The sequence below is a fragment of the Sardina pilchardus genome, chromosome 8 (assembly GCF_963854185.1).
Source record: "Sardina pilchardus chromosome 8, fSarPil1.1, whole genome shotgun sequence".
Taxonomy (NCBI): domain Eukaryota; kingdom Metazoa; phylum Chordata; class Actinopteri; order Clupeiformes; family Clupeidae; genus Sardina; species Sardina pilchardus.
The window spans coordinates 24,963,004-25,027,173 of NC_085001.1; the positions used below are offsets into that span (position 1 = coordinate 24,963,004).

At 43.4% G+C, this 64,170-nt stretch overlaps 4 protein-coding genes across 13 annotated transcripts in view; 3 read left to right on the top strand and 1 right to left on the bottom strand.

The window, feature by feature from the left end:
* pde4d (phosphodiesterase 4D, cAMP-specific) overlaps window positions 1-21,326 on the top strand; it is a 109,582-nt gene extending 88,256 nt beyond the window's left edge. For 5 of the 6 annotated variants that reach the window (XM_062543332.1, XM_062543330.1, XM_062543334.1 and 2 more), the window contains exons 3-15: window positions 2,038-2,074; window positions 2,244-2,320; window positions 2,414-2,463; window positions 6,749-6,861; window positions 13,457-13,550; window positions 13,905-14,080; window positions 14,355-14,453; window positions 14,561-14,725; window positions 14,870-14,969; window positions 15,947-16,101; window positions 16,254-16,376; window positions 17,046-17,228; window positions 17,581-21,326. In XM_062543332.1, coding sequence (XP_062399316.1) covers window positions 2,038-2,074; window positions 2,244-2,320; window positions 2,414-2,463; window positions 6,749-6,861; window positions 13,457-13,550; window positions 13,905-14,080; window positions 14,355-14,453; window positions 14,561-14,725; window positions 14,870-14,969; window positions 15,947-16,101; window positions 16,254-16,376; window positions 17,046-17,228; window positions 17,581-18,102 — 1,894 coding nt within the window. In that variant the 3' untranslated portion in view covers window positions 18,103-21,326. Of the gene's footprint in view, window positions 1-2,037; window positions 2,075-2,243; window positions 2,321-2,413; window positions 2,464-6,270; window positions 6,862-13,456; window positions 13,551-13,904; window positions 14,081-14,354; window positions 14,454-14,560; window positions 14,726-14,869; window positions 14,970-15,946; window positions 16,102-16,253; window positions 16,377-17,045; window positions 17,229-17,580 lie in introns of all 6 variants that reach the window. The other variant, XM_062543331.1, reaches the window with a different exon arrangement.
* Window positions 21,327-24,082: 2,756 nt separating this feature from the next.
* On the bottom strand, window positions 24,083-29,964 carry rab3c (RAB3C, member RAS oncogene family). Its single transcript, XM_062543336.1, has 5 exons — window positions 29,751-29,964; window positions 29,040-29,258; window positions 28,031-28,149; window positions 27,457-27,581; window positions 24,083-26,319 (listed from the first exon to the last, which is right to left on the bottom strand). The coding sequence occupies exons 1-5, from the start codon at window positions 29,766-29,768 to the stop codon at window positions 26,129-26,131; spliced, it is 672 nt and encodes a 223-aa protein (XP_062399320.1). The 5' UTR covers window positions 29,769-29,964; the 3' UTR covers window positions 24,083-26,128.
* A 2,877-nt stretch (window positions 29,965-32,841) lies between these two features.
* On the top strand, window positions 32,842-37,877 carry si:dkey-190g11.3 (uncharacterized protein LOC567059 homolog). Of its 4 annotated transcripts, none has more exons than XM_062543340.1 (6): window positions 32,842-32,976; window positions 33,537-33,716; window positions 34,010-34,114; window positions 34,842-34,982; window positions 35,247-35,297; window positions 37,274-37,877. In XM_062543340.1, exons 2-6 carry the CDS (start codon window positions 33,549-33,551, stop codon window positions 37,475-37,477), a joined length of 669 nt encoding a protein of 222 aa, XP_062399324.1. In that variant the 5' UTR covers window positions 32,842-32,976; window positions 33,537-33,548; the 3' UTR covers window positions 37,478-37,877. The 4 variants fall into 4 exon arrangements, with proteins under 4 accessions (XP_062399324.1, XP_062399321.1, XP_062399322.1 ...); XM_062543337.1 differs by lacking the exon at window positions 32,842-32,976 and adding an exon at window positions 33,031-33,328; XM_062543338.1 differs by lacking the exons at window positions 32,842-32,976; window positions 35,247-35,297 and adding an exon at window positions 33,031-33,328.
* Window positions 37,878-39,610: 1,733 nt separating this feature from the next.
* Window positions 39,611-44,493, top strand: plk2b (polo-like kinase 2b (Drosophila)). 2 transcript variants are annotated; one of them, XM_062543341.1, is made up of 14 exons: window positions 39,611-39,853; window positions 39,948-40,055; window positions 40,161-40,277; window positions 40,382-40,511; window positions 40,660-40,843; window positions 41,013-41,211; window positions 41,344-41,491; window positions 41,697-41,779; window positions 41,932-42,058; window positions 42,175-42,255; window positions 42,409-42,568; window positions 42,883-43,012; window positions 43,143-43,253; window positions 43,608-44,493. In XM_062543341.1, exons 1-14 carry the CDS (start codon window positions 39,668-39,670, stop codon window positions 43,797-43,799), a joined length of 1,956 nt encoding a protein of 651 aa, XP_062399325.1. In that variant the 5' UTR covers window positions 39,611-39,667; the 3' UTR covers window positions 43,800-44,493. The 2 variants fall into 2 exon arrangements, with proteins under 2 accessions (XP_062399325.1, XP_062399326.1); XM_062543342.1 differs by having other exon boundaries at window positions 41,935-42,058.
* The last annotated feature ends 19,677 nt before the right edge of the window (window positions 44,494-64,170 follow it).

The following is a 64,170-nucleotide window of genomic DNA, read 5'->3' on the forward strand; positions in this document are numbered from 1 at the left end:
CTCGGGGAAAACAAGAACTGTTCCTCGTAGATTACAAGGATGTGTGTGTGTGTGTGTTTGGGGGTGGGTGGGAATGCGTGCATATTTTACTCTCCCTGCATCCCCTCACAGGAAGTTGTTAGTGTTAGTGATCTCTATTTAGCCGTCTCACAGATGTACTGTAGGCTCTCGGAAGCTGCTGCTTGTTGTCTAGTTTTGTTTAAGAGGTTTTGCCTAGCCTGGCCTCAACCACAGTCATTAAGTATTGCTTCTTGATGTTATCACTTTTAGTTTGTTTTCTTCACTTTCACAGTCCGTGTCAGTCCACAGTGTGAACTGTGAAATAATCATACAGTATCGCAAGCACGAAAATGTGCATTTCATCATAACATTGCAGACCCCAAGAGGCCGTAAGTTCCACTGATTTTAGAACAGCTAAGAACAGTTCGGCACGACGCCAAGAAATGTCAAGACGCAGCAACTCTAACTTCTGTATGAAGTTGTGGTAGCGCGCAACCACATGCAGTCAAGGTGCATGTTTGTGTTAGATTTTACAACAGCATCGAATGTGATTCAGCCACTCATAATCAAGGAATGGAACTATCCGTTTTAGAATATCCACCCGTTATTTTCTGCAAGTTAAAGATCAATCAGCATACTGTGTCAGAGAGATTAGGCAGTATGGAAGTAAATACTACTACATCACATTCACATCACATACTGTATCACAATCAGGTACATAATTTGTAGGTATATAAACGGCTAGCTGGAAAGGCATATCGTAAAATACAGTGCACAGTATTTTTGAGTGCATGTTTGAATTTCACATCAAATTGTTGTGTAATTTAGTAACTGTACAACGGTTGTCTTACCAACCAAACACACAGCGAGACTAAATAATTCAGCATTTTTCCGCCTGCTGATTTAAAGGCTTACAGAGTTTCCATTTCATGGTGCACGCATGTTGTATGTACTGTACGTAGATCATCATGCAAGCTTCTGAGGATTGTTTTACCATTTCACATAGCAGCCCTGGCGGGATTAAGTGGTCTGAGACTGTTGCCATATGCCCATGGGGCTATCTGGTTCCAACAAATGGGTTATTGACTGAAAGCTGCACATTTAACACATCAATTTCTGAATTATGCATTGGATACTGCTGTCAAGACACCATGGATTTTGTTCCACTTTTGCTAAAATTTCCCAATAAAACATGCAGCATTGTCAGATCTCTTGCATACACCAGAATATGTACAGTATGTGTGTTTATAAAAATGGTGGATTACATTGCCAGACCATGTCAGTTATGAATACACTTGCACATTAAGCAACAGCTTACTTATTCTGCTGTTGATTGTCAGGGAAATGTCCTTGACTCCTTGTATTTTACACACAAGTGGATTCCCGTCCAGCTGTGGTTTGTTGTATCAGTGGAGTGCGTGTTGGGGTTATTTGTGTGATTAGCAGCCAAAGAACCCAGGAAATATGCAAGTTAAAATTGTGCCGAAACGCCAACATGCTCTATGAGCCATTATAACTGTCAAACATCTCTTACTCTTAAAGAGGGAGTTCCTACAGCGTTACCCTTTTTGTAATCCACCCAAGTCATAGTATAACAGTATGCAGAGAAACATTTTCACAGTTCAAGTTTAGAGTAGTAATTTGAAGTTAACGTTAGTAGAAACAAAGTAAAGAAATGTATACAGTAACTTCTGGAAAACATGGGAATCGGGGGGCTCCCAGAGATAAAGTTCCCAGGCCCTAATCCGTCCCTGCCGCTCAGACCCGGAGCAGGCCACATGTGCTCAGCTGTTATTTGGCCGCCACGCTTCCCTGTGTAATGTTTACATTCTGCAGCTCCAGATGTACTGTAGTCCTCTGAAGCTCATGTCACGCTGAGCCTATATTTTACCAGTGCAAAACATCTGCAAGATCTTTGACCCAGACTGTAGTTTACATTGTATGTACTGGCCCATTGCTTGAACTGTAAATGTTTATGCAGAGTTACATGTTATCAGAGCTGAAAAGTAACAGACTTTGTCTTATTTCTTTTCACAGTCATGGGGACGACATGATTGTAACTCCATTTGCACAGGTAAGCAGAAGTGGCACTTAGGATAATGATGACTTCCAGATGGAGTCACAGTGTGGTTTGAATAATGGCCTCAACCCCATTCCTATATCGAAATCAGGTCCAGGCACTCAGCTGTTGATGTTGTTATTTCATTGTATTCATAATATCATACAACTTCTTTCTTCCTCAGGTTCTGGCTAGTTTGAGAACTGTGCGGAACAATTTTGCTGCATTAACCAATGTTCAAAGTGAAAGGCCCTCTAACAAGTGAGTAATCTTGATCACTTACCCCATGCACTCAACTGCATCTTCAACTGTGTCTGAATATTTTTTTTAAAAATTGACCCATGTTTCTCATAGGAGATCGCCCATGTGCAACCCGCCATCCATTACAAAGACCTCAGTCTCAGGTACAGAATTTTGCTCTTCAGTGTGTGTGTGTGTGTGTGTGTGTGTGTGTGTGTGTGTGTATATGTATGTAAAGTGTGTTCTTTGCATCCTTGTGCAATGTAAAGGCCTACAGTAAGTATGTTTCCCATACTGAGCTGCTGTGATGTCTAGCATCCTGTTGGGGGTGCCAAAAGCATGGGATCCCATTGTTGCACACCTCAGTGGAAAAAAAAAAGAAGCTCGGCTACGCAAAACTCTTGGCACTGTTCCCTGCATTGGATCACATGTTCTGAATGGTGGGTTCCTCCACGATGTGTACCACTCCAACGTCAGAATGTTGACAGAGGATTTGTACCCCGGCGTGGACAGAGATTTGCTCCATATTTCTCACCGCAGCGCAAAATCTGAGCTAGCGCTCCAGATTTGTTGTGAAGGCCTTGTTCTGGTGTTGTCCCTGTGCAGTGTCGCGTCAGCCTGACGAGACCAGAATAGCCGTGTCCTTGAGCGGCATCCCTAGTCGTAGCACAGCAGCATGGTTGTGTGTGAGGTCAGTAGCATGTGAACCAGCCTGACATGACATGCCATGTCACAGCTGCCCCTCTTGGGGAATACTCTCCTTAAACTATTGATGGTTTGACCTCAAAGGGCTCTGCTCTCTAGACAACATGGCTTACACCACTGAGGCAAATGCTTTTTCCCCTTAAAAGCCTTACATAAAGAAAAATAGACTGAGGGAAAGTGAAAGAAAGGCAGAAACAAAAGACTTTGAAAAAAAAGAAACAATTGCAAAGATTAGCATATTATCTATTGCAATATGTTTAATATATTTTATGTTATTTAATATTTTTTGCAAGTATATCATTTTGTTCGTTGTACATGTTTTAAAATGATCTGGAACATTTAGGTGGGATAGGTATGTAGTATATGGTTGTGCTTATCCTCATATTGTTAGGTAGATCTCTCTCTGTGTGTGTGTTAAGTTAATGGCCATAATGTGAGTGCTGCCTGCTAGCGTAGCCTGAGGAAGTGGCGTGGTGTGGTGGGGGGATGTGACTTTAAGGGCTTCCCCTCTCACCTCAATCACCTAATTTATCAAGTGTCCATCAATTTATTGATTGCCTCAGCTCACTTTGGGCTATTTATAGATCCTTCCATAGCCAAACGGCTCCAATTAGTTGTTGGTGCAGGCGCTTTGTCTATAGGATGGAGACCGAGGGAGAGAGGAAGGGAGCCTTAGCAACATGGAGGGGGGAGTGGAGCGTGGGCAAAAGTTGTCCGCTGCCGGGATACTAACTAGTAGTGATATGGATTAATGCCACTCTTACCTGGGAGCACCAGATGGCCTCAAGTACCATGACTTTTTAAAAATATATTACGTGAGGGCTTATTGGAAGCAGAATGTCTGGGTTACTTTGCATCAGTTGTTATTATTATTGTTGTTATTATTTATACTAATAATAATAGTGATAATAATATTTTGTTATTACTATGGGTCTGTGAATGGTCAGAGTAGGATAAAACACTTAATCTTGAAGTTGTGAGAGTAAAACTCCTAAGAGGCTGTTTACTTTGAAATAGAAAAACACCAGCTGTTGATTGTGAAATTAGTCTATAAATCAGTTGTCTCAGCTTAGAGTTTGTGTCATCAAATAGAATTCAGTGATATCATTGTATCCTATTGGCTGAAAGCAACAGAAGAAGAATAGAATTTGTGTGTGTATTTATTTACGTTTGGCTTGTTCTGTTTGGAAACATGAAATGCAAATTGGTTGTGAGTCACATTTCCTTTGACATACCTGGGCTCTTTGTTGATTACGTCAGCTTTATTTCTCCGATCAGATATTGCAGGTCCGTTCCAGAGTTTGTAGCCAGCCTGCTGTCTGTAGCGTAGAGTGGCCTCTCAGGGTTGGTGTCTGATGTCGCACTAAGCATGAGAAGAATGTCATTGACGTCAGCACCGTCCCTTTCAGAAAGAGTGGCACCCCAGGCTTCACTTCCATAAGAGAATGGAGGACAGAGAGACTGACAGCGAGGGAGGGAAAGAGAGAGAGGGGAAGAAAAGGGCTGAAGAGAAAGAGAGAGGGAGAGAGAGAGGAGAAGCATGAAAAGGAGAAGGAGAATGAAGTGTGTGAGAGAAAGAATCTGGGGTCACACAGGGGGTGTTGTGCCGTTGCCATAGCGTGCGGGTGATGTTTGTTGGCTTTCGCAAGGCAAGGCTGAGAGCTTGCATGTGACACTAAGACTCGACCCTAGTCCCAATTTCAACCCTGTCGTTACGCACATACATACACCTCACACACACAAACACTCACACACACCCATGTGACTCACTCAAAAAAACAATACAAAAATGTAATTAGTTATTGGTTTAGCTAATCATATTATGTTTCTATCAGTGACACTATAAAGCTGCATTCAAATGAGAGACCCCCACAACATTTATAACATTACCTCACAAGATCCATAATAGCAAGAATAGCTCAAATGTGGAACCTATTTATGGAAAGTGAATGTACTATACATCAGAACATCAAAAGGTTTCTGAAGAGTGCATTGTCAGTGAAATCTGTGTATTCCTGTGAAGTGATCAGTCTCAGGGCAATGGGCCAGGATGCAGTGAACCCATTCTTAGTACAGTACATGTATAGAACCCAAAACACAAACACTGCTTGAATTATCTGGGAAGCATGTGAAAGGACTACGAATCCTAGAGCAGGATGGCCCAGTGTGGAGACTACAGAGGTCTTCTTCAGCACCCCACTGTGTCTTTCACACACACACACACACACACACACACACACACACCAAACAAACACACACACACACACACACACACACACACACACACACACACACACAGAGAGAGAGAGAGAGAGAGAGAGAGAGAGTCACTCCTGCTCCACTCTGCTCCACTTCAGGCCAGGATTTCCCCGCTGCTCATCCCCAGCCACCATGCAGCTCCCTCTCTCTCTCCCTCGCTCTCTCCCCTCTCTCTCTCTCGCGCGCAGCTCTCCCGCGCTCCCTCTCCCAGCCTCCGGGTCCTGTTTCATGAGGAAGCGGCATCGCTGCTTATCCCCCCTCTTGCGCTCTTACGTTCGGCCGTAGCAGCCCAGCTGCTCCTGCTCCTCGCCGCGCATCTGTGCGAGTCCTCTCGCTAAAGGAGGAGAGGAGGAGAAGAAGAAGAAGAGGAAGAAGAAGAGAAAAAGACAAGGAAGCGAGGAGGGAGGGAGAAGTGGAGGAGTGGGGTAGGAGAGGAGAGGTGTTCGGTAGGAATTGATACGAGCGTCCCTCCATTCTGCACGGGTGACTAACCCCGTTAGGCTTCAAGGCGGAGGAGACGAGTCTCCAAGGCTTCCTGTTAGCGTTAGCCAAGGCGTATGGTGTGCGAATATGTGCGTGCGTAAGGGTGGACAAGCGTGTTGTGCGTGTGGCAACTCCATGCCATGCCTCGCTCCTTTGTTATGGGCCAGACTGCGGGGAAGTGACACGCTGTTGCGTCTGATGGGTCGTGGATGTTGCGCCCGCATCTCTTCCCCTCCGCCATGGGCCTGCTTGTCACGCCGACTCCCCAGGAAGACTGGACACATGACTCCGGCCTGAACGGTGTCCTGGATCTACGAGATCTAACAGCGCCGCTCTGCACCGTGACTATTTGCTCGCCTTGAGCGCGTACGCGTCCGAGTGTTTGTGCGTGCGTGCGTGTGTGTGTGTGTGCTTATGTGTGTAAATAAACTGCCTGCCCTGTGCGGAAACGCTGTGTGTTTCCCCTGTGTGCGTGTTTGTGTGTGTGTGTCCGTGTGTGTGTGTGTGTGTTTTGGGGGGCGTAGGACCCTCTCCCCGTCCTGCGTCGGGTCCCTCTGCGCCGTGTGAGCTGTCATTGTGCGGCGCTGGTGGTGGCTGAGCACCGGCGGTCGGGGCCTCCCCTCTGGATTCCCGCCACCACCACCATCTCCACCACCTCCACCACCTCCACCTCCACCTCCACGTCCTCCTCTGCTGCCACCGCCACCGCCACCGCTGCTGGTGAGGACTGCCGTCTGGCTGGCAGGAGCGGGGGCTCGGCCCGGGGACAAGGCCCCTTTATTCTCCCCCGAGCAGGAGGCAGAGGCGGAGGACTAGGACTGGGAGGAGGGCGCCTCGGCATGAAGAGCCGCCCATGCGGCCAGCCAGGATCTCCCAACATGGCGGTACGCGGAGGAGGGGGAGAGCCTCCCCGCACGGCGGTCACTGCCGCCGCCACGGCTAGCCCCCTGAAGCGGCTCCGGACTGACCCCCCGCCTCTCCCCTCCTCTCTCCCCCTTCCAGAGGAGGCCTACCAGAAGCTGGCTACCGAGACCCTGGAGGAGCTGGACTGGTGCCTGGACCAGCTGGAGACCCTGCAGACCAGACACTCGGTCAGCGAGATGGCCTCCAACAAGGTAAGCCCTGTCTTAAGACCCTGCATGACCTTACCTACAGTATGGGCTCCTATTGTACATGTGTTTATCTGTGTCCATATTAAACTGTATGGTGTTATTTTATGCATATATGCATGCCAGGCACGTGGAGACTGCTGAAGTTTTGAAAAAAAAAAGAAAAAATGCTGTGACATATGTTCAGTTTGTTGGCCTGCTGGGTCTGGATCTGGTGTCACGAGTCAGATGTCATGAGTCAGTGGACTTGGTTATAGTGTCCTGCTGTGTTGTCCTGCCTGCACAAAATGCCCATACTGTACATTATGTTGTTGTCAGTATAGAATATACTGTAACAATGCTGTTGTGGTTGAGATGCTTACAGTACCTAGTTCTACCATTATGGACAACACTGCATCATACTGTACCATCAGAGCCCAAGATTTTAAATGACATCTACCTCAACGCTGTCTGGCCATTGGAAGGATGTTCCAGTCTTATTACCGTTGGAAGCTCTTAGTTTGAATTAATTCACCTGATACTACTGATTGCTTGAGCTCAAGTATAATGTATTTAATGCTGAAACACAGACAGGAGGAGAGATTCAGTCTTGTGGTATGGGACAGACTCCAGTTGAGGATTCCATTTCCTTTGCAAGGTCAGCCTTAGTCACACATATGGCCCTGTGGTCACAGACAAGCTCATTCTCACTTCTTGTCGCTTGCCCTTTCTCTCTACAATCCACCTGTTTGCTTGTAAGGGCAAGGACATTTAAGCCTGCCTGTTTGACAAATTGCATTGCTGTCATTTGTTGAGAGTCTGGGACATGTAGTATTTTCATATGATGAAGGCCTGGTGCCTCATCGAGACGTAGAGTAGCGGGCCAGCCATTGTTTCTAAGGCATCCTGATCTGTGTTTTGCAGCAACAGCAGCAACAGCAGCAAATCGTCATCCAGGCTCACACTGAGCATGCTCAGAACCTCCAGCACAGGGCCCAGCTGCTCTGCATACTGATGAGCTGCTGGCTCTCTCTCTCTCTCTCTCTCTCTCTCTCTCTCTCTTTCTTTCGATCTTTCTTTCTCTGTCTTTCTCTTTCATTCTCTTTCTCTATATTTCTTCCTTTCATGCTCTCTACCCTCTCCCCACAAAAACCAGCAAAACAGCAGAGACCACAGTGCACGGGCAAAAGCGGTGTGACTGTACTGTACCGACATTGACCAAAATAAGAGAAGGAATTACAGTAAAAAAACATTTACAGAGAGTAAAAAGGAGAGAGGGAGAAAGAGAGGGGAGATACAGAGAGAGAGAGAGAGAGAGAGAGGGAGATTGGCCATTGTGGAGCGGGAGAGTCAAGCAGGTCTGCGGGAACGTACACGCCTCATCACAGCCACTCACAGAGCTGCCTCGGGGTCTCCATGGCAACGAGCACGGGGCCTGTCAGGATGCTTGTTTGCTTGTGATCCTGAGCAGCGATGCTGTGCCATGGTCTCATTCATTGCTGGTAGAAAAGGCTTACGAGTTCATCAACACAAAATTGGACATTACCCCCACTTATGCTATCCCCATTTTTTTCATATACAGCTATCCAGCCTAAATCAATCAGTAACCATCTGATGTTCATCAGATACCATTGCATTTCTGTATTGCTTTATATTAATGCTTCTGTCATCTCTGACTTCACATTTTCAAAGCAATTAACACACAGGCCTAAACAGAAGCACTCTTTACAATATTATATACAACATTGAACATATTGATACTTAACAACATTGAACATATTGATACTTAATACATATTGATACATAATTCTAGTATGTGTAAAAAAGACAAGCTTGTCACGGCATGGACTACATTCTTTCCTCCTAAGATGTAACTGTCATTGACATGTAAGACCTACAGTAACCTCCTAGGCTAAAAGTCCGTACATTCAAGTACAACTCACTTGACACATTTCTTTGAGATATACCTATAGTAGGCACCTGGACTGGTCAGCTTTCATACAGCCCTCTTCATCAAATAACTGATCCAATGCTTTTATCGTTATTCTATGTGCCTTTGGCCTCTTTGACCCATGCTTGCAACTAGCAACACAAAGATGGTCCAGTATGTTTTGTGGACAAGAAGTGATTGCTGTTTGAAGAAATGTGCAAGGGAGTTTCACACACAGACATAGGAGATTCATAATCTTGAGTCTTTCCATGAGAGCTTTGTTAAACATTTTTAAGTTGAGTGTAGAAAATGTCTGAAACCAATGAAAAACACATTTGCAAGAGATTACTTCTGCTGTGCTTGGAAGATAAATGTGAAGTTCAAGTGGATCCCAGTTTCGTTCATGTGAATCTTAGCAATGGAAAACGGTAAATTATACGGTAAATAAGTCATATATTGTTGTTGTTATACTGCAAAAACATGCAGCCAGACATGTCTAGTTATAACAGTCTAGTCTGTGTTCCTGAATGGATCTACCATGGGGTTTTGGTTTTATTAATGGTTGGCAGGATAACAGAATATGTAAGTCCCTGAGAAGCAGTTCACACAATCACTGCTGTTGTCACTCCCGTAGATTGGATGAACTAAATTAGTCTTAGTCCCCCTACCGCCACACATCACCACCCTTATCACCAGAACAGACAGACACACACACACACACACACACACACACACACACACACACACACACATTCACACATTTCGGGGCATAGACGAATCCTTCGCTAGAACGATAAACAGTCACACAGGATGAGGCTCACATTAAAACATGAGCTAATTTCTCCCTCAAGAGTTCTCCTGTGTTTCGCCAGAGAATCGACTCAGAAACACTCAGAGTCCAGCCCCTCAGGTGTGCCCGCGTGGAACCTGCCACCAGCGTACAGGAAGGAATCACTGTTTAGGGTACATGTTACCCAAAACACTCCACGCCAGAAGTCTCAGTTAAATATGGTGTGATGTGTTGTTTTTTCCCATTTGTGATCCCAGAGTGTGTTCACACCTCCCCGCTGGTCTAACAATAGCAGCCTGGACTGTCTGTGTTCTTGTGGGACAGTGGTCTATTACTGGGCGCGAGAGGTTTATAAAAAAAGGAAGGAAAGAAAGGATGAAAAAAAAGGGAGGTGTCATATCTATCATAGCTGGAGACTGGACTGCCTCATCTGGTCTACCAAAGCTGTAAATTACCCAGAATGCTTTGGGCACTCACTGGGGAGTGAAGGTGTGAAGTCATCTCAGAGATGTGTTTTTTTTTTTTTTTTCATTCCCACATGAAGAAAAAATTCACCAGCTTCCTGACCATGTTTAAGCCTCTCACGACAATCTGTGGTGATGCAGAGTGTCTACATTTCTAACCAGATCTTCCGAATGGAGCACAGACGTAATTTTTCATCACATTAGATCTCATTAATTTCTCAAGTATTGAAGGGACTGTCACCGGAGCAAACGATTGACTATCCTCCGCTGCATGTAGAATACTCTCCTCACAGACAGTGTGTGCAGTCATCTGTCCCTCCTCTCTCTTATTGTCACCATACAGTCATCACTTAGAGCTGCATGAGTGTGTACTTCTATGACACGTAAAGCCAGAGGGATGGAGAGTTGATTTACTTCTATGCTGATTTTACCCCCCACCCTGCCGACTGCTGCCAGGGGAGCCATAACCCTTTTAACCTTGTGCTGAAAACGTTATGAGCCCTCATCATATTTGAAGTCAGCGTGCCTCATCAAGGCTTCAAAATGAAGTCATCTCCGTTTGTCCTCCCCCCCCTCGAGAGCCTCTGATTGCAGCCAGTTAAACTGTCTCACTGAGTCATAAATACTGAAAAAGCCGCTTTTAATTCAATCATACGTCAAGTGGCGCTAACAGTGGAGCAATAACTTATTCATTAGTGTTTACCTATGCAACCCTCCAGTGCGTCTTTCTGTTTTAATGGCTTTTTGCACGTTTCCATCAGATGGTATGTTCCCCTCTGCCTGGCCCGCTGAGAGAGGGCTGTGAATCACTAGCAGGGCTCAATATTTCATGACCAGCGATGAGACCATTCCGTGTTTCCAGAAACTCATGTCATGGACATTACCTCATCCTCATGACATAAGGCACACTCACATGTACACACACATCCTACAGACACACTCCCATTGCTCGTACAACATAACACACACACATACACGTCCATGATAAACACACACACACACACACACACACACACACACACACACACACACACACACACACACACACATGATAAACAAATGATACAAGTAGGCACACGCACACACACACACACACACACACACACACACACACACACACACACGCACACACACATATCGACACACACATATACACACATATGCACACACATGCAGATGAAAGTAGGGCATCTCCCCTGATGGGCCATGAGTGTGTATTGTGTGATTGCGCTCCTGAGTAGTGCACAGCCCTCTCAACAGAGCTGTCACCATCTCATTGCACTGCACGGCACCAACAGGAGAGCAGAGGGGGAGGAGTGGGAGGAGAACAGGGAGACCAGCCCTCCCCCTGCTCAGCTCCACCAATCAGCAGCGAGTATGATCTCACTCTGCACTATCTGATTGGTGGGGCTAGGTTTGAGCAAGGCACGCAGTGCTTCTGGCCGTGACCCCCCTCCCTCCACCACACACACACATACGCACGCACACACACACACACACCACACCTTCTCTATATGCGTGACAGTGTGAGGCGGTGCAGCCTTATTTGGAAGCTCTGGCTGGAGGATACAAGCTGCTTCGCTTCCAGCTCCTGCACCTCTGTGCGTCGCATCACTTTTGTTGTCCACATCCAGGCTAGCACACAAGCACTGGGCCCCAAGGAATGCGTCTTAACTTACGCCGGAACTCTTAAACTGGAATGTCGGATCCTATAAAAATGGAATATTCTATATGCGTGGATGGATCTGGGAATAGTATTGGAACCTCTGTGGAGTCTTTGGTCCGGGATCGAGAAGGGATTTTGATGATGGACTCTGTTTCTGCTCCAGTGAGATGCTGAGGCATTTTGCTACGTTTTCCCTTTAAACCTCGCGTCTGTACTCTTCCTTATTTTAAGACGTGCGTTCTGTACTGACGGGTGGTTCAAAATGCCTGAGACAAACTACCTTCTAACAGTGTCATGGGGATACATAAAGGTAAACGCCATTTTGATGCTCAAACAAAAAAAAATAACCTTTTGATGTAGAGAAACAGATATTTAGATACAGACAGACACAAAGAGATGTTGAGAGGTACAGTAGATAACTTGATAGATGGATTGCTAGTAGACCGTAGGTGGTGATTTGATTGACCGAGTCTTGAATCGCTGAATATTTTCCATCTTAATCTATGCAGTGCAATTTTTTAAGTTGAGGTGTTGGCTGGACAGGACCCTGACAGCCTCTAGTGTGATTCTCATTGTTTTCCAGGATCATTGCTGATTGCTCACCTCTCAGGCCCCCCCTCTACCTACCTCTCGTCACTGACACCCCCCACTCTCTTCACGTCTGCTATGTCTGGCCCCATACTGTCTCAAATCAGTGTGTGTGTGTGTGTGTGTGTGTGTGTGTGTGTGTGTGTGTGCGCATGTGTGTGCATGTGTGTGTGAGAGAGGGGGGGTGTTTGTGTATGTGTGAGTGTGTTGATGATTGAGTGGGTGTGTGTCTTTTCGTGTTTGCAGGTGTGTGTGTGTGTGTGTGTGTGTGTGTCTGATTTGTATGCTGCTAAATTAAGCTCAAAGCTGAGCTCTTTTTTCACTGGTTTCATGGCGTATGTGACCATGGGAGATGATGACGGAAGCATTCTTGGCGCGGCCCGTCTGTTTGAAGATTTGTGAAATTATTTTTGTAGCAGGTTCGCAAGCATCTGAGTTTTTTTGTGTCTATTTTATTCAATGTCGCATTCAGAAAAGCCGGTGCAAAAAAAGTAATCGCAGGGTTTTGGTTAGGATAGATAATTGGTTAGGATAGAATGAAGGTCATAACGGTTCATAGTGAGGTAAATGCAGTATAATATATGAATATGCATATGGTGGTTATATCACATCATATTGGTCTCATTCACGAGTTCTATTAGTTAATAGAAGTTAACAGGAAAGTTTTAGTCTAATCTTTGATTAATGCAATGATTATTAAGTCCCGAGTGTAGTTGTTGTCGAAGAGGTTTCTGAGATTGCAATGTGTAGTTAAGTTTACCGAAAGTAATGTTGTTACTACGCCAAACAAAAATATAAATGGAATTATGTTCCATACTCTGACATGACTGTCATGATCCATGTTGTTTATAATTTTGTTATTTTGTCATATTGTTGACTGATTGTTGCCGTTCATATCAGCCCTGCCGTATCAGTAGATCACAGCTTAATGATTTCCTTATGTGGCCTGTGACTCAGAAGCTGTAAAATCTTTGAGATTGTTCCATGTTACTTATAAAAAATCTTTTTTTAAAGTATATTAAGATGGACGTTGCTTCTCTGCGACCACACTGAATTATGTATTGATGCTAGCTTATATTTAACTGATTTGTGTCCTCACACTTCCCCATAGGAGCCGTTTAGAATAGCTGCACGGCCAACAGGATGCCATATGTTTTTGACACCCATGCATTTCTCCCCTGTAGTTCAAGAGGATGTTGAACAGAGAGCTCACCCATCTGTCGGAGATGAGTCGGTCGGGGAACCAGGTGTCGGAGTTCATATCTAGCACATTCTTAGGTGAGAACAAGCTGACGCCATCATGTTTTCGGCATTTTATTCTCTGGTTTGTGATATATGGACTCCCCTATCATAGAATGCATTCATCTGGTGTTTCATGAGACAAGAGTGCAGATTTTTTGTCGTTGACACACTGTCACACTGTCACACTCCAAATGTGTAAATATCAACGCACATATTACATTCCAGCAATGAGTTTAATGAATGTTGACTGTATTCCTGTTCATTTTGTGTGGGAGCAAACACCAAAAAAGGCTCCTTTGTCAAAATTAAAGAACTTAAGTTATCAAGCTCGAATTAATGTTAGAAAAGAAAGTTAAAGATAATAAGATAATTTCTCTCTCTGTGGTCCAGACAAGCAGCATGAGGTGGAGATGCCATCTCCTCAGACACAGAAGGAGAAGGACAAGAAGAAGCGGCCGATGTCGCAGATCAGCGGCGTCAAGAAGCTCCAGCACAGCTCCAGCCTCACCAACTCCAACATCCCCCGCTTCGGCGTCAAGACGGAGACCGAGGACGAGCTGGCCAAGGTCTGCTCACCGCTCACAGCTACTAGGAGGAGCACCGTGGTGTTAGATGTATTTCACATGAATTGGTATTGTTGATAGAATCAATACAGTGGAAAAATATGCTGTATTTAATTGATTGTCACAGAATGCTAATTGATAAGTAAGTACATGTGAATGTACATAGTACACCAGCAAGACTGGCAGTAAGGGAAGGCTCACATTCAGCCAGGTATTCAGTGGTCTTATACTGGTGCATTAATACCTATAGTATTTCTGTTTTTTTCCCCTATTTTAGGAGTTGGAGGACGTAAATAAATGGGGCCTTAATGTTTTCAAAGTCACAGAGTTCTCTGGGAACAGACCGTTAACAGTCATGATGTACACAATATTCCAGGTAACTAAACATTATCATTACATTTCATATAGCAATAGGTTTACTTACATGGCCAATATTTGTCAGAGACCTAATTAAAATGTTTGTTTTTTTCCTTCTGTCAACAGGAGAGGGACTTGTTAAAAACGTTTAAGATTCCACTAGACACCTTCATTACCTACTTAATGACTTTAGAAGACCACTATCATGCAGATGTGGCCTATCACAACAATATCCATGCTGCTGACGTCGCCCAGTCCACCCATGTGCTGCTATCAACACCTGCCTTAGAGGTACACACGTCTTTCCTTTTCGTGTTGAATTCAGGGTGATGCTGTCGCTTAGTCCTAATACAGCAGTTTAGCTGGTCACATCTCTCAGGGGAAATCTTGATTGCGCAGGCTTGATAACACAGGCACAATTCTCTCCCTCATCAGGCAGTCTTCACAGACCTTGAAATTCTCGCTGCCATTTTTGCCAGTGCCATTCATGATGTTGACCACCCCGGCGTCTCCAACCAGTTCCTCATCAGCACAAGTAAGTAGTGGCTCTTTATTACTGCATTCACCATCTGGTGGCACTGCCCTACGTAAGGTATGATGATGATTCAAATATAAAGGATACAAATATGACAAATAAAAATATGAAATAATGGCTCAAAATTAAGTCATTAAAATAAGTAATAAGCAAAACAAACTGTGACAATGAGCACATGTTACTTTTCTCCTCTTGAACTGCCAAGAGTCTCTGTCCAAGCCATGCCCCCATGTGAGGTTGGCTGAGACGTCCCTAAGCTGATGTGTGCAACCGAACCACTATTGACATCTGGTCTAGGTGTAAACATAAGCCCCTAGATACTTGAGACTAGGCACGTGGATTTCCCATTTGGGACACACAATCAATTGTGCCCTCCACTCGTCCTTGTTTGAGCATGTGCATGTACATGTGCCTGTGCCTGTGTGTGTGTGTGTGTGGGTGTGTGTGTGTGTGTGTGTGTGTGTGTGTGTGTGTGTGTGTGTGTGTGTGTGTGTGTCAGGACTCTCAGTGGACTCCCCTTCTGAATGAGTCATAGAGGAGGTGTGGTGTGTGAAGGACACACTGATCTCAGTCAGGGGGATTCCATCAGACCCCCTCAGCAGGCAGCAGGGACCGTAGCATGTGACTACTGATGTCATCATGCTGGGACGTCTTCAGCAGTCCTGCTCAGCCTGTTTTGACCTCTCTTAACCATTTTGTATGCGTTTCTCTCTCCATGAAATGTTCTATTAAAAAACAAATGCTTTATTGGCATGACAAATACGACATTCATATTGCCAAAGCAGTCATCCATGAGCGACATAGGGGGACTACGACATCTAAATGTCTATATACAGTATGTGTAGACTTACATATTCTCTCTCTCACTCTTGCTCTCTTTCTCTTTCTCTTTCTCTTTCTCTCTCTCTCTCTCTCTCTCTCTTGCTCTATCTCTCTCACTCTTTCTCTCTTGCTCTCTCTATGTCTCTATCTCCCAGACTCTGAGTTGGCTCTCATGTATAACGACTCATCGGTGTTGGAGAACCACCACCTGGCCGTGGGCTTCAAGTTGCTGCAGGAGGAGAACTGCGACATCTTCCAGAACCTGACCAAAAAACAGAGACAATCCCTCCGGAAGATGGTCATTGACATTGTGAGTAGTAGTCACAGCAGCACCAGTTCTTCCTCAAGATACGATTCAAAACCATTAATAAGATTGATCTCCACGAGGTCACGTTAACCTTCGCATTGTGTTCATTGACTGACTTCCTGTTTGCTGTTTTGTGTTGTTTTTTTCTTCCCAAGGTTTTAGCGACGGACATGTCCAAGCACATGAACCTGTTGGCCGATCTGAAAACCATGGTAGAAACCAAAAAAGTTACCAGCTCGGGAGTGCTACTCTTGGACAACTACTCCGACCGGATACAGGTACGTCTGCCAGCACATCTCTGTCGGTGGTTATTCCCAACGTCCTTATCCTGAATGTTCTGTCATGTTCAGTTCAATGGGTTCTCGTTGGGCTACCCGCGAGTTGGAAAATCTCTTCATAATCAGCGCTGCTGTGACTAACTGCGCAATCAAGCCGTAATTATGACATAACCCACACAGAGGCAGAGCAGGCCCGTTGTTATGTACAGCATAAATATAGGAGAACCGTGGTCTAGTGCGTGGTCCTGCACGCACGTCACAACTGACTCATGTGCTCATGTGCTTCTTGTTACCAGAATGTCATATATTATGTCTTGGTATACTTTCTAACTATTTGATTGAAACGTCTGGGTGAAAGTATGCTTTTCCATCTCATAAAAAAAAATGTATCTCAGTTCCTTTCGCGCCTGAAAAGTTATGACAGTTATGTGTAACTATTAGATTTTGTCATGTCCAGCATGGAGAGCTTGTATCTGCATACCTACTGCATCCATACAGTACCTGTAAATACCACACTTTTATGCGGAAACAAACAACAAGAGAAATGACCCCAAAATGCATTTTTTTGTTCATTCTTGTTCATTGATCATTCTTTTCTAATGTCCTAATGTCTTTTGTCTGTGTGTGTGTGTGTGTGTGTGTGTGTGTGTGTGTGTGTGGCCCCATCAGGTCCTGCAGAACATGGTACACTGTGCCGACCTCAGCAACCCCACCAAGCCCCTGCAGCTGTACCGGCAGTGGACCGACCGCATCATGGAGGAGTTCTTCAGCCAGGGCGACCGGGAGCGCGAACGCGGCATGGAGATCAGTCCCATGTGTGACAAGCACAACGCCTCCGTCGAGAAGTCACAGGTACGGAGACGGGGCGCTACCTGTTGTGTAGCACCCACACACAGCACACCTGTGCTAGGGCTCTCTCATTATTATACAGTGTTGGGCATTAAGGAGGAAGACTCTTAGACTGTGCCATAAGCATGGCAGGAAGATGATCATGTTCTGAATGATGTGGAAATGTGGACTTTAATGAATTATGTCCCTTAACAATAAAATGGCATCAAATTGTTTTTTGGCACTTTTTATCAGTTTATCAGGAATTAGTCTGTTTCCTAGACACCACTCTTCCTCTCATTCTTAACCACTCCTCTCTCTCTCTCTCTCTCTCTCTCTCTCTCTCTTTCTCTCTCTCACTGTCTCCGTCCGGAAGGTGGGCTTCATCGACTACATTGTCCACCCGCTGTGGGAGACCTGGGCTGACCTGGTGCACCCGGACGCCCAGGACATCCTGGACACGCTGGAGGACAACCGGGAGTGGTACCAGAGCACCATCCCCCAGAGCCCCTCGCCGGCCCTGGACGAGGCCGAGGACGGCCGACGGCCCGGCGGCGCCGCCGACAAGTTCCAGTTCGAGCTCACGCTGGAGGAGGACGGCGAGTCGGACACGGAGAAGGACAGCGGCAGCCAGCCCGAGGAGGAAGATGAGGAGGAAGAGGAAGAGGAGGAGGAGGACAACAGTTGCAGCGACTCTAAAACTCTTTGCACGCAGGACTCAGAGTCGACCGAGATCCCCCTGGATGAACAGGTAGGGGAGGGGGAGGAGGACGAAGAGGAGGAGGAGGAAGAGGGAGAGGGAGAAGGAGAAGGGGAGAGTTCGGACCCCTGTGTTTTAGTGGAGGAGGAAGAGGAGGTGGAGGAGGAGGACAACGAGGTGAAAACCGCTGACACGTAACACACGACACACAGAAGGCGCTCAAGTGACATTTTTATCTATCCACATTCAAACAAAAGGAGTCCCGAGTTTTTATTTATTGTGTTGTACTCCTTTTGTGTAGTGTTTTATGTTGGTTTTCTATTATTATTATTTTTTTCTTTCCTGGATAATATGATGCTTTCAATGTGTATACAGTTCTCCCCTTCAGCTCTCTTCTGGTTTCTACTGGTTACCCTATGCCTTCTGTCACGCTTTTCAAGTCGAGCCCCACCGGTTTTGCACTCAGGAATATCAATTTCAGTCCATTCCAGATCTCATTGGTTTGTTTCTCCTCTTGACTTGAGGAGAAAGATAACAATTTCAAATGTGTGAACAACATATCTTTTTTTTATTATTATTTATTCTGTGCTTCAGCAGTCACCTACTGTAGATGCTGTCCATTTATGATTCCTTCTCTTTGTTGAAAAGGAAGGCAGTATTTCTGTATTTCTAGAAAGAACCTGCCAAAACTACTCTAGAGACTGGTGGCGTCTTGACGCTAAGGTGCAAATAATGGGACAGGGGTGTGCTTTTTGAAAGCATGTTACGTTTGAAAGCAGTGAGGAAAAAGGCTACTGATTGTGAAAAGAAATTTTCCCACAATTTATAACCACACTTTGTGAAAGTTAAACAAGTTCAAGTCTTCCTAGATATCAACTGATCCTTCACTTCTTCATCCTCTTGAGTTCTTCTCGTAAGGTCCAGCCATTTTAACATATTTTCTGTCGTCAGTGAGGTAACAGGCTGACAGACTGTCAAAATATATACACTGCTCCATTAGCCACTACCTTGGTTTTTGTTGTTACCATGGTTACAGAGGAGCAGAATTTTGCACTTCTATAAAGTAAACACTCCCTTTGTTTCAGCGTCATCCATTCACGTGGGTGATTTTGTAAAGAACTCAAGTCATGACAGATGTGTACATTCAGCACATTTTGGCGTTTTTACATTTGCGTTTGTGTGTGTGTGTGTGTGTGTGTGTGTGTGTGTGTGTGTGTGTGTTGTGTGTGTGTATGTATGTGTGCATGTGTGTATTGTGGGGGAAAAGGAGTGATATAGTTGATTGAGAGCTGTCACTGCAATGATGTCACTACTGATCACCCCCATGACATTTGCCGATGCAGCTCAAGAATCTCAATGCTCAAGTGCAGCGCACATCGGCACCAGCATGAGTGCGGCGCACTCTATCTACGCTGTCTACGTTACATCACATAGATTCCGTAGTTTTCAATACAGCTCTGCCCACCACCAATGAAACCTTCCGCCACCGCCGTGCTGATGTGAATTTACCATGGAATTCACAGTCACCAAATGGAATTCTCATTGTTAACGGTATTCATTTTCATCCAAACATCGGACAATCAGTCTCAGCATGAAATAAAAAATAGTTGGCCATGGATGCATTGAGCCACTTTTGCCAAATCTTTCTTTTTGTATTCTTTTACCCTTTTTTTTCCAAAATTGCCAAATTGTTCTGGGCTTGAAAAGAATGCTGCACTCTGGCCAGCCAACCATCAGATTTATTTTTGTGACACCTTCTGCTCTTATAACTACACGTATCATTTCATTGTTATCATTACAGTACCTTTGTTTGGTTGCATTTTTTTGTATTTATTATTGTTTTTCAAGTCATTATTCTGTTTTCAGTTTTTCTGTTGGTTGTTTGTCTGATGTGCTGTTGGCATACAACGCAGTACTGTAGACTTGTAGCATTACTAACACAGCAGAATTGCAAGTGACTGTACCCAAATCTTTTCTTTTTTTATTGTTATTATTCACTGTATAAAAAAGACAATGTACAAATTTGTAACCCTAGCTTATAAAAAGTCCTTATTTTTTAATAATGTCATCAATGTGTGTTTCTTTTATTTATTTCTGGTTTCTTTGTGCCAACTTTTTTTCATTATCACCTGACAACCTTATTTCACAAGAGTAACTCATTTAATCTGTTTACAAACATGTATTTATTGTGCTGTAAAATATAATATATATGTACATATATATAAATATATATACATATATATATATATTGTTATTACCATGTTGCTGTTTGTTGCTGTAAATGATGTACATTTCTATCATCCCTTATGGTGATGGTGTTGCCGTATTACGTAACTCTTGTTGAGAGAATGTTTATTATACGTGCTTATTCAATGTAAAATAATTCCATTGATATCTGTCTCCTGATAGCTTGTTCTGTTTGGAGAAGGCAGGGGGAGGGGAAGAAAAAAACAAAAGAGTCCAAATTATTTTTTGTAGAGCAAACTCAAACTCTGTACTTGGCCTGAGGGCTGTGCCTTAAGTGTACCATGTTAGGTTTCGCATCTTCCTTTCCGCTGCACTAGAGATACTATCAGCTGGAGTTGAAAGCCCCTCTGTAGTGTTTGTCCCTGTCTTTTAATAGAAACACAATGTTTTATTTTCTTAAAAAAAAGAGAGAGAGTGTCAGACCTCCAAGGGTCAGCAAGACGAGGGAGTGTGAGTGGCTGAGTGAAGATTAAAAAAACGCAACCATTTCTGTCGTTGTTGTATACAGGCCAGTAGTTTGTTCCATGTGTGCACGCTTTGTTGCAGTGCATGAGTGGGAAGCTATAACAGGAAAGAATGTTCTGTTTCAGTCGCTGCTGCATTTTCTTTCTGACTGAAACCTAAACAGACCTGCAACAACATCACAAGTTCATCCCGACTTTATAGACGGAAAACCAATCCATGCGTCATGCAATATGCTTTAGAATATAATACTGAAAGAAAAAAACACTTATCTTTCCACCAGACAAAAAAAGAAAAAGAAAGTTGTGATATTTTCACATGTGGTGGAGGCAGTACCTTTATAAAATATATATATATGTTTAGCAATGGAGACTCTTACTTTGACACATACTGTAGACCCTTACAGCCCTGGATCAATGGAATCAGTGGGTACCTGTCAGTTTTGTGGTATCTGTCTAAGAATAAACAGAATGCACTAACTGAGCTTTATTTTGTTGTTTTTAGCACCACTTTTTGGGGTTTATGATTCCTTTTTTGAATGCCAACTTGTCTGGAGATTTCACAAGACTATAGAGTTGTTTTATTGGATTCCTCGTTTATTGCAGTCTATTGGATAGAACTGTAGAAGACACCTTCTGTAAAAAAAATTACAAAATGAAATAAAAATGTTTTTATATGCAACAGATTAAATAAAGCATGGGTTGATACTGTCAGTGGAGCATTTTTATTTCTCCGCAGCATGCACCATACATCTCTACATGAAAAGTTTGACCCAATATGGTTCTTCTAAGCCCTTTCAACATCACAAACTGTCATTAAGTTTTCCTTTCCTCTCATGGCTAGAAGCAAACTCATATCAAATTACAAACAGTCAGTATGTAATGCTATGAATTTTAACATTACCTTTGTATAAATGTATAAATGACAAGTCAGATGCCAATAACCTGTTACAGTAGCCTACATAATGCAGGGGTCTCAAACTTGCGGCCCGCGGGCCAATTGCGGCCCGCGGGCCAATTGCGGCCCGCGAGACGATATTTTGCGGCCCCCGGCCTGAAGTCGAAGCTTAATGTTAGTGCGGCCCGCGCAGATGCATCTGGGCATTTTATATTTTGTAACAATCGTGGGCTGGGCTCTATGGCTGCGCTACCATAGCTCAGGCTCGTGACAACAACACGAATTAGCAATTGTTTACTTGCCACATGTTCCAGCCCACAACTTTCTGTCAAAATAATAATGTAGCCTAAGTCGCCCCTTGAGGGTATTTTTTATGCGATAAACGACACGGGTTAAAACAGACGGGAGGTACGGTGACAAATCTCATTTGTAGCCTAGACTCCACCTGCTGATCAAGTGTTTCGATTCAAGCAACGTTTTCACGAACTAGCCCCCTCATTACAAACTACACGCAGGAGACGTGCGGTTTGTAATGACGCGGAAGCGATGCATGCAGGACATAGTTTTGCACAAACTGAAGCAGAAATACATCAAATGTTGAAATAAAAAATCACGTTTGATGAGGTCTTGGGTCTGTTATTCACATATCTGATTCTGAGTATGTCTGCCTTTTGGAGATTATGATCGATCGTAATTGACAGTGATCTGGGTGCGTCTGTGAAGGTGCGTCTTTTGAGTGAACGACGGTGTTTTCCAAGCAGCTACCATGCTCCGACCCTCTGCCCAACATAAATGGAGGTGCCAGTGGTAATTGAGATGATAGTGTCCTGGACCTCGTACAGACAGCTGAAAAACTACAAAGTCACTTGTGACAGGCACTGATTTGACCAGGCTACTTCATTGTATACAAAAGCTTTGTGTTAGTATCCTAGTAGGCGTAGCCAATAGCCATAGTTTACTGTTGTTGGTTTACATTTTACTGTTTTGCTGTTAATTTCTTATGTAGGGGAAAGGACAACAAAAGTAAAGTAAAACTGCTCAAATATGTTCAACATTCAGTATTTACTGAGAGGTGCATAATTCGAGGTAGTTGTCATCCAGACATCAGGCTATGCTGATTAGATAGGAAGGCTATACAGTATTTACACCTTCGTAAACCACGGACTTGGGGGGGGGGGGGGGGCAACCTATGCGGCCCCCCAACCAGTTGATGTTGGTTACAGTGGCCCCCAGCTCATTTGAGTTTGAGACCCCTGACATAATGTCACTGCCTACATAAAGGGTTGGAACAGAGTCGCACTAAGGACCCTCTATCTCCTATGAGTCATAATTTGCATACCAAAGGCGAAACTGTCCCTTGTAATTACATTACAACACAAGATTAAGTGGTGTTAATTAAATCAAATTCAGAGCCATTTCATTGGCCTCCCTCCCTGGACACATTTAGCCTGGAAAAATCCACTCATTCACAAAGTGAATAGAGTTTGGTGACTCTCGATTGGGAAATGTTACCAATCACATTGATCAGAGATTCCTAACGTTACTTCGCCTTAACTTTACAAACTGACAATAAACACCATCAACACAGGAAACAATGTATGTGGATCTACCTTTGCTGTAAATACATTTCTGCATTATTTGATCTATGCAACTGTTGCTGCTTCTGTTTATCACAATACGTCTCGCTTTCATCTCCCCCTCTTGTCGCTAATTGTTCTTGTGTGAGGGACATGGTTATGAACTATGATGTTCCAGACTAGATCTCCCTGAAAGAAGACCTTGGTGGGCGGAGCCAGGCCAGGACACATTTGGATGGGTGGATTTTATGAGAAATAATTGAATTACTCTGCTTGTCCACAAGGGGGTAGTATAGACTCAGACAAGTGATCATGTGGGAAAGAATAAGAACAAGCAGTCAGTGCCGCTCAGGAACATTGTATTTAAGAAAGTCTAACAATTAAAGGATTTTGCATATGTTCATATTTGTGAGATTAAAAGTTATGTGTGCTACTATGATATTTAGCAGCAGATTAATCTTTATACAACAACCTATATTTTCAAAATGTTCCAAGACACCATTCTTGTATGAGTATTCTACACATAATGTGTCTACAAGAGACATTCCCATTTTCCATTTCCATCAAATAAACTTCAAACAATTATCTAAGCAGGCTTTTGCTAATTATATTTTCATACAACTGCAGATGTTTGTAAGCACACAGATTACATGAATTATTGAATAACCAATAATAACAAGTAAAATTGGGTACAGTTTATTACAATTTGTGGACTGGATGTTTTTCTTTTTTTTCTGTTGTATTTTATATCATTTTGGTCCACTCCTCCATAAGGGAATGCTCTTAAATGTTTACTGTGCAATCAGAAGTTATATATAACTTCTATTTATAATATATCTATATATATATATATAGGGAAATCACACCGGAATTATAGTTATGTCAGAGAATATGAAGAATATTATAGAATTATATTATTTCACCTATGGCTTCTCATTTGGCACAAGCACAATACAGTACAGCTGAGGGGCTACAGAAGACCTGAGACATACAGGTGGGTGCAGCACAACACTCTCATGGAGACATTTATTCAGTGAACAACTGTGTACGCCGGGTCGGGATTATACTCTCGTGTTATTATCATGGGTCAGGATTGGCAGGGTGGACTGAAAGGTCGAGCAACTCCTTCTCAAAACAGACACACTACAGATTGTGAACAAATCTAGAAAATAGAGGGAAAAATATACCGTAAGTACAAATACATACATACTACACACCTGCATCATTTTTGTCGTCTTTGTGAAACCGTACCAGCGTAATATAATTTGAGTAGATAAATAAGCACATATCAATATTCACACACTAATAGATGTCCTCCCCTGAGAGCCACGGGACTAGTGCTACCAATAATAGCATCAGACAGCACTGTTAGAATGCTCCATGTGAAACTAAAATGGCTGATACAGCATCAGGATAGTCACAGAAAGGTGCATTCAACACTAAATATACTCATGATAAAGGGATATTATAATGGTCACCTCTGCACATGTATCTGAAGGTTATGTTCTCTGTCACAAGGTTATGCTTTCCCGGTCGCTTTAGTGCATTTCTCAGAACAGATCATAACTGAAATTCTCAAAGCCAACCTCCACATCAGCTGCTTGGGCACATCATAGAAGCAATCTCATTCATTTGAACAAACAGCAAATGCTTTCACACGTCCATACAATTGATTGAATTGTCTGCTGTTTTATATATTATCAATTGCTCGTGTCATGTCGGTCAAAATGCATTACACAGGTTAATCTACAAATTAGTTAATTGCTTGAGTTATTACATTGATTGAAACCAGTTATCCTATGCAATTTGTCAAGCATAATGCTGCCATTTCTGTTACATTTTATGTTTGGAAAGAGTACTGTAAAACAGGCTGGTCTTGTTCCTGTTTGGCAATAAACAGTACTGTCCAGTATATGTACAGTATATACAGAATATGGATCCTGTCTCCTACAATATCCCATATACAACAATGTGTAACGATTTGCTGTTGAAATTGATATACTGTATGCCACACCGAAAAAAATGCAGCCCTGTGTATTTCAAAAGAAAATGCTTACACAGTAAACTGTTTCACAGCTTAGCATTTTGACTATCTAGTTCATAACCGTGACACAGAAACTTGTCATTCTGATGGCACTGGCATGTTGTTTGGCATAAATATTTGCTTTGAGACACACCGTAACCTAAGCATTTCTGCACATCAGTGCACATGTTACAGGCGTTTGCAGTTATTTCACTGTGTGGTGCAGTTTGCACAAATTATTTTGAGAAATACACTCACTGTTTTGAAAATGTTGACAATGATTTGAGAAATGCACCAAAGCCACTGAGGAAAACTGTTACCACAGTAGCTAACTAACAATCTCAGTGTATGGGACTGAAGCGATTTTATCCTGTCCAAAAAAAGGTCTCAGTGCGACTGGACGACCATCAAAAGTCCAGTGTCCCTCTCTGTGAAGCTCTCTCTCTTTCATGAACGATGAGGACTAATATGCTTCCAAAGGTATTCTGATCTGGCTTCCAACCAGACCTCTAAAACATTTACAGTCCTACGGGGAGGCAATTATGAGGGAACTCCAGTGGTATGAGCCGAAGTAAGATAGAGTAGAGAATAAAGGTCAGTGTGATGCGGATATACAGGTCGCTAATGTTGTGTGGACCCTAGTGATGGAAATGCAATGAAAAGAAAATGCCATTAACAGCTTCTGCAAAGGTACTTGTACTCCTACTGTACTAGTTTGGCCGTGTCTGATCCTGACTAATTGTGAGTAGATAAACGTTATGGTTATGCTTTACTGTAAAAGGCACAAACTATGCCTGACACAAGCGGTCCGTTGGAGTGTACTTTTTTGCCCTAAAATCTACCCAAAGTAACATTTTGGCACTAGAGGGAGAGGAATGTGTGTGCGCGGAATTCGAGCTACTGGCTACTGCATGTCACTGAGGGTGAGATAGACGTATAATTTTTTTAGATGACAAACTGATAAACACACTGAATTCCCCTCCGCTGAGACAGGCGGTTTTAGCTAGATGGTCGGCCATTAACAGCCGCAGTTTGGCTGCTGGGGGGGCGGCGGGTTGTCAGTCAGCTTGGTGGCCGGCGAGCCTGACGCCAGGGCCGGGTCGGCCTCCAGGCTCTCGGACATCTTGTCGCAGATGATGTCCACCAGCTTCTCGAACGTCTGCTTGACGTTGACATTCTCCTTGGCGCTGGCCTCGAAGAACTCAAAGCCTGAGCGAGCAAGAGGAGAGGAGAGGAGAGGAGAGGAGAGGAGAGGAGAGGAGAGGAGAGAAGAGGAGAGGAGAGGAGAGGAGAGGAGAGAAGAGGAGAGGGGAGAGGAGAGGAGAGGAGAGGAGAGGAGAGGAGAGAAGAGAAGAGGAGAGGAGAGGAGAGGAGAGGAGGAGGAGAGGAGGAGGAGAGGAGAGGAGAGGAGAGAGGAGAGGAGAGGAGAGGAGGGGAGGGGAGGGGAGAGGAGAGGAGAGGAGAGGAGAGGAGACGAGAGGAGATGAGAGGAGAGGAGATGAGAGGAGAGGAGAGGAGAGGAGAAGAGAGGAGAGGAGAGGAGAGGAGAGGAGAGGAGAGGAGAGGAGAAGAGAGGAGAGGAGAGGAGAGGAGAGAAGAGGAGAGGAGAGAAGAGGAGAAGAGGTGGAATTAGGGGCGAGCGAGACAGAGAACAGTGGCTTCACACTCCCAGAGCAGCGCTGCACTGCGCAGTGCAGGCCATCTGGTGTGACAGCAACATGAGCCATGTGCCCGGACGAGCTCTCAGTCACAGAGGCACCGGGCACGAGCATCATGGGAAAGATCATGTGCAGAATAATAGGGCTGTGACTGGATCTGGTCAATGTCACTGAGGTCCAGGAGGAACTGCAGGATAAATGGCTGAACGGAGTGCAGCATCGCTACTTTTTTGTCCATTGTGGTTAACAATATTCACAGTCAGACAGACAGACAGGCAGACAGAGAGACAGAAAGATAGCCAAACAGAGACAGACAGAGGAAGACAAATAAATACATACAGACTGTATGATACAATACATACATACAAACATACATACTGTACATAGACACATACTGTAGGTAGCCTCAGTAGCACCTTAACGTACAGCTGAAAAATATATTTTGACTAAAACATTTTGGCCTTTCAAGAAACTTGAAAAGTATAGGACCTAAATTACCCTCCATCTTCCTCTACTTCAACCAGGATTGATGGATGAATGGACAGACAGACAGACAGACAGACAGACAGACAGATAGATAGATAGATAGATAGATAGATACTGTAGATTGACAGATAAGCAGACAAACTCACACACACACACACACACAGTACACAAACACAAACGCAAACACAAATGTTTCTCCTACCCAGCTGTTCTGCCAGCAGTCGCCCGCTGTCCACAGACACCACTCTCTCATCGGACATGTCACACTTGTTCGCCACCAGAATCACCTGGGCATTGTCCCATGAGTACGTCTTGATTTGGGTCGACCTGTGAAATGGACACTGGTCACTATCTCCAACACTCCCATTAGCCAAACATACTGTCCACAGCATTAACACTGACACTGACCCAATAAACTCAGTTTATGCACACTTGATCAACCTCATTCTCTTCTTCGAACTGAAGATAGTAAACATAATCAATCTCTTATTCTCTTATCATTCAATTCTGACAATCCTTACTAATCTTTTGAAAGATACCAAGTGCAATGATATAATAAAGCTTATGTGCACACTATCATAAAAAAAAATCATGATTATTCCACGTGTGGCATTCTGCCACTGTTTTCCTCTCCGATCGCACACTTTTCAAATCAGTGCAGACAGTGCCAAAGACAACATCACCCAGAGACACTTTCACTCTGGGTCGAGTCAGCTTTTAGTGGCATTCTGCTGATACAGTCACAGTCAGCCTGATGCCCGGTTAGAGGATCTTACCAGTCTTGGACGGCAGCAAAGGACTCCTCGTTAGTGATGTCATACATCAGGATGAAGCCCATGGCCCCCCGGTAGTACGCCGTCGTGATGGTCCTGTATCTCTCCTGGCCAGCTGTGTCCTGTCCAAGCATCCAAAACACAAGCGGGTGACCATACAGTAGGTGTGACAACTGGACATTCACTCCCAAGCTCTCTGTGTGCTAGTGGCTCATCATAAACTGTTCATTATGCCAATAAGGATTATTATAGCAGTATTATTTCTCAAAGTGTTTGTGTGTGAAGTTTATCTGCATATGGTAATGAGACAGGTGGCTCATCATAAGATTATGCTGCTCTTCCTGTGCAAAGACACAAGCATGTGTAGACATATGACCACACACATACACACACAGACACACACACACACAGACACACACAGACACACACAGACACACACAGACACACACACACACACACACACACACACACACACACACACACAGAGAGAGAGAGAGAGAGAGAGAGAGAGAGATAACATATGTGCACCTTTACAATGTCACACAGGGATACCCACACCCACACATTCAACTCCACCCCCATCCAACACTTCAATCTGAAAATAGCTTTCTGTGGCAGTCTGTGTGGAAGATATTAGTTGAATCATGACAGAGTTGTGAAACCTTGGGGTCTATAAACACGCCTTTTTCATCTGTGCAGTTTTATAGTCTTCTCGAGGGTTCTTTGGCTGAGATATAAAAGGTTCATGGAGAAACAGCTGTCTAGCCAAAGGGGTGCCATGGCTTTGGTACAACAGAAAAGAAAGACCTGGGCTCAATGGCTTTGGGCTAATATCCGTGATGGTTAGACTGTAAAGCACTAACTATTGAGTGGTACTGGATAATGCTTTACAAGATCTTAGCAGGAATGAATTCTGGTTATTTACTGCTAACACACACACATGAACGAACACACACACACACACACACACACACACACACACACACACACACACACACACAGAGATATATACCCAGATCTGTAGTTTGATCCTCTTCTCATTCTTGTAGACAGTTTTCACTTTAAAGTCAATCCCCACAGTGCTGACAAAGGCTGAAGTGAACGCGTCGTCAGCATAGCGAAAAAGAAAAGACGTTTTCCCAACGCTGCTGTTTCCTATGATTAATAATTTAAACATGTAATCAAAGTTCTGATCTGAGCCTTCTTGTTTCCCATCTTGCGTCGCAGCCATCTGGAGAAAAGTAAGAATTATCAGTAGTGAGCATCAGTAATTTCCGGTAAATGTTCAGGACAATGTAGTATGGCTGAATGTGTGAGTTTTGGTGAACATCGCGTAAAACCTTTCATTTCAGCACCTGGGAACTGTCCCCCTTCTATATGCTCAATGCAACGACAGAGCGGATGAACGTCACATGATTTCTGAACTTGGGAATCGTAGTAGGCTAGATTAGCTACAGTATTCAACCCACAGCTGATTTTATCTTTACTTTTTGAACAAACGAATCGCCAACATACAACAAGATACAATCTATCGTAAATTAAGTTAGCCTAGCCGAGAACTTCCTGATTGAAGCCTACAGCCGGGTTATGGAATAGGCCTAACGTTTCATAAACACAGACATTGGAATTAACCCTCTTAATTAACCTTTCACAAAACCGTGTCAAAGATATGTAATACCTAAAAAAGCCCAGTGCTATAAAAGCTGATTACGCCCAGACTTACCTTCCCGTATAAATCCATATAGCAGCTGAGTTCCCAAAAAACAGAATTGGCTACAAACGCTTCGAGAGGGATAGGGTACGCGTAGCCTAAAACATCAATCGATTCTGTTGAGTTATTGCTCGTTTATATTATTCTGCAATATGTATTCGAGGTTTACGTTACTGGACGCGCTAGACGAAACGAACATCTGAGGCAATGATGAATATTGCCTAGGACGTCACTATCCATCCTCTACCTAGTAGGCTAATCAAGCCATGCAAACGGAAACTGGGCGGTTGCTATGAGCAATGAAAACCTTGCATCGCTCATAAAAACACGAGCGTGCAAATCGAAAGAGGTGAATTGCACGTTAGCATGTATTTGATGTAGTGATTAAAATGTGATAATGTGTCTTTCAAGAAAACAAATGCACTAATATTTTCATAGTGGGTTTCAGATTAATAACAGTACATTTCACATTAACCGTCTATGCATTTTCCAAGTCAAAGACAGACTATTACGTCTATTCGCAGTATGCTATTGGTGGTATTTTGTTTATTTCACGGTTACAGTTGCCATCATACGAACAGTTATTTGGCCAATCGTCTCAGGGCGACAAAGGGTCGGTTCTAATGCGTCGACTAGAACGAGAGGTCTTCCGGGGGCCATAGTGGGCGGTATTCACGTCTGTAGTCTGCTATAGTCTGCATGGCTCACTAATTACAAGGGGAGGAACCATCATTAATTTAAGTGTAAAATTCCAGTGACCCCTCTCCTGTTTCTCTCTCTCTCTCTCTCTCTCTCTCTCTCTCTCTCTCTGTGTGTGTGTGTGTGTGTGTGTGTGTGTGTGTGCGTGTGTGTGTGTGTGTGTGTGTGTGTGTGTGTGTGTGTGTGTGTGTGTGTGTGTGTGTGTGTGTGTGCGCGTGCGTGTGCGCGTGCGTGTGTAATGAAGGCTATATCAGGCCAACAACAATATCTGATATTGCTTGACAAATATAAATGTTGATTTTAATGTCTGGATTGACATTACATTAGCAGAAGGTCATTCTGCACAGAGGATTTCAGTAGACAATGGCTTGTAGGGGTGAGGGGAAAAAAATCTATTTTACATGGTCCTTTAGTATTTGCCAGTCATTGTATTGTATCATAGAAAGTATTGATTATCTAATTTTAAATGGTCATTGACCATTCTGCTGCACTGATGGGACATCAGATGAATGGACATTTTCTCATTGAGCTCTAGAGCACTGCTTGAGGTATTGGGGATAAAGTAACACATGCCCACAGTAGAAATGTCTCCCATGCAGCTTGTCACAACCCTGCTTCGTTCCTCCATGGTCCATGATCTCGATTCCTACACTCATTCTGTTTCTGCGTGATTCCTACACACTTTTCCCAACTCATCTTTATTAAGAACATATTCAAGACTTGATGTCTTGAGTTTTCTTTTTTTGCTAGATTGCTTGGAATCTGTGTTTGGGTCCAAGTTTTTTTTTTTTTTTTTTTTTTTTTTCTGGCTTACAGGCTGTGACCCAACTGCAATAGAAGGCAAATAAGATAACAACATTAAGTCGATTAATGAGGCATCTACTAGATTAAATGTTTTGCCCATATCTGGCAATGTTCACATTTACGCACATATTTGAAAAGTTGTAGTATTCTTTTGTAGTAAATATGTTCCATGATTACCACATCTAAAGCCAAGGATTTTTCATTCCTTTATTCTTTCATGGGAACTGCCATAACACACACACACACACACACACACACACACACACACACACACACACACACACACACACACACACACACACACACACACACACACACACACACACACACACACACACACATATAACCTATTGGGAGTTTGAGTTGGATGTGGCAGTAGCCTACTCCATGCTGTTGCCTTGGATTACTGAAGAGCCACTGATTTGTAATGATTGACCTTCAATATGTTTGTCATATGCCTCAACCAGCGAAGATGCTAGACTAATGGACTAGATTCACCGCCTCAATAGCAACTGGACAAGTATAGGACCTATTTTACATTGCTTACTTCATTATCTAGTGTTTTTTTTTTTTTTTGGATAAAGCATTCACATTTCCTGTATGAGAAGCACATCTCTTGTGTGGCTTGGATTTGATCAAATTTTGAAAATGGGTGGTTCAAACAGGAAAAAAAGATTCTGAAATCAGATTATATCACGTGATCCAATCTTGGTTTTGATCTGGATAAAACTGGATTAGAATTCATTTGATCAACGAATATGTAATATATAACATTATGATAGAAATATGTGTGTGTGTGTGTGTGTGTGTGTGTGTGTGTGTGTGTGTGTGTGTGTATGTATATATATAATTGGTCAATTAATGTAACATTTGTACATGTATTTATTAATGTATGCAATCACATGAGGTAGGTGAAGTGAAACAGGCATAACCGCATCTGAGCTGCTGCAGGATCATTGGTCAACTTGGCTTTCAGTGTTGTCTTGACAGGGTCTGTCTGACATCGTGTCACCACTCGCCTATTGATGGTCTACTTCACAGTGACATGTTCCTTTGGCACTAGGGACGAACAATCGAAAATCTTTGGAAGAGGAGAGGCTAATTTAACGTGGTGGAGTACTGATTTGCCACTGACTGCTAACCAGGCCTTCTGGTGTGACAGTGGGCTTCAATATACATCCTATGGGTAGGGTAGGGTAAACTCACTATGGAAGGGGTGGCACAATCATCTGTTAGATGATGACAGAGGAGTGGACTGGAGACAACAATTGTTTGGCATACAACCAAAAAGAAGTGAGAGGATGCATTTTAAACTAACAGGATTTTTTCATTGTGTCAGCTAAGAAAAAAGTTGCAGTGGTGAGCTATTTCAAGGATTCCATTGTCACTCCATGAGGTCAATACATGGACAGAATGCCATTATGCAACATTAGGCTACAGAGAAAATGCCAAACGTCAAAATGCCTGTATAGGCTACGCATTTTTTGTATCGATTAGGCCAAATACACAGTCAGATAGTTTGTCGCACAATATGCAGCAGTTTTATTTGTCCACCAGAGGGAGATCGTGTCCGGCGATTAGGCTACTGTACACGGAATAGTTGCACTTCGTCGTTTGCCCTACAGAAGTTCAGATCAGACACTTGATAGTAGGACGGACTGACCTCAGACAGATTGATTGCTGTGTAATGTGACCACCAATAAATGCCATATACTGGGGGGGAGCATTGCTGCAGGTAGGTTGGTCACGTAGGCTGATCGTAAAACTTTTGCAAATTAATCCAATTCTGAAATTCAAAATATAATGCAGCTTGAATGTATCTTCAAATTAATTTGTGCATCATTTTGTTAATTTGTTAGTCTTTGAACAGGTTGGTCTAATTTTCCAACTTTTGTGTTTAGTGCATTCTATGTGAGTCACGTAGTTTATTATGACATTCGACATTCCCAACAGCTCTAAAAATGCATTCATCACCTGTAAACAGATTCCTCTTCGTAACTTGTTGGAAAGTCTGTCGCAGATTTCTTTCTAGAAAATACCCTGCTTGGAAAGAGTGCTACTCCGATGCCCTCATATGGGTGGAAGTGGTACTGCGCTTGTTTTTTTTCTTGCAATAAAGAAATATCTAAAGAAATATATATTGAAATATAATTTCTATATTATTTTCTAGCTTTTACATTTCGGGTATATCATTATGTTTATTAACTCATAGTTTCACTTAGTATCAACAACTCTAGCCTTTTACTTGCTTGGATAAGAGCCCCCCACATACATTTCCAATCACTATTCTTTTAGGGGCTGTCTAACATGGATGACCACATCGATGTCATTCTTCAGGATAGAAGAATTAGAAATCAGCAACAGCTGGACAATCCTGTATTCACAGCTTGTACCGGAGCTCTGCTTCTAGGTGCCTACAGACTTTGGACTCTATTTGCACTTCCTGGGTTCCGGAAAGTACCCAGAAGTCTCAAGGTAGCCTCACTCATGTGGGTGGATAGATGGGCGGTCCAAGCCCAGCTTACTTTAGATGTGTCTATTTTGACATCCACAAATGCCCTGATCTTTGAAAATGCCTGTGCACATTCAAGCCAGTGAAGTTATAGTACTATATGCAGTTAGGTGATACTATCTCATAGTCTACATACTGCCTAGTACTTCACAAAGCACCACAAAGACACAGATGTCCTCTTTTTATTTGGCTTATGTCTGTTGCTCTTGTCAATGACTACTTAAAGCTCACCCTTCATGGTCTCAATGCCATGCAGGTACCCTACTTGCCCTCGAGTAAAACACAGACGCAGAATGTAATGACCCTGCTGCAGGGCCGCAGGGGCCGCATGGTCGACCTGGGCTCAGGCGACGGGAGACTGGTGAGTCACGGTGTGGGGATGAGCAGTTGACCAGCCTGGAGCGCCCTGGCTCGCTCATCTCACTTAGCGCTTTGCTGTCTGAGAACTGTGCATCATGGAGTGGCTGGCTGTCATGTTTGTTTGTGTGCAAATGACATCAAACGTCAGTTATATATGTGCGGTTGCAGTCTACAGTGCAGTCCAGTGTATGGTCAAAGCCATATTGTAGGATTTCAGCTATTTTCATCAAGACATAAAGACTTTAGAGTGAATTGATTGATTGATTGATTGATTGATTGATTGATTGGTTGGTTGATCGATTGACAACATTGTCCTAACAATGATCACAAGTAAATCTCGAGAAAACAAAAACAGATTATTTTCAAATATATTTGATCATCATTTTTTTTTTATCAAGTTGGAAAACTGAATCCCAAAGTACTCCAAAGAAAAAGCCCAATAATCTTGTCTACAGTATATTCAACATTGATCCAGTGTCCGTCCTCCACACTTCTCTCCTCACACCTCCTCTAGGTCATCTCACAGTGTCAGTCCCATCATAAGGAGGTCTATATTTGTCGTTGTTTACAGAACGCTTGTCCCTCGTCTACAGAATCCATTCAATACAAATAGAACCAGACAAGCGTGTCACAAGTTTGTTCTGCTAGCCGAGCGGTGAGAGAACCCGACATGTGCGCACTCTCCTCCTCTCAGGTGGCCACTTAATGGGTGTGATTGCACTCAACAGGTGTTTGCTGCCTCCTCCGCCGGCCTGCGCTGCACCGGCTACGAGATCAACTCCATCCTGACAACGAGCGCCCGGGTGCGGGCGTGGTTAAGAGGAGTGCCCCCTGGCAGTGCCACCTTTGTCTCTGATGACTTCTGGAAGGTACGTGGTGGTGGTGGTGGTGGTGGTTGTAGGGTGTCCTTACAAAAGACGATGAGAATGGCAAACCTCCTTACATTTAGTAATTTAGCTGACACTTTTCTCCAAAGCCACTTAGAACAGTAAGGGAAACAATCAAGGCACAGCACAACAACAGCATGTTAGTGCAACAATCAGTACTTCTTGCATCGAATAGACTGACTTTAGGGACTTCAGTGCTTCGGTCACTCTGGTCAAGGGTCTCTCTTTGTCTGGCTCCTTTCACAGACCAATCTGTCAGATTACAACAATGTGACCGTGTTCTTGGCCCCAGGTGTGGTAAGTCACATTAGAATCCTATACAGTAGGTTCATAGCAGAGTGAGAAAGAATACCAAAGCCAGTGTGTGTGTGTGTGTGTGTGTGTGTGTGTGTGTGTGTGTGCAATCAAGCATGCACACAAACAAGCATTACTCTCAGGGAGATATTGTGCTTGAGTAATATTGTGAAGACCTGTTGCATGCCACAGGTCCATGCATTTGCATATGTATTGTACTGCAACCTTAATATTTGTGTCCCTGTACCTTTTTCTTCATGTGGACATAAATAAATGGATAAAATGTATGTATGTATGTGCCCGTGTGTGTGTGTATGTACGTGTGAGCGTTTGTATGTGTGAGTGTTTGTATGTGCGTTCTGTACTGAATGATGTCTGCATTCATACACATACAACACAAATGAGATGCCATACACCGTCTACGGTATGGAAGTGTTACTACAGTAGTCCTAAGCGGAGCGGCCATGTTGTTTGGGTGTGTAGTCTACTGTAGGTCAGTCCTCCGCTCGTGTTCAGTAGTCCGGCCCCCTTCTGCATGCAGCACGTGAAGGGGGCACACGGGAGAGCAGGGCAGCAGTGGGTCAGTGATCGCACAGACGTTGTGCCGCAGGTCAGCAGAACCAGTGGACCAGACCAAACGCCTCCCGTGGAGCAATTTGCATGGCTTTGGAGAGGAAGCAGTCCGTTCACGTGCACCGACAACACCCCCCCACCACCACCACCACCACCCCATTACCCAAAGCGTCTGTTCAGACACAACCCACACAATTGTGGAACTGGCCGGATGCCACACAACTCCCCCAACACACACACTGCCATTAAGGGTTCAGTTCCCATTAGAACTTTTCACGGCATAAATCACTAAGGCTTTTCACTCTGTCACACCATGATGAGTCATGCTGCCGGCTGGCAGTTGATCGACTGCAAACGGCATTTCACACAGACACCTAGGTGCAAGGGTATAGTCTGCCTCCGTGTATGCGGTAACAACTGATTCATCCTCACCAAAGACAAGTGCATCCATAAAATCTCATTTGTAATGCCAGACTGATTTGATTTACATACAGGATTTCAGCTCCAGACCTGATTTCTGTGCAGTGCATAGAACTGAGCTTTTATAATGGCTGCTCTCCTCTGAAAGGAATTGATTGAGCAATAGGGATCTAATTGAGCATTCCAGGTGGCACCCTGCTTTTTAGTGAAAGCTGCTCAAACTGTTAGACACAATATTTGTCACGCTGATATAAAAGAATGTTCAAGTTGCCCTTTGGTCCCATTTGAGAAATCATCTAACATTTCATGACTATACAATCTGCCAATCAGATTTGATCATTTATTAAAAAGCTTTGCATAGAAGTGTCTGTAATTCAGAGCAACTCTGGACATCACTTATCACAGAGACCCGAGGCTCGACTAATCAATGATGTTATAGTGCTATATAATTCCAGCTAGTCACGCGTGAAGCCATCGGTCTCTAAATTGCACATGATTATACACTGCAGTAGGAAGCTGAAAGGAAGAGCCCCCACAGTGATTGCTATGCGGGTGGTAAGCCTAACAAAGCAGGAAGTTGTGATGAATGCACGTCAGGAATATTCTTCAGCGTTATTGTACACACACCACAGAGGTGCTTATTTGCCGGCACTCAATGTCAAGGTCCATTGTGGCCATGTGCTGCCACTAGATGAAGGAAATATGTGTGTTCTTCCTACAAGAGAGTGTGTGTTGCCCCCTTTTGCCTCAGTACTGTATATGATATGGGATCTAGTGCATGGTCCATGGTTTGTAAATAAAACATTGAATATAACTGAATTTTGTTTTTGCTGTGGTTACGGTTGTGGTTATGGTTACGGTTGCCTAGCAGACGCCTTTGTCCAAAGCGACATACAAACAAAAACAATACAATAATTAAATTAAGCAGTTGATCAGTTGTTGATTAGTTTTTTTTGTTTGTTTTTGTTGTGTTTGTTTGGCTTCAGATGGACGTTCTTGGGGAGAAGCTATTGAAGGAGCTACCTGACGAGGCACGGGTTGTAGCCTGCCGGTTCCCCTTCCCTCTCTGGCCCTGCTCTGCCTCTGAGGGACAGGGTCTGGACCAGGCCTGGGCCTACGACATGGGAGCCGTGCGGGACCACCTCCTCCAGACCCCCTGCACCCCTGCCAAGGCCATAGGCACAGCATAAACACTCCATTTTGTCCACTTGACGGTGGACGTTGATCTTTATTGTACAAGATGAGATCTGTAGCACAGACGGTACCAAATGCTCTCCCCTACTCCCCCTACACAGTAAATCTATGATGCTGGATCAGGACAGGAGACGTGCCTTTATTTGTATTAGATATCATAATCATTGTCACATCCACAGTCACATACCGTATACTGTATAACTTTGGAATTAGTATTATGAAGTATTGTGAAGCAACTCTGTCCATATTCACACACAACTGCACTAGCCATAGTCAGTGATTTCATAATGAAACTTTACTCATAAATGGGCAATTCGTTTTTCTATATATTTATAGTTGACTCCAATAAATGTGAAAATGACAATTAAATCCCATTATGGGTATTTTGTGTTGGCAGCTCATTGTGTTAATTGTGTTGGTAGCTCATTGTGTTACCTTACCACGCAGAGCGACATTTTGAAATCCCCGAGAGACATTCATTTATTATCCATACATCACCAGATAGTTGCAGTCTGACAAATTAGCCATGTGAGGGCTTGCAGCTGGCATTTCTGCACGAGGTACCTCTCACTGGGATCAGACACCATGTTGCGGGATGACTGTTTGTTCTCAGAGCCTTTGTCTTGGCCACGTGTGAGACTGGCACGAGAGTAACAGTTGGAGGCAGTGGCAGGCGATGTCATGCTGGGTCTTCTTGGTGGTTCTGACTGCTGCCAATCTGTCTTTACTGTTAGTGCACCAACATATTAATGTACAGTCATTTCCTGTGTAATAGCTGCAGTGTGTATAAGTCACAGGACAGTGTTTTATACACAACCATATTAATACCAACTGCCCCTGTATTACTGTAACCTCATAGCTGAAGACATTTTGCAAAATAAATGTGTAAGTCGTGGCTAATAGTTGGGATGTATATGTTTCCCTACACATTTTGAGCCTTCCCATTTTGAGGAGATCTCTAACAACTTGAGGTGTGTCATATCACAGACATGTCCAGACATGTCAAGACAAGTCTCCTGGACTGGACTTTGATCAAGTGAAATGACCAAAGGGTATTTAATTGTAAGGGTAGTAAATTGTGTTGGGCTCACCCTTACAGAAACAACTGCAAAGTACAGTGCAGTTATGTACGGTGCAGTAGGCCTACAGTAGTATTTTCATGTCCAAAATACTGTATTCCTGCATTAAAGTACGGTTCTATGCCATTTTTGTGTCCACAATACCAGTGCAAATATGTCCTCCAAAACTGCTTTGTTTTGATACTCTCAGAGAAATGCAGTTTTGACACTTGAAGTAGGCCTAATGCAGTTTGTTTAAGCTATTTATGAAATGTTGATGTGATATTGTGGCTGATTAAAATGTTGGTCAAAGGCATTCACTTATTTCCATGTCAGGCAACTGGCCTGTTCACATTTTGATATCAAATTGCAGATTTGCATGAAAAATAGGTAAAGGTTTTAATGCATTACAATTATTTCTGCATATGAAGTCACACCGCCATATTTAAATAAATAGCAGATGCAATTGCAGTAGGCTAAGCCTTACATTACAGTATGAAACTATAGTAAATCATGATCAGTTAGGAAATAATTCAAGGACTGATGGTTGCTGAGCTGTTGCCTAAACATTGCCGCAATCCACCTTTGCCTCAGTAACTATTGCCCATTGAATTTGATACCACCAGATGACGCTGCAGCTTGTTGCTGTCATGAAAAAGAATGCCCATGGATCGACATTCCATAGGCTACGCTATTTTTCTTCTCCATTACTACAAATATTGGCATTCTTGTGGCCGATTTTGCTAATTGTGGGTATAAACTTGTAAAATAAGCCTTATGACGTTGAAATTCACCAGTCCAACATAGCATAATTTATCCTGTTATCATGACTGTTACTTTTAGCCATCATATTTCGATTATGCATACTTAGATGGAGTGTGTAGGCCCTATAACATTTTGCACACATCAATCTATTACAGAACATGATTTTTGAAGCCTACATGGATACAAGCTGATTTTAGACGTCATGTGAAATAGCTCACTTCCGAGCCTTGTTAATGAACACACAGTAGCCCTCCCCACCAACTCTGACGTAGGAGACTCAGACTGAGGGCGGGCTCCTCGCTTATATTCAGCGGAGAAGCCGGTGCGCGCTCAGAGTGCCAACACAGAGACTAGATCTCCGTTATGGATATACTGAAGAATACCAGCTATGTGCAGACAGCCAGCAGACAGACAGTGTGTGACCAAAGCACAGTCGGCGAAATGCGGTGGAAGAAAGGGCAAGAACATGGACACGTATCAGAGCTGTCCAGGATCATTACAGACCCCGTTACTGGGAAGTGTTATTGCCGTGGAAAAGTTTTGGGGAAGGTATTTAAATTTCCATTTCATTCTTCGGCATATTAATCGCCTGCTGTCGATTTGCCGGACCAGAATTGATTCCGTGTGTTTTGCTTTGGTATAGGGTGGCTTTGCAAAATGCTACGAAATGACCGACCTCTCCACCAGCAAGGTTTATGCAGCAAAAATTGTTCCTCATGCGCGCGTGTCCAAGCCCCATCAGCGGGAGAAGGTGAGGAGATGTCTGTAGCTACTTGGTGCAGTCTTGGATTTGTCGACCGTTTGCAAAGGTATTCTTAGCCACCTGTTTTCATATTGTGATCTCTATTCCCTATAGATTGATAAAGAAATCGAACTCCACAGAGGACTCCACCATAAAAACATTGTTCATTTCTATCATCATTTTGAAGACAAAGACAACATTTACATTCTGTTGGAATACTGCAGTAGAAGAGTGAGTATTGAATCTGAAGAAGTTGTTGTCGTTCAGTGAAATACTTGCCATATGTTATACATGATGCTAATTTTACCAATGTTTCCCCTTTCTCTCTTTTACAGTCATTAGCACACATTCTTAAGGCACGTAAAGTGCTTACGGAGCCCGAGGTGCGGTATTACCTCAGACAGATAGTCTCCGCGCTGAAGTATCTTCATGATCAAGAGATTCTGCACAGAGACCTGAAATTAGGTATGCTGTTCTTCAACAGAAACCATATCAGTATAAAAAGTGCTTTACGTGGAGTTCAACGGATCATAACGTGTATTAACAAGTTGTAGCAATGTGTTTTAGTTGACTGGTGTATAGTCTAACTTATTGTGACCTTGTATGTGTTTAGGTAACCTGTTCATCAATGACTCCATGGAGGTGAAGTTGGGAGACTTTGGCTTGGCATCCAAATTGGAGCCAGTGTGCAACAGGCGAAAGACCATTTGTGGAACCCCCAACTACCTGTCTCCTGAAGTACTGAACAAGCAAGGTCACGGATGTGAATCAGATGTCTGGGCACTTGGTTGTGTCATGTGAGTGGCCTTCTGTTGTCTTGTTTTGATTACTTGTTTTCATGCTTACCCTGCTAGACACTGGACACGAATTCAGGAAGAACTGTGTAGCTTTATCTTACTTTGTCATAGTGGCAAGCCATGAATCTTTACTTTGAGTTTGACGCCATTTTGCTTTGCTGTCCTACAGGTACACCATGCTTCTAGGCAGACCACCCTTTGAGACCACTAACCTCAAAGAGACCTACAGGTGTATCCGGGAGGCGCGCTACACCATGCCCTCCTCACTGTCCCTTCCTGCCAAACAGCTCATCGCCAGCATGCTGTCCAAGGCCCCGGAGAACAGGCCGCACCTAGAGGATATCCTGCGCCACGACTTCTTCACACAGGTGCGGTGCGAGCTATGTATAGGTTCCTTAATGTAAAGGACATGTGCGTACATTCTTTACTGGATTGGACTGTCCCTTGATAGTTATTTAATGTGGTTATCTTGCCCCCCCCCCCATCCTTTGCCACTGCAGGGCTTCATGCCAGAGCACCTCCCCCCCAGCTCCTGCCACAGTGCCCCAGACTTCCACGTCTCCAGCCCAGCAAAGAGCTTTTTCAAGAAGGCTGCAGCCGCTCTCTTCGGTGGGAAGAAGGACAAGGCCAAATATCTGGAGACTTTGAGTGAGTGCTTGCATTTATTTATTTATTTATTTATTTATTTATGTATATGGGTGTTTATTTATTTATTTGTGGTTCACATCACAACATTTGTCAGTGTGGTGGAAGGGCCTACAGGGGTTGTACTGCCTGTCTATTGAAAGACTTTAACATTGTGCAAGCGTTCAGAGATTTATATGTTGTTTATTGTCCTTTTTCATTGAATCAGATAAGCTGACCAAGGAGGAGGAAGACATCTACAAATTGCGACAAGACTTTCAAAGGACTGTTATCAGCCAGCCGGTCACTGAGGTATGCCGAGTTATGCAAGGCTTTCTAGATTTAAAAAAAGAAAACAAATCAAATCTGTTTTCCTCAAAGCCTACAATTCTAAGAAAGAAAGACACAGTATATCTAAAGACACCCTTCTTCTTTTCCATCCTTTTTTCCATCAAAAAATAAAGCAGGACGGAGGGTCCACAGCTGGGAAGCAAGTGCCCGTGACCACAGACGGCTGCCCTCAAAGGAGAGACGCCATCCGCCTGATTGTGCGAGGCAGCCTGGGCAGCTGCAGCAGCAGCAGCAGTGAATGTGAGTATGTTGTGCAAGCGGCGAGTCGGAGGAAATGTTGTCCCTCCGCCAGAAAGCAGTGATTAAAGTACGCAGCTGGGAGCCGTCTCTCACCACAGCAGTTGTCTCTTTTCCAGGCCTGGAGGACAGCACCACTGGCACCGTGGCAGAAGCCGTCGCCAGCGTCCTCCGAGGATGTCTCGAGCACATGCCCAAAGGTGAGGGCTCGTTTACCCATCTCGTTTCCCTATCTCGTCCCGAGACCTGCTGTCAGGTTCCTCTTGGCAGTATGCTCTGTCTTAATCAAACACTGCTGTCCTGTTGACCTTTTGTTTGACTCAGTCTGATGTTGATTCTGTGTTTGTCCTCAGCTGATAGCATTCCCAAAGGAGCAAACACCAGCACTCTTCGCTGGGTGACCAAGTGGGTGGACTACTCCAACAAGTACGGATTTGGTTACCAACTCTCTGACAACATTGTGGGCGTCCTGTTCAACAATGGGACACATATGAGTCTTCTGGCTGACAGGAGGTGAGCCTTTGTTCATTTGGACTGTTTTTGTTTTTGGTATACTATGTACTACAGTATGTGCATATTAGGCTATGTGCAAATCAGCTGCATAGGCCTCTAGGGAAATTGAAAGCCTCATAGTTTTGACTTAGTTGCCTAGCAATTTGTGGATACATTGTATGTAGCTTCCATTTGTCATTCAGTCTCAGATTAAAAGTACAGCACACTGCAGACTGACTAGAGTTAATATTTGCCATCTAAATGAAGTGGAATTTTAAAAAAGTGACCATTTATATCTTGCTCTTCTCTCTCCCCCTGATCTATCTCTTCTACAGGACTGTGCACCACTATGCTCAGTTGGGCCATTGTTCAGTGTTTACCGTCTCTGAAGTGCCTGAATGCTTTGTGGGACAAATCACCATCCTCAAGTACTTTGCACACTACATGGAAGAGAACCTGATGGACGTGAGTGTTTGCTTTGGCTCTCTCGCACACACACGCCCATGCCTTGCCAGGAAGTCAGCCTTCCTGACGGAGGAATGTTTTTCTTCCTCGTTCGCCTCTGACCCTTGCTTCTCCCTGCTTCCTTTGCCAGGGTGGGGATGTGACCAGTGCCACTGAGAATCAGATGCCCAGGATTTACCTTCTGCAGTGGCTCAAGTCAGACCGGGCGTTAATGATGCTCTTCAACGATGGCACCTTTCAGGTAAAAACAACCTGCCTACCCACATACACAGAAAATATGGCCTACAGTAATATTATATTTTAGTCTGGGAACGTGTGCACATCCACATTAAGGTGCAGGAGCCCAAAAGTCAAAGATTCAGAATAAAAAAGAACACTTGCAAGTACACTTGCTCTTATTGGATTTATTGGAGTTTAATCCCCAAAATGACGTTTAGAGCACTTTGGCTCTTCATCAGACTTTTTTTTTACTTTGGATCCTACAATAAAAGCATACCACATTTGGGTCCACATTCCCACGGGTTTAAGTATACTGGTTGCACTGGTTGCTGTCCCCAGCTATTGAATGACCCATTCTACTTCTTGTGTCCCTCAGGTGAACTTCTACCACGATCACACCAAGCTGATTCTGTGGACCGAAGAACAGGAGTACATGCTGACCTACATCAACGAGGACCGCGTCTCCACCACCCTGAAGCTGAGCGCCCTGTTGACCTCCGGCTGTACGTCCGACCTGAGGGAACGCATGGATTATGCCCTCAACATGCTGATGCAGAGGGGCAACTAGAACACATCCATGCATACAATCGTGCTTATACATCACTGGGGAGCGAAGCACAGCTGGGAACCCCTCTGTGGGTGGCGCCCCCTCTGGGTTGTCATCTTTTTTGAAAGACTGTGGAGCTTTACACAGGATGGACTTCCTGAACCACCCTGGAGAAGTGCCCTCTGACCGAATACTCCCTGCCCACTGAGCCAGAAAGGTCTTTTTTTTTACAGGAAAGGGCTGTACCTAACTCTATGTTGACAGAAAGGAAGATGGGGGAAAGTGATTGAAAGGATATGGATGACCGTTGAAGGATTTTGTTTTTGTTTTGGGGTTTTTTTTGTGTGTGAAAATACTTTAGGAAGAGGAACCATATTGGGCTGGACCCAGATGGACCGATGCCGAGTAGTCTGTTGCCATGAGAAGTGTGTAGATATGGAGGGCAGAGCTGGGCTTGTGGACTGTTATCTATGGAGCCACTCTGTTGATCGGAGTGGTGTCTCTCTACATAAATTAAAGATGGCGGAAATGTGTTGAACAATGGTTTCAAAACATTAGGTGAACATACTGTACAAATGGGATTTCATAAGCATGAGAAAAAAAGTCAATGTGTTTGAGGTCTGTCCATGAACGCATGGTCCGTTGGAAAATAATTTATTGTGTACATAAAGCAGTATTTATTTATTTAATGAATAAAGTTGAACATTCAATTACATGATGTTGACTGGTTGTGTTTAACTCTATGGTAACTGCACAAAACAAAACAAAGGAGAATACTCAATGAGTAGTGGTTATAGCTTTAATATTAACACCGTCCTGTTCTTTCATCTGTGTGCCTTTAATGACACAACAAACAACAGGAAGGAAAATTCACTGGTTATTCGATTTAGGTCACAGCAATTAGTATCAAGATCCTGAGTCAGATGAAGACTAATTTGGTAATGAAGTGACCTGCAGACGGTTGCCTGGAGAACAGATGAAGGTGGTAAGCGAGCAGGGGGGACAAGGATGTTATTGTGCCGAGTGGAATAACCCAGAGAACAAAAGCCTGATTAGAACATGCTGATCCGCCTGACATGTAAAAGCAGATGCGGTGTCCCAGTTGAAGCATAAAAACACTCCACATGAGAAGCACATTGTGAGGGGCAGGTTTTGGTATCCTTCCAAAGAGTAACTCATACACATAATGCAGACACATACTGTATGCATTAACCGTACTCAAGACAGAAAGTACAAGGCACAGAAGTATGAGGGGGGGGGGGGGGGGGGGGGGATGTGCTCAGTGTAGATAATAGTGTTTTTGTGCCTTATCTGTGCAAAGCCTAGAGAGCTTTCTCTTCCTAAGACTTGAATGTCAATGTTTTTTTTTATGAGAATCTAATTCCTGGCACACAGAGAGCATATATTTGATGGCAACCTTTGAGTGCCAGGGGCTGGGATGTTTCTCACTTATTTCTAATGAGTTTCACATACTCCTCTTGCCAAAACTACCCTTCCCTTACTGCCACCCTCTTTTCAGGTCTCATCATGTTGGTCAAAACAACAAATGTTTTTTTAAAGTCACATTTTTCTCACATCGTGTACCTTTCCTTAATGGAAAAGACAGCACGTGAACTACAGCAACAACAGAGGCTTTTGAAAGTCAAAAATTACAACATAAAAAAGCAGTCTCTGCCTAAAATAACACTAGGCTCTTTCTGGGGGTGGTGAATCCATCAGAGACATGAGCATGTTGTTTCATGTTCTCTCTCTTCCCTCACTGACAACCTTGAGTCACTAAGTCACCGCTCGCTCGTCATCTGCACGTCAGTCCCAGTAGTGTAACACTAAAGGAGGGATATCTGCCTTTTGCACGCCTGCTTTGCAGAGTTCTAAGATGTCTGGAGGCATTACAGCTTCGAGTCCCATATAAGCTCAATTTTGTGATAAGGGTGGGAAATGTGCTGTGTGGCAGTCGAGGCTTTTTTTTTTTTTTTTCCATTTCAAGAATATTTTAGCAGTGACTTGATGAATAGGAATTTGCATGTTTTCTGCACGAATCCAACAGAGTTCCAAAAGAGAGAATACACAGGAGAGATGTTCAATTAGTTAGGGATATTACTCAGTGGCCAATCAACAACCAAGCCTGTTTACCGTCAAAAACAAACTATCTAGAAATCAACCTTGGTGATTGAAAAACATCACCAGCCAAGAGAACAGCCTTCGAGGGTGTTTCATTAGCGTTAACAGGCAACTTCCTTCAGTGTTTCATTGAATTAGACTCACAACACCTCCAGAAGGCTCCTCAGTGGTATCTGGAGTCTCCCACGCCCACGCCCCTCCACTCTCATAACAGGCGTGAACACAAGTAGGGTAACTTCTAATGTGATATTTTTACAGTTTTTCTCGATTGTTAACACACATTTTCTGAAAACATGCCTCAAATTCTCAGAACTCTACACACAACTCCAAAACAACACACACAATGGGCAAAACTCCACAATTCTCCTGCAAAATGACACTTTACCTTCAAAACAATGTAATTTCTCCTCAAAATGCTCTTTTGTTCTCAAGAGACACACACAAACCATCATATATCAAGACATTTATAAGGACCAGTTGAACACTGGTGTGCTCAGTGTAAAACACTGCGATGAATTTGTAAAACACTTCTTCTCCATTCATTATAATGACTTGGGCCTTTTTTTGCTCAGTGTTACACTACAAACAGTACTACAAACAGTAGATAAGCTGATACAGTAAGTTGATATGCTTACCCTATCAATATTTTTAAATATCTCATTGTTTTCTATTATTTTTCTTTGTATTTGCCTTAATGTTATGCCGTTTTTTCTAGGACAATGCTCATGATTTCAGTTTCCTGTTCAGGAGACAGAAGCCCTTGTGTTGGTAATCTTTCGGCTGCCAAACAAATAGTAAAATACTGTAAACTGTGTAGGAATACAAAGTAGGATTACTTTCCCCAAATACTTGAAACATACTTTATTTTTACAGTCTTACAGAACAGCCCACAGGCAATACTGTACTACTGTGCTCATTGAGCTGTATTGTACTGTCCAGTACTGTACTGTATTGATACGCAGCACTGCAATGTTCTAGTGGCTCGGATCTCATCAGAGATTACGGTCCTTGGCCTCCCCATCCTCCACCTCTTACTCTCACTCCTCTGGCTCTGCCTCTGCCTGTACTACTACTGTAATACTAAAGCTCTGATTGCAAATTGTAAGACTGTGTGACAGGAGTTTGCCCATCTGATGAGTCAGTGTGCATGGTAGAGCAGTTAGCTTTAGAATTTGAATGGCAGTGTGTTCTTTGTGAAAACAAGACATTTTCTTCATGAAAATTGTGTCTAATGCACAGAATTGTGTGTAGTGTTTTGAAAAAAGTGTGTTATAGAACTACAATTTGAGTGTAAAGCAGAAATTGTGCTTATAGTTCAGCACAGTCGGTTCAGGAGGTTGGTGCATGAGCTACATATTATGGGAATTGTGTCAGAAGTACCAGAAATTGTGTGTAAACAATTGAGAAAAACTGTAATGTTTTATAATGCCCACCTCTCGGGGAGTTGACAATCAAATACTGTAAATACTGTCTCCACAATTCAACATATTAATAAAAAATAATTACATGATTGACATTTTATAACCTTTTAAAGTGCATGACCTGTGTTACTGCACTTTTGAAGCTAACAATGAGAAAATAAGCTTAAAAGCCTCAACTCTTACCACCAACACTTTTCAGATGAACTCTGCTGGTTTTAAGAGCAGCAACGTTGATGTAGATCAGTGTTTACTTTTGGTTCACTGTTTTTTTTTTTTTTTTTGTAACTTTATTTTAAAGGGTAGGTTTTCACAGTTCAATTATACAAACAACAACAGAAACATCCCCGATCCCACCCACCCCAGGGTACATACATACATACACATACAATTAAAGAAAGAAAGAAACAAACAAACAAACAAACAAAAGTCTGCTACCTTAGAGGGGAAAAATAAAATAACATTTTGGAAGACACCCTATTAGTTTGTTAGTGAGACAAACTAAACAAACTAGACAAAATAGTGCAATTGTACTGCACCCATTGCACCACCAGTCCAGCTGACACGTACGTGCCATCGAAAATCAGGAAAAGGACAGATCATCTGTGAATTCTAGAAAAGGACTCCAAGTATTATGGAATCTATTAGAACATTTACCTCTTGAGTATCTCAATTTTTCTAGGGGTAGAGAGGCAAGGACTTCTTTAACCCAGCAAATGAAAGATGGGGGGTTAGCTGACTTCCATTGTCGCAGGATAAGTCTCCTAGCCAGAAGTGACGCAAATGCGATGGCACGTGATTGGGAATAAGAGATCTGAACCTCCCCAGCTGTGACACCAAAAACCGCAGTGATAGGGTCTGGTGGGATGGGCCTGCCACACATATACGCAAAAGCCTCAAATATGTGGGTCCAAAAATTTGTTAGCGCTGGGCATGACCAGAACATATGCCCAGTGGTAGCTAAGCCATGATGACACCTCAGACAATGCGGGTCCGTGTTTGGGTAGATGGCAGCTAACCGATCCCTAGAAAAATGAAGTCTATGTAGTATCTTAAATTGTATCAGGTGATGTCTAAGGCACAGAGATGAGGTGTGGATGAAGTCTAGGCTACTTTCCCAGGTCTGCGCTGAGAGCTGGACACCAAGGTCCTGTTCCCAGGCGCATCTAGTCTTCTCTGTCGAAGGCATATTAAAATTCAAAATAATGTTGTAAATAAAAGAAATGTTGCCCTTCAGGGTTGGATCACGCCCAAGAATTTTGTCCAGCAAATCGTTGTCAGAAAGATGTGGGAATGGATAGTGTTCTCTGGCAAAGCTGCGGGCCTGTAGATATCTAAAAAAGTGAGCCTGGGGTAGTGTAAAATCCTTACGCAAAGTCTCAAAAGAAATAAAGGTGTTGCTCACAAATAAATTGTTAAAAAACACTATGCCACTATCATACCATAGGCGAAAAACTGAATCCGATTTTGCAGCAGGAAAAATATCATTGTGGATCAAGGGCATAAAACCACTTGTATGGGTTAGCTGGAAGTGTTTCCTGAATTGGCGCCATATTCTGAGTGAGTGTTTTGTGACAGGATTAGAAGGGGAGTAGTTTGATTTTTTGGATAGAGAGATGCAAAGGGTGGGTAACGGTGTAGTAGAGGGACATGTTTCAACTTCCATGGCAACCCACGTAGGGCATTGCCCTGTTCTAAATGATGTTATCCAATAGGGTAATTTGGAGAGATTGGCCGCCCAGTAATAAAACAAGAAGTTGGGAAGTGCAAGTCCTCCAGCTGATTTTGGCATCTCTAAAATAGCCCTTCTTGCTCTAGGAACAGATTTGTGCCAAATAAATGATGAAATATGTGAATTTAGGTCTTTAAAAAAGGAAATAGGAAGAAACAATGGTAGCATTTGAAATACATATAAAAATTGAGGGAGGACTGTCATTTTAATAGTATTGACACGACCTGCTAGGGAGATGGGCAAGGTAGACCACCGCTTCAAATTGACTTTCATCTTCTCAATTAGCTTTTTAAGGTTGGCCTCATACAAATTCTTATAGGAGCGTGTGACCACAATACCAAGGTAGGTAAAGGATTCTCTATCCAGTCTGAATGGACAAGCATTATAATTGAGATTCTGTGCCAAACTGTTAATGGGAAATAGAACACTTTTGGAGAAATTCAACTTGTAGCCAGATATCCTTTTAACATCGTTCAGGAGATGAGTGATATAAGGTAAGGATGCTGTGGGGTTTGAAAGATACAAAAGAAGGTCATCAGCGTAAAGTGAGACCTTATGAGTGAAGCCCCCCCTAACAATGCCAGGAACTCTGTCGTCAGCTCTGAGAGCTATGGCCAGAGGTTCAATCGCTAAATTAAACAAAAAAGGTGACAGACAGCAACCCTGCCTCACCCCACGCTGGAGGGTGAAGAAATTAGAATTTATAAAATTAGTGCGCACGGCTGCCTGCGGGGTACTGTAAATTATGTTCATCCATGTGAGAAATGTTGGGCCAAAACCGAATCTACTAAGCACCTCAAAAAGGTATGACCACTCAATGCGGTCAAAAGCCTTCTCAGCATCTAGGGAGAGTAAAACCTCAGGTGTATCAGAGGAATGATTAGAATGAAGTATGCTGAGAAGACGCCGCATATTGAAAAAGGATTGCCTTCCAGGTATGAAACCTGTTTGATCAGGAGAAATGAGATCAGAAATAGCAGTTTCCAGTCTGCGTGCTAGAATTTTTGTGAGAACTTTGTAGTCATAGCAAAGGAGGCTTATTGGGCGATACCCACTACATTCCAGGGGGTCCTTGTCCTTCTTTAATAAGACTGTTATTACAGCCTGATTCATTGTGTCCGGCATTCTCTTCGTGGATAAAATGTCTGTATATAGAGAACTTAATATAGGTGCCAATTTATTTGAAAAAGCTTTATAAAATTCAATAGATATCCCATCGGGGCCGGCTGCTTTACCGCTTTGTAAAGAGCTGATGGCTTGTGTGATTTCCTGGCATGTTATAGGGGCATCAATAAGTGTTTGTGCTTCTGTCCTAATCTGTGGAATGTAAAGTTTATCCAGGAATTTTTGGATCTCCCCAGAATTAGCATTAGCCTCTGATGTATAGATGTCTGCATAAAAATCTTTAAATTGGTCATTGATAGTCTGTGGGTGGGTGGTGGTTTGACCTGGTGCAATACGGATTTCAGGGATGGCGGTCTTAGCAGTTTTCTGACGTAATTGATGAGCGAGGAGTCTGCCTGCTTTGTCACTGTGTTCGTAGTATGTTTGCTTTGATTTAAAAAGGAGTTGTTCTGTGTCTCTAATGGATAAGCAGTCATACTCTGATTGCAGTAGCAGTCGCTCTTTGTGCAGATTAGAATCAGAAGGATCAGAAGCAGCCCTACAGTCCAGGTCTTTTATCTGTTTAGATAATTTAGTAAGTTGTGAATTACGCATAGATCGCAAGTTGGCTGAGTAGGAGATGATTTGTCCTCTTATATACGCTTTAAACGCCTCCCAAATGATGCTATAGGACACATCAGGTGTTGTATTGGTCTCAAAAAAGTAGTCTATTTGACTATTAATGAAATTAGTGAAATCTTTGTCATTTAATAGCAGTGGGTCAAAGCGCCACGTTCTATGTTTAGTGCTACCATTAGGCATATGGAGGTCTAACTGTAGAGGGCAGTGGTCTGATATAATAATACTGTGATATTTGGAATTGCTGACAAAAGACAGGGACCTATCATCAACAAGAAAATAATCTATTCTTGAATATGACCTATGTACTGGAGAATAAAAAGAATACTGCCTGGCTGTTGGGTTGCAGCTTCTCCAGGGGTCCTGTAGCTTATAATGATTTAGAAATGACAGAAGCACCTCCCCAGACTTGGAGACATTGGTTTGGGTCCCGACCCTGGACCTATCCAAAACCGGATCAAGAACGCAATTGAAATCACCTCCCAATACTAGATGATGTGAATTGATATCTGGTAACTTGGCTATAAGTCGTGAGAAAAACTGTGGATTGTCCCAGTTTGGACCATATACGTTGGCTAGGACGATGGGAGTACCAAACAATTTCCCAGAGACTATAATGTAGCGTCCATTTGTGTCAGAGATAACTTGGGATGGGACAAAGGGTGTCCCCCTTTTAATCAAAATTGCCACCCCTCTGGCTCTGGCCCCATAGTTAGAGCAGAATATATGATCAACCCAGCCTCTTTCTAATTTAGAACGTTCAGTAGCCAGAAGATGTGTCTCCTGTAAGAAAACTATATCCGGGCCTAAAGATTTAAAATGTGTGAAAACACGGGTACGCTTAATTGGATGGTTCATCCCCTTTATATTCCAGCTGATGAGACGTGTGGCGCAGGGTGCACAGCTACTTTGTGGAGTCATACAATATTTGAAGTGAACACTTGGGTGATCCAATAGTAAACCGTCCCAATGATGAGCAGACAGAAAACATACATTCAAGAAAACATAAAATACACTGTATAAAAGGAAAAAAACAGATTATGTACCCAATACCCCTATGCCGACCTCCCCCTAAACTGGAGATCGCATTAACAACCCCTAAAGAGAGGTAATAGCACATGGCTTTACAGGTAGCCTAACTGCTAAACTATGCAGCCTGCAGGGAATAGGAAATGATAATAAACAGAGGTATCTTTCAGACTAGATATCACATACGTTTTTTTGTTTTTTCATTTTGTTTTGTTAACAAGAATGGCAAGCTGTCCTATCAGACCATTAACCAGATAGCCAAATAACATCAAATGAAATTATGCAAATCAGTGAGGAGAGCAATTAGACTATTAATAAAATAATAATAATAATAAAAAAAATATTGCCTAGACAGGTCTCACACAATGACTATTGCGGCTTTGGCAGTCTTTTTTTTGGCAATGTAATTAGCTTGGCCTACATTAAGGTCAAGCATATTGTAAAACAATAAGTAGAGAAACTCTCAAATCCTCATTGACAACTATTGTCATATTGATAGGCTAGTCATTGTTGGCTGATTAGCTTTAGATACACATAATGATTGAATGTAAAACAACGAGGGAAAGAAGCATCACCTTTACAGTCTCCAAGAATGACAGGTGCAAACACGACAGTCAGCCCTCTTGATGGTGGAGAATGTTCTGAGAAACGTATGCACGGGCAGCCTCAGGATCAGTGAAAAACGATTCGGCCCCCTCGAATGTAATGCGGAGCCGTGCTGGGAAAAGAATTCCAAACTTAACTCCTGGGACATCCTTTAGCATCTGTCTGACGCCGTTAAACGCTGCTCGTGCCTTGGCCACCCGCGCAGTGAAATCCGGGTAGACAGAGATGGTCATGTCGGCAACTTGAATCTTCTGTTTGGACCTTGCAAGACGTAGAATATCGTTGCAGTCCTTGTAATAATGAAGGCGCGCTATGACCGCCCTGGCTGGTCCCCCTTCTCGTGGAACTGGCTGTAGTGATCGGTGCGATCTGTCGACCAGAGGTGCCTTTTCCAGATTGAATGCATCTTTGAGCAAAGTTGAAATCGCTGATGTGGAACAACTGCCAGGTGATTCAGGTATTCCAACGATCCTTACATTATTTCTCCGTGACCTCCCTTCTAAATCCTCACATTTGTTTTGAAGAGTATCAGCCAGCTCTGTCAATCGCTTCACATCTCGTTGCAGTGTAGTAACATCGTCACTACAGGTGGACAAACTGTGTTCTGCGCCAGTTAGCGTGCTACGTAGCTTGGCTAATTCTGAGCTCGTAGTGTTTTTGAATTCCTCCAAACCTGATTATAGAGCCAGAACTTACGATTTGAAAAATCCCAGTTCGCTTTCGAGTACAGATCGGACCTCCGTTTTCATTGCACCAACCAGGTCTTCGCGTAGTTCACGTTTAAATCCTTCAAAATCGAAAGGCATAGCTGAAGAGCCTTCAGCCGTTTCGCATGAGGTCTGACTAGCTGAAGAAGGCTTCGACGCAGATATGGTCGTTTGTCTTGTTTTGCCGGGTTTACCCGACATCTTGCACGTCTAACAGTTACACAGAGCAAAGGTGTACTTAGTTGACTTGCTGTTTAAAGAGGATACCTCTGAAAATAATAGTTTAACCGTAGTTTCCTGCAGAGCTACACCGACACACGTCTTACTCCATGCTTGCTCAGCAGCGCCGGCTGGTTCACTGTTTTTAAAGGTTAGTTTTATAAAACACTCAAAAGTTTTAAAGGTCATTTCAGTTTGTATTATGAAACAAACATCACTTTTATACAGGGAAGGTGACATAAATGCCTGGGAGGTAATTTCAGTGTAATGGCACTGTTTGGTGCATGCATCATGTATTTAACATACTAGTCTGTAATTATTTTCTTGTGCTCACTGTTTTACATTTACAGTTAATATGACTATACTTTAACCCACTTTTACAGGAAGTATGTGCCATTAAATGCTATTGGCCAGCAAACCTGCTGAGATGCAGGTCTAAAAGGGATCAGAGATCAAGATCAAGGTTTAATTGATTCGTGATTAAAGGGTCACTGCACCCTAAAATAGGTTTTTTGAGCTGTTGATTGATTGAAAATACTCATAAGTGGTGAACTGTACTATTACCAGGGTTAATATTGACAAAAATCGTGTTTCTCGACAAAAGTAACATTTCGTCTGATTTTGTATTGGAAATATTGCTCTCTCGCGCATACTACCGTTTGAAAACATGCCATGGCATGTTGGTCCAAAATACTATTGGAATGCTGACGTTGTCCTGCACTTCTAGTCCGACACTACGTCACCGGGTCGTTACAAATTAGGACTGAAACGCCCCAACACCTGCTGCCCTGATTAGCCTACCTGTGATAAGCCATGTCTGCAGCACTCATTCCCAGATTGACACGAAATCACCAAGGTTGATTGGTTGCAGCAGTGCTGCACTCTCTCTCCAAATTTCAGAACGTCTCGCCCATTTTGAAAGACGTTTTCAGAAATGTGAAGTGGGTGGAGTTATGGGGTGAAGTGACTCTTTAATGTCAAAGTATTACAGTCTGAGTAGAACATAGGGAGGGAAAGTAATCTCATCGCCATCTAGTGGTTGCGTTCCTAGAGGCTAGCGGGAGGGGATGGGATTTTCTTTTAGAAAAAATATATCTCGGCCAATGATGGGAAGTTAGTTAAATGCCTTCAGTATGCTATGCATTTAGGTCAGCTCTATTGCTTCTAGTGGTCATACTTTATTTTTTAGGATCAGTTTAATTGTTTTGAGTTTGTCTGTAACATGGTGATAACGAACTACAGTACTAGCTACAGTAGCATTTGACGTCACCAGTTTGGGCGCTTCATCTCCAACTGATCAAAACGGCAATTTGCTGAACTGGCTTTACATATTTTTGTAATAACAGAGAGCGATGTAAACCGAGTGGTAATTACCTTTATGTTGGGATAACTTGTGTTGTGCTCCTACTCACACAAGAGCTGGCAGTAAGTGTGATTGTCTTCGAACTAACCAACTAGCTAACAGGCTAATAAACAAACCATGCTAGGCGAGTAACGTCGTGGAAGCGTGTCACGTCACTTGCAGTTGTAGTCCTTTTATGAAATGAAACGAGCAATTACGTTTTTTTACAATAAGGCGAAATAGGGTCTGATATTTTCACAGTTGGTAAATTATTACAGTATGAAGACTGAAAAATATTTTTGGTGGATAAGATCGCAGGTATAGCTGCGTGGTATTTATTTGAAAAGTCGGTCTATGGGACTTAACATTGGAGCTGCTCTTCGATAGGAACGCAACCACTTGGGGCGCTGGTTTTCACTTTCCCTCCCTATTGTTCTTGAAAGGTCTGACTTTACATATTGAGCAAGTGCATGATGCTAGGGTTGGCAAAGCATGATGGTATAGTAATACAAATTGTTATATATATTATATATGTTATATACATGTATATTAGAAATATTATATAACTGTGGCTATCTTTGTGATATATTATCAAGTATAGAACAACATACATTACACTGTATGGACAAAGGTATAGGGGCACTTAAACTTAATCACTGTCTCTTTCAGACCCATTGCATAAAGCTAAGCCCCTTGGCATGCAGTCTGCATTAACAAACATTGGTGGAAGAATGGGTAATTCAGTAGCCTAGCCATCACCAGATTGAGCTCAATCTTTTAACATTGAATGAATATTAGTCTGTGGAGTCTGTGCTGTATTTCTACGGCATAAGAGGCATGGTCACTGGACACTGCTGCTCACATGACTCTTGGATAGTCCTTCAACCAATCAGATCAACAATCTAGGTGCGCCTGGTGGATGAGCCGTTTGTGATTGGTTCCAGTAAACGTGGACAGGATGCAGGAGAGATAATAGTGCAGGTTTCCAGCCTGAGCTGCCGGGTGAAATCCAATCGCTGGCAGATTGGGCTGGGTTTAGTCATTCAGGATAGTTCAGTTCATTCAAGTGTCCTAGGGTGCACCATACAAGGTCCATACAGACATGGTTGGGTGAGTTTGGTGTGGAAGTACCTGACTGGTGCGCTAAGAGCCCTGACCTCAAAATCAGTGCCTGACCTCACACATGCTCGTCTGGATGAAAGGGGGGAAAATCCAACTGACACATTCCAAGATCTGGTGGAAAGCCTCCCATAATAATAATTTGATAACATGTGTTTTCCCCAGAACTATTGTAAATCTATGAAGGAAGCGATCATGTTATGTGAGTTGATGTACAGTAGCAACTAGACCTCAAACTGCAATGTGGCGCACACCTAAGATACGTTCTAAGTACAGTACATGATTGCCTCTGAACAATAGGGGGGAATATGATCATCTTATTTAGGAAAAATACAAAGCTATCCACATTTTTTGAAAAATCCCTCATTTCAAATCCATAAATTCCATATGTGTAAAGAAGGTCAGTACACAATATGTGTGCACAATCAATCACATATTTCCAGTGTATGTGCCTTTCTTCTTCATTGTCATCATAAGGGAATAACACTTTTAGTAGAGGACAGCTTTTGCTCTATACTGTATATCCACCACTGAACACAAGTATTACTGTGCTAAGCCATTCAAGCAGCAGTTATTTTCCTTCATCCTGAAAGGACAAATCTATAGTGCTCAATGAAAAAAGATGTTTTGAACTGGAAGTGATGAATTGTATTTGGGGAAGCTGTGACGCAAGTGGCAGCACCATACCGTAAGAATGTAGTAGAGGCTAAGCGCACGTAAAAGCAGTTTATCCACCTCTGACATTTCAGATATTTCAGAGTTTATCCACCTCTTATTAGAGTTTATCCACCTCTCAAAAAAGTTTGTTTAACATTGCAACTTTTAACATTCAAAAATCACACTGTACCATCCACACAACACTCCATGAACCATTTAATGCTACTGGTATTGTTACAAACATTGGAAAATAAGCTCCACATCAAATATTCTGAATGCCTTCTTTAAAAATCAATACCGCATCATGGCACAGTCCACTATTACCCACCTCTTATTTGACCTACCCTGGGCACCACACATGGGTTTCAGTGCCCACGAGGATCCAGGTTTAATTCTGAGGTCCTGATCCCTCCCCCATCTCTCTCTCTCCCACTCATGTCCTGTATCTCTCCACTGCCCTGTTGATATAAAGGCAAAAGACCAAAAAATATACTTAAAAAAAAGTTTAGAAGCGTGAGCTACATCTAGGACAGACTGGTGTAAATTGGATTACACAGACATGGACACACCTACTAATAGTAGATACTACCGAGATTGAATAGTTCTCGGGCACACACATTGCGTTCTAGGAATATTGGCGCCATGTTGGTAGCGCACCGAACGTAATAATCCATTCATTCAGATTCAGAAGACAAGAAGCAGAAAATTGATAGTATTAGCGATTCTTTTTCTCTTGTGATCTTGTAATGTCTGCAGCATAGACATAGCTAATGATGCTAAACGGATTTTAAACAGCAATTTAGCTAGTCGTCTTCTGTGCGTCATTGCGTTCACGATTGTGAATGTTTTATTTGGATTAAATGTGCATGTCGTGGGCGGGTGTCCATCGTATGTCCATTGAGCACGTACGACAGCGGGCCAATGAGAACAAGTTTACTTTTACTTTACTTGTACTGTTTGATAAAGTTGCACGTATAATCTACAAAAGTTGAGGAAGAAATGTGACCTTCCACGTCGAAATCAGTCACAATGTCCAAATTTTCAAAATCAAAGTTATTACGTTTTCAGGAAGGGGCATAATCAACCTTCAAAACGATACCTATATCTAATGAATTGAACGTCATATTACTGAAATATAAACATTCAAAGGAGTTGAGTTCATCCTGTCATGCCAATAGAAAAACGGAGAAATCTGCCTTTGAAGTTAACCGTCGGCTCAACACTCACGAACGCTTTGTAAGGTCGCCGCTATTACAAGATTTACGGTACTTGTATCAACGACACAGCACGCGGATGGCTTGGTGGTTGTCGATGAGTGCATTTACCGTAAAGCGGCAAAAAACGAGACGCCTCTAACTTCCTGCTTCCTCTAACTTTCTCACCTCAACAAACTCACGTTTTTAGACTACAAAAGGTCAGTTTTTCGGCGAAATGTATTCACGGCCGTACAGTGTAGACCTCCCACTGTTTCAAAACACTTACAAAAAAAAATCCACGATTTTAGCACAAGTGACATAAATGGCCATTTTTCTCAGAAACGCCTGTTGCGACAAGCGACTGGTTTTGCCGTGGAACGTCACAAATATGCTTCCACCCGGGCAGCGTCAGGTGCATCAGTACGACCACGCTTCCAGGAATGATCTGGTTGGTTTTCATGGAGACAGACGCTGTGAGCAGAGGGGAGAGGCTGTGTGTGTGTGCATATGTGTGTGCATGAGAGACAGACGCGTGAGTGACAGAGAGGGAGAGCAGGGAAAGGAAATTCAGGTTAACGAGTTGCGTGTTTTTCAATACCGTTAAAAAATAGATAAATAAATGTAAAAAAGTAAAAAAACGCAATATGTGGCGGCCGGTGATGAATCTGTGGCGCATCGCCACAAATTAGTCTATATGTGGGAAACACTGTAGGCTATTGCCCCCATCAGTTCCGGAAGAGTCGCAGCACCGATGCTTATGCTGGCGTCGATGCTTACGGTGCTTCAAAAAAATAGGCATCGCCGGTGTTTTTTCATTTTAGAATCGAGAGGTATCGCAAGTATCGGTTCTCGTGACATCCCTAGTATCCACACAGACTATTGAATGCCTCTGGAGGACCCCTTTGACAGGGGGTTTGGAAGGTTGGGGCCCCTTGCTCTGGGTTAATGCACCGGTACCTCCCGTGCTACAGTTTTAGATTAGATTAGATTAGATGATTAGATTAATTCAGGGGACAAACGTACGCCCACCTCCTCCATACATCTGCCTTGGGTACTGACCCTTAAATGCTCGAGGCGAAGGGGCTCTCAATCCTCAAGAGCTGTTCCTGCTCTCCCTATTCACCATCTCGCCGTGCTCTTACAGTACATCCCTGTGTCACGATCCAAACTGGCCCCTCTCCGTCGTGATCCGTGTTTTGCTCTCGCCTGCTCTCTCCTCTGTCTGCCTTTGTTTGTCCTGTGCCGTGCCATGTAATACGTTCTATTCATGGATTTCATCAGGTCCCTTTCACAGGTGTATTAATCAAGCACCATGCAGTCTGCATTGATAATCAAGGTGCTTGATTTTATACACCTGTGGAAAGGGACCTGATGAAACCCATGAATACTGTATATTCCCCTTGCCACATGTACACCTATATACCTGGTTGCCTGATTACCTGATTAACTGCTGTAGGCTTACCTAGGCTGAGTTAACATGTTTGCCTTGTCTATTATAGGCTGTTTCACATGGATTACTGCTATTGTATTTTTGGATTATTCTGGTTACTGATTTCTGGACTGTCTTTAGAATTCCACTTTCACTGGAACTTCTGAGTTTTTCCTTCTGGTTACTGATTTCTGGACTGTCTTTAGAATTCCACTTTCACTGGAACTTCTGAGTTTGTAGATCATGTCTACAAGACAACTAAATGCTTGTGTTCTGGTCCTGTTATTCAAAAACATGAACACAATTCCTGCCTCTGTGTCTGCACGTGGGCTCATATTAGCCCTGCCTTGTGACACATTTGACTCAGTAGCACACACCTGATTAAGCCAATCAAGAACATTGTATCTCAAGTGACTTGAAGCAGGAGATGCTTCTCATTCGGCTTTTATACGTCCTCCCTCGATGTTGAGAGGCACCCAGGGATCAATGGCAGACATGTGCATTTGCAAATGGAGTGGTTCTGAGAATACTACAACTTCTAAGCTTAGATGGCAGTGTGCTTTTTTGGTATTCATTAAGTTCCTCGCGGTTTGAACACCTTGGCAAACGGAAAACGTAGGACTGTCCTAATGCCCTCCAGGCTCCAGGTTCTTTTGGCTTGCTCAGTCTTGTTGGCAAGGTAACAACATCCTTGCTGGCATGGAAGAGGTGACGTACATTGTGAAGAGAAAGGAGTACAGAAAACTTCTTTAAACACGTGTTGTGAGCCATATTTAGCCAACCAGCAACCAACAGCAATTTAGAGGAACGCTTCAAAGGGCAACAGTGCAGCTCTTCCTATGGTTTGCCACGTCACTCTCCATGTGAGGGAAGCTATTAAAGTCCAGCACCTTGCAGTACATAGAAGTGGCTAAGAGCAGTGAGACTGATGCTCTTCCTCCTCCTCCTACATCTCACTGACTGCTCAGCAATTACCTTTGTGACGTCGCCGGGTGCCCGTTTCCTCATGTTGTTCATAGCAATCAGTGCTTCCAAGGGAACTGCCAATTTCATTCATAAAGTGGTTCAAGTTGAATGATACACTCATGCTGCTTTAAAAAAGACTACATAAAAAAAGTCAAGCTTGCTAAAAAAAATTATCTACACGTAACGGGGCTATGGCATTATGGTATCTCCCTCCTTTGTTAGCAAATAAAATTATCAGGGAATGTAGACTGCAATACCTAAAACAAGCTTCCTACTTAGTACAGTGTTTAGTTACAATGTGTATGCATGCTGCTTTTTACAAATGGGCAAAGGCGTAGGCCAACAATGTGTATTGCTCTCAGAGTATTAGGCTGGTAATGGAACTCACAATTTTTCACAGTAGTCCCGCCATGGCATGCCCACCATACTCTTTGTGGGTCTCCTTTGAGGACAAAAGCCCGTTTTGTTATGCAATAGGAATGTTTGTCTAGTAGGCCTACACCCACTTCTTCTGGAGCAGATTGTTATTGTGTAGTGTTTTTCTAAAATGAATATTTCTGTTCGAATTGGACACGTTCCATTGAGCAAACCTATGCCAGGAGGTTACAATAAAGTTAATGGTCGTCATGGAGAGAAAACGCTGCGAAGACTACGCTGATTCTACAGCTCTTGCACTGAGAGCTAATGGTGGCATGGATGGGCAAGCGATATGAACACTAGCTCCATTCCAGAGCTCTTGCGCTGAAAAAAGGGAGGAAGCAGCCTGATACAAAAGCCTCCACTCAATGGCTGAATTATCCAGATTGTCTCTCTGCATGGTTTTTAGCCCTCTGGCTCTGGTGATAACCCTCTGCTCCATTCAAGTTCAGAAAAATGCCACCAGAAATGTTATGAAGGGCTCTTTGCCAGCTCTCCGTGCATCTGTGCCCTCTCTTCTGACATCTTTCAGGGGGAAATGCTTTTCCCTGAGTCCGTCGGCTCAGAGGATGACATTTTCATTTCCAGGAATGGGTTTAAGTAGGCCAATGAACATACCCGTTAGCAAGGCAAATCACAGTAACTTTGTCACGCACCTAAATATACAAAAATACGCATCTCTGTGTTTTGACTTGATGCAGCTTGAATCAGAGATGACGCAGGGAGATCACAATCTGTATCTCTGTCCCATATCTAAACACATGAAGTATCCTTTTCACAAAATCAGTTCTTATGATTACTGGTCGTCACCCATGCAGGCCAAATTGTACAAAGGTGTATTGTCTGAATGTTGTGTCTCTCAGTTCACCAGTACATGAGAAGACGCCTGTAAAACTGTAGATTCATAAACCAGATTAAGAGAAATACAGGAATAAAATCAACATAAAGCTGGTCATCAAACACTTTTGTCGAATAATCAGTGGAACTGTAAGCACCATGCTGATAACTCCAATCTATACAAACAATAAATATATTCGCACAAGCTAGCGACAGTGCTCAAATTAATGTAGAGTAGGTTCATTATGATACCAGACTCCAGTGAATGCAGATTTTGGCAGTTGGCCACAGGCACTGAGCAGGCTTTGTATTCATGAGATTCATGGTTGTGGTTTGCTGCAGATTCTGTTTTCCATGTCTCCTCTTATACAAGATAGCACGCTGCCATTAATTGATCACACAAGGAGTAGTTTTACAACGTAGACAGAAAAAGCATGATGGACACAACAATATTTGTTCCTTACCATGGCTCTAGTCTACATACTTTGGTAAATGTGCTATATGCAGAACAAACATTGTGAGTGTGGTGTCATAAATTGTCATAAATTGTGTGAAAGGCTTAAATTCTCTCTCAACATCTGTTTAAAACATTCCACAGCTGCACATCTTGGACACACCATCCATGGTAAGCAAAGTTCACAGGCTTTCTGTAAACTACAGGATATGGACAATGCAAGATGCAAATGTTTGCTTCTATTTACACACAGAAGTATCAAGCAGACATCCTTGTGGATATCCTGTGTTTTGCCAGTGACATTGCTGGAGAACAATGGCCTCCTGACACAGAGAAGAGATAGATAGAGATAGAGAGAGATAGAGAGATATGGAGAGGGAGAGAGAAAGATTTGTGCGGTAATTCCAGGCCATTATTACTGAATGATATTGCTGTTTTTCTTTTTCAGCATTGCGCAACATTTCAAAAACATTCCTAAAGCATTCGAGGTCTGTCATTGACAGAACAGTGAAGCTCTTGCTTTAGGCCATCAACTAAAAAGGGCTCTCCCTGAGTGCCTGTTGACCTTGTCCTTATATAGACGTAGGAACATGTAGAAACAACTTTCGGGGAGACTGTCATCTCTGATTAGGGCTCCTTGTGCTCGTCTTGCTCTGACACGTTGCTCCAGCTGGGTGATTCACAGTTTCGATGAGCTTAATCCCATACATCTGCGTCTCCATGCATACACACTTTGGCTTTAAATATGACAAAGTGTTTATCTGCTGTAGAAAATCATGCCTCGTACAATATCACAGGCGTACATCTGGACACTGATAAGGATGCTTACATAGAAACCATGTCCCTGTGTGTGTGTGTATGTGTGTGTGTGTGTCCTGGCAGTCAAGACGTGTGTTGTATCAGCGTTGGCGTTTTCTTGTTGCCTGGTGAAGCCATGACGTGAGTTAGTTCTTGCAGTATATATTTGCCATAAGGAGCTGGATACTTCCTGTGTGAGAGGGCCGTATTACACATGCATAATACACGACTGAAAGGTGAGTCAGCGCACGTGTGTTCCTCTCCTCCACCTGCACCTGTGCATGACTTCAGAGTCTGCCCGTGTTTTCTGCAGGTAGACGGCGCGTGACGGGCGTGTTTTTTTTCGTGCATTCTCGGGACCACCCGCGTCCGCGAAAATCCCCCCGCGGCTCTGATCTCTCGTCGTCGTCAAGTCGGCCCCTGGAGGCAGACGCGTCTGTCGGGAGGAGCGGTCAGCGCCGGGCGCATCTGTGCTCCGCTCCTCGGGGCCTGTCAGTGGTGACGCACTGGCTCTGGCTGCCCGCTCGCCCGCCTATCCGCCCGCACGCCTACCCGGCGGCTCGCCCGCACGCACGCGGAGGGAGGAAAAGCCGGAGCAGTTCAGCCTCAGACAGCAGCAGCGTGTGTCAGAGAGCTGCCAAGTCTGCTCCGCTCTGGCAGAGATGGCATCCGAGCCGTAGCATCGAGTGTGTGTGCGTGATGTATGTGTGTGTGTGTGTGCGTGTGTATGCATGTGTGTGTGAGTGTACGTACGTGTGTGTGTGCATGTGTGTGTGCGTGCGCGTGCGTGTGTTGTGTAATGTAGGGGGCCCATTCGGGTCCTCCACTTATGCCACGGCTGTGTCAAACAGATGTTCCTGGGCGACTCCCACTGCACTGGGCTCCAAGTTATCATTACATTACTCACACAACAGGTGCAGTGGAGCTGCTGCTTGCACAGTTTGTGTGTGTGTGTGCGCGCGTGCGTGTTTGATGTCTGTCTGTCTATCCATCATATGAGTGTGGGTACCTGAGGCTGTTTAAATATGCACATGTGTGTCTGTGCGTGCAAGCCTCAGTATTCACTCGTAATGCATCATCGAAAAAAACATCTGTCTTTTTTTTTCGTCTCTTCCTCGTTTTTGATTGCTCACTGCCAGGCACCGGAAAAGATGCCACTTAATTGCTCGAGTGCAGACATTTCGAAGTCAGCCATGCAGGGCCCCCATGTGACGGGATGTTCTGTGGGCCGGCGTGTGCGGCGGGGGGCCTCTCCTGATTAAGATTTCCTTTGTCTCGCGGAGGCCAGTGAGTCAGACGGCTCCCTGTGTGGCCGTTGGAGACGGAGGCTGCGTGGAGCGGTGCGGAGCGTTGCGGTGCTGTTTTGGTTTGGGTGTGGGAGGACGGGGGTCAGGCAGGAGGTGTCAGGAATGACGCAAGGACTCGGAGAGAGAGGCAGAGATGGAGGGGGAGAGAGAGGAAGAGAGAGAGAGAGAGAGACAGAGGAAGAGAGAGGGAGAGAGATAAAAACAGTCATCACTCATATCAGGAGAAAACGGTGCAGTTCTTTTGTCATGATGACAGTGATTCTCATCAATTAAATTTTCTCTCTCTCTCTTTATC

Bases quoted from the DNA above. Each gene is read 5' to 3' on its own strand.
- rab3c (XM_062543336.1), bottom strand. The intron at 28,150-29,039 runs GTATATATCTCT...ATGCTTGGACAG, and splicing joins GGATCAAACTACAGATCTGG to GACACAGCTGGCCAGGAGAG. The intron at 26,320-27,456 runs GTAGGAGAAACA...TTGCTCGCTCAG, and splicing joins ACTGCTGGCAGAACAGCTGG to GCTTTGAGTTCTTCGAGGCC.
- si:dkey-190g11.3 (XM_062543337.1), top strand. From the start codon at position 33,203: ATGCATTCATCACCTGTAAACAGATTCCTCTTCGTAACTTGTTGGAAA. The intron at 34,115-34,841 runs GTGAGTCACGGT...TGCACTCAACAG, and splicing joins GCTCAGGCGACGGGAGACTG to GTGTTTGCTGCCTCCTCCGC. The intron at 35,298-37,273 runs GTAAGTCACATT...GTTTGGCTTCAG, and splicing joins TGTTCTTGGCCCCAGGTGTG to ATGGACGTTCTTGGGGAGAA.
- plk2b (XM_062543341.1), top strand. From the start codon at position 39,668: ATGGATATACTGAAGAATACCAGCTATGTGCAGACAGCCAGCAGACAG. The intron at 39,854-39,947 runs GTATTTAAATTT...GCTTTGGTATAG, and splicing joins GTGGAAAAGTTTTGGGGAAG to GGTGGCTTTGCAAAATGCTA. The intron at 42,059-42,174 runs GTGAGTATGTTG...TCTCTTTTCCAG, and splicing joins CAGCAGCAGCAGCAGTGAAT to GCCTGGAGGACAGCACCACT.